This window comes from Dryas octopetala, chromosome 1 (genome assembly GCF_963921425.1).
Source record: "Dryas octopetala chromosome 1, drDryOcto1.1, whole genome shotgun sequence".
Lineage (NCBI taxonomy): Eukaryota > Viridiplantae > Streptophyta > Magnoliopsida > Rosales > Rosaceae > Dryas > Dryas octopetala.
Window position 1 is genome coordinate 8,834,012 of NC_141366.1, and position 66,433 is coordinate 8,900,444.

General features: G+C 35.8%; 11 protein-coding genes and 4 pseudogenes across 17 annotated transcripts in view; 6 read left to right on the forward strand and 9 right to left on the reverse strand.

Moving 5' to 3' along the window:
* Positions 1-1,797, forward strand: part of LOC147297413 (proteasome subunit alpha type-2-A) — a 5,547-nt gene extending 3,750 nt beyond the window's left edge. Inside the window, exons 9-11 of the mRNA XM_086238973.1 lie at positions 204-266; positions 537-602; positions 1,475-1,797. Coding sequence (XP_086095099.1) covers positions 204-266; positions 537-602; positions 1,475-1,523 — 178 coding nt within the window. The 3' untranslated portion in view covers positions 1,524-1,797. The remainder of the gene's footprint in view (positions 1-203; positions 267-536; positions 603-1,474) is intronic.
* A 617-nt stretch (positions 1,798-2,414) lies between these two features.
* On the forward strand, positions 2,415-6,673 carry LOC147297414 (Tetratricopeptide repeat (TPR)-like superfamily protein). The gene is given in 9 exon segments (XM_086245183.1): positions 2,415-2,448; positions 2,451-2,496; positions 3,352-3,536; positions 3,630-3,862; positions 4,063-4,312; positions 4,542-4,687; positions 4,858-5,063; positions 5,612-5,736; positions 6,037-6,673. Coding segments are annotated over 9 exon segments (1,809 nt in total). The 3' UTR covers positions 6,621-6,673.
* A 417-nt stretch (positions 6,674-7,090) lies between these two features.
* LOC147297415 (Single hybrid motif superfamily protein) lies at positions 7,091-9,963 on the forward strand. Its single transcript, XM_086245194.1, has 3 exons — positions 7,091-7,406; positions 8,464-8,723; positions 9,549-9,963. Exons 1-3 carry the CDS (start codon positions 7,328-7,330, stop codon positions 9,672-9,674), a joined length of 465 nt encoding a protein of 154 aa, XP_086101320.1. The 5' UTR covers positions 7,091-7,327; the 3' UTR covers positions 9,675-9,963.
* A 337-nt stretch (positions 9,964-10,300) lies between these two features.
* Positions 10,301-11,470, reverse strand: LOC147297416 (putative F-box protein At4g22165). The gene has a single exon (XM_086230093.1). It carries the CDS (start codon positions 11,468-11,470, stop codon positions 10,301-10,303), a length of 1,170 nt encoding a protein of 389 aa, XP_086086219.1.
* Positions 11,471-12,947: 1,477 nt separating this feature from the next.
* LOC147297417 (putative F-box protein At3g25750) lies at positions 12,948-14,113 on the reverse strand. Its single transcript, XM_086233723.1, has 3 exons — positions 13,867-14,113; positions 13,576-13,825; positions 12,948-13,437 (listed from the first exon to the last, which is right to left on the reverse strand). Exons 1-3 carry the CDS (start codon positions 14,111-14,113, stop codon positions 12,948-12,950), a joined length of 987 nt encoding a protein of 328 aa, XP_086089849.1.
* Positions 14,114-14,445: 332 nt separating this feature from the next.
* LOC147297418 (F-box protein At2g26160-like) lies at positions 14,446-15,653 on the reverse strand (annotated as a pseudogene).
* Positions 15,654-18,410: 2,757 nt separating this feature from the next.
* On the forward strand, positions 18,411-21,932 carry CPN60ALPHA2 (TCP-1/cpn60 chaperonin family protein). The gene is made up of 8 exons (XM_086242535.1): positions 18,411-18,500; positions 18,598-18,778; positions 19,031-19,152; positions 19,253-19,460; positions 19,566-19,711; positions 20,138-20,695; positions 20,939-21,139; positions 21,264-21,932. Exons 1-8 carry the CDS (start codon positions 18,447-18,449, stop codon positions 21,549-21,551), a joined length of 1,758 nt encoding a protein of 585 aa, XP_086098661.1. The 5' UTR covers positions 18,411-18,446; the 3' UTR covers positions 21,552-21,932.
* Positions 21,933-22,105: 173 nt separating this feature from the next.
* Positions 22,106-23,795, reverse strand: LOC147297420 (AAA-ATPase At3g50940 pseudogene; annotated as a pseudogene). The gene is made up of 2 exons (XR_015120648.1): positions 22,773-23,795; positions 22,106-22,654 (listed from the first exon to the last, which is right to left on the reverse strand). The product of XR_015120648.1 is annotated as an AAA-ATPase At3g50940 pseudogene (transcript).
* A 1,832-nt stretch (positions 23,796-25,627) lies between these two features.
* On the reverse strand, positions 25,628-27,777 carry LOC147297421 (AAA-ATPase At3g50940 pseudogene; annotated as a pseudogene). The gene is made up of 3 exons (XR_015120663.1): positions 27,555-27,777; positions 26,155-27,220; positions 25,628-26,024 (listed from the first exon to the last, which is right to left on the reverse strand). The product of XR_015120663.1 is annotated as an AAA-ATPase At3g50940 pseudogene (transcript).
* Positions 27,778-28,570: 793 nt separating this feature from the next.
* On the reverse strand, positions 28,571-30,357 carry LOC147297422 (AAA-ATPase At3g50940 pseudogene; annotated as a pseudogene).
* Positions 30,358-33,706: 3,349 nt separating this feature from the next.
* GRL (transcription activator) lies at positions 33,707-46,953 on the forward strand. 3 transcript variants are annotated; one of them, XM_086234126.1, is made up of 24 exons: positions 33,707-33,847; positions 34,553-34,982; positions 35,084-35,158; positions 35,632-35,712; positions 36,421-36,501; positions 36,656-36,738; positions 37,555-37,639; positions 38,264-38,389; positions 38,535-38,642; positions 38,858-38,902; positions 38,984-39,126; positions 39,719-39,851; positions 39,925-40,035; positions 40,149-40,227; positions 40,857-41,050; positions 42,276-42,421; positions 42,536-42,617; positions 42,734-42,844; positions 43,430-43,555; positions 43,661-43,800; positions 43,904-44,000; positions 44,575-45,566; positions 45,833-46,045; positions 46,230-46,953. In XM_086234126.1, exons 2-24 carry the CDS (start codon positions 34,578-34,580, stop codon positions 46,714-46,716), a joined length of 4,143 nt encoding a protein of 1,380 aa, XP_086090252.1. In that variant the 5' UTR covers positions 33,707-33,847; positions 34,553-34,577; the 3' UTR covers positions 46,717-46,953. The 3 variants fall into 3 exon arrangements, with proteins under 3 accessions (XP_086090252.1, XP_086090242.1, XP_086090255.1); XM_086234116.1 differs by having other exon boundaries at positions 38,858-39,126; XM_086234129.1 differs by lacking the exons at positions 33,707-33,847; positions 34,553-34,982 and having other exon boundaries at positions 35,128-35,158; positions 36,411-36,501.
* Positions 46,954-47,171: 218 nt separating this feature from the next.
* Positions 47,172-48,750, reverse strand: SRX (sulfiredoxin). Of its 2 annotated transcripts, none has more exons than XM_086234152.1 (5): positions 48,542-48,750; positions 48,264-48,433; positions 47,799-47,832; positions 47,526-47,619; positions 47,172-47,434 (listed from the first exon to the last, which is right to left on the reverse strand). In XM_086234152.1, exons 1-5 carry the CDS (start codon positions 48,612-48,614, stop codon positions 47,419-47,421), a joined length of 387 nt encoding a protein of 128 aa, XP_086090278.1. In that variant the 5' UTR covers positions 48,615-48,750; the 3' UTR covers positions 47,172-47,418. The 2 variants fall into 2 exon arrangements, with proteins under 2 accessions (XP_086090278.1, XP_086090271.1); XM_086234145.1 differs by having other exon boundaries at positions 47,513-47,619.
* Positions 48,751-48,893: 143 nt separating this feature from the next.
* LOC147297425 (HISTIDINE TRIAD NUCLEOTIDE-BINDING 2) lies at positions 48,894-52,207 on the forward strand. The gene is made up of 6 exons (XM_086234138.1): positions 48,894-49,054; positions 49,154-49,246; positions 50,596-50,682; positions 51,309-51,456; positions 51,634-51,751; positions 51,849-52,207. The coding sequence occupies exons 1-6, from the start codon at positions 49,017-49,019 to the stop codon at positions 51,914-51,916; spliced, it is 552 nt and encodes a 183-aa protein (XP_086090264.1). The 5' UTR covers positions 48,894-49,016; the 3' UTR covers positions 51,917-52,207.
* A 505-nt stretch (positions 52,208-52,712) lies between these two features.
* Positions 52,713-55,926, reverse strand: ARAD1 (Exostosin family protein). Of its 2 annotated transcripts, none has more exons than XM_086250792.1 (3): positions 54,849-55,926; positions 54,300-54,665; positions 52,713-53,359 (listed from the first exon to the last, which is right to left on the reverse strand). In XM_086250792.1, exons 1-3 carry the CDS (start codon positions 55,791-55,793, stop codon positions 53,171-53,173), a joined length of 1,500 nt encoding a protein of 499 aa, XP_086106918.1. In that variant the 5' UTR covers positions 55,794-55,926; the 3' UTR covers positions 52,713-53,170. The 2 variants fall into 2 exon arrangements, with proteins under 2 accessions (XP_086106918.1, XP_086106927.1); XM_086250801.1 differs by lacking the exon at positions 52,713-53,359 and adding an exon at positions 53,389-54,158.
* A 2,110-nt stretch (positions 55,927-58,036) lies between these two features.
* On the reverse strand, positions 58,037-60,314 carry LOC147297427 (MADS-box protein defh21-like). The gene is made up of 7 exons (XM_086234136.1): positions 60,127-60,314; positions 59,152-59,218; positions 58,892-59,056; positions 58,727-58,768; positions 58,550-58,591; positions 58,187-58,463; positions 58,037-58,041 (listed from the first exon to the last, which is right to left on the reverse strand). Exons 1-7 carry the CDS (start codon positions 60,312-60,314, stop codon positions 58,037-58,039), a joined length of 786 nt encoding a protein of 261 aa, XP_086090262.1.
* Between the last annotated feature and the right edge of the window lie 6,119 nt (positions 60,315-66,433).

Consider the following 66,433-nt stretch of genomic DNA (forward strand, 5'->3'; position numbering starts at 1 on the left):
CTGTGTACATTCATTAAGCACCTTAATGGGAATCCCATTTTTCTTAATATTGCAAGTCCTTTCCTGTCTTATGATTTATATAAATTAGCACTTGTATATTTTGCCAGTTTCTCAATTATTTATGTTGGATGCTTTGACTCAAATTTCTGTCTCGCTTTCTTTGTTATTCTCTAAGGTGAATTGTGTTTTCTTTTTTTATTTAGGTATTCTGATGATATGGAGCTTGAGGATGCTATACACACAGCTATTTTGACTCTGAAGGAGGGGTATATATACGTAACTATTAGACTTCCTTATTTTTAGTTGTTGTTTTGATAACTGCATAATGCTTAGGAGTAAAAAATAATAATAATAATAAGAAGGGAAGAAACTTGAAGTATTTGTTACTAGTTACCACATATAATCTTCAAATTTACAAGGTGTTTCAGTGAGTTCATTGTTCTTGCTCTGTGGAAAGTCTGCCTGCAACGATCCTTTCATTTTTACTTTCAAGTTCTGTTATTTTTATCTAATTAGTTGTTTCATACTTGATGCAGATTTGAAGGACAAATCTCAAGTAAAAACATTGAGATTGGGACAATTGGCACAGACAAAATATTCAAGTAAGCTCCATTTTTACTTCCTAACTAATCTTGCTGATTGTCTTACTTTGTTGGAACTTTGGGTGGTACAATAATAGATGTGACCAGTTTGCATATTTGTGCGGAAATTTATTGTTTGATGTTTGAACAAAGTCTTAATTTTTAGGCATCTTTGCTCTTTCTTGTGGGGAAACATGCTGATCTTATATTTAGGCATCTTTGCTCTTAATTCTATTCACTGTAAGACTAGGACGCATGTACACAGACATGTGACAAACAAAATGAAACGGAAAAATATTATGCCAATGTGTTGGTGAAGAAAATCCTTGGCCTCCTCATTTAGTTCGAAGGAGGCAGCTTACTCAACACATATGTTGCTAAAGCTAAAGGATCAGCTTTGACTTTAAGCGGCTTTATTTTTTAAAAATGAATACCTGCCTCTTTATAATAGTTTATATTTAAAAAATGAACTTTACGAACTCACAAAATTTGCCAGCCTCTATAAAAGAAGGTCTAACTGCATCTGAACTGTGTGTGGACCCAAAACCTTTGTTTTTAACGTACTTAGAAGCAGCAGAGGCATGTCAACTGTCAAGTGTGCATCTACATTGATCTACGCCAAACTTGTGAGACCACCCATGTGTGTCACATCCTTGCATAATAATAAGTTGACACCAAATCATCCAAATTTTAGGATGGCAACATATGCTTTTTTCCTATTTAGTATGAGTTGCTGGCTGCCTCTCAAAAACATTGTTGAATGTTACTTATTTATAATTTCCCATTCTGGTTTCTTTCAAATTAATTATTATCCTTGATTGATGATTTTCTGATTCTGAAACTATTCCAGTGTTTTGTGGTTGAATCATCTTTTTATGCTCACCTTGTTGCAGAGTGATAGCCCCGGAGACGATTGATGATTATTTGAAGGAAGTGGAGTAGTGTGCCTGTTACTGCAGAGTGCAGACAATTCGAAAAATATTTATCAATCCAATTTATGTTGCAAGATTGTTTCATATTTTGCAAAAATGGTTTGATGTACCTTAGAATGCTGTGAATTTTCAGGAACCAAATCACAAGCCTTTTAGTCTAAAGCAGCATGTTGCGATCCTTTATAGCCTTGCTTTTTTGAACTTTAAAATGCTCACTCATTTTGAACAGCTTTAATCTTTACTACTAAAACACTTCCTGTGGCTCAAAATGTGTACTATGTTTATTAGCTCTCTCCACTGCATGAAATTAAAAGTGGAATTTCCTGCATTGGCTTGCCACTGTATGAATTTAGACTTCAATAGTTCATTGAATCACTTCAATTATTGGCTTGCCGATAGTTGAGACTTGAGCATGAATCACTTAATGACCTTAATTCTCAAAGGCCAAATTACTTTTTTTTATCCCGGCCCAAATTCCACTCAAGTCATTAGTTTGACTCAGGAACTCAATGCTGTCTAATTTTTAGACGGGAATGTTGACGTGGCAGCACATGAAAGGACTTAAGTGAGCAAACACAATTAATATAAAAGTACATAAAATATCAACTACTTGTAGTTTAAAGCACCTAATCAAGAATGATTTGGTGGTTCAATGTTTGTAGAACATGATTGAAAAATTGAAATTAAGTGGACCTCTAAAAAAAATACTCAAATTACATGGATTTTTTTCCATCCAATTCTATAATGACCATTTTGCAAAATGGGTAAAGTTTCATTAAAAGTTGTGTGGATAAATGGTAAATACCAAATAAGAATGAAAAAGAGAAGGAAGCTTAATTGTCCATACGTGTGAGATATTTTGAAATTGATATGCTTTGTCCTCACCCATCGGCCATCGTGCATGTTATCAAGACTATCTTCTTTCTTGCATACTGAAAAACTCACAAAATACCAAACTGGGAGCTCCTCCTCCAAGCATTCATGTAAGTCTGATCCATCCTTCTCTCTTCACTCACTGTCTGTATGCACTTCAACTATTGCCGCATCAAACATACATACGTACATATGTAAATTTATATTGTCTTCTCTCGGTTTCAGTCTCTCTGGGTTGTCGTCTTTTGAGTTTGACATGCTTATCTTGCTCTGCAATGTTGGTTTTCATGGCATTTAATGGATTCTTGGAAATGGGTGTACAAGAAAGTAACCAACAGTAGCATATATTGTTCATTACTACTGTCTGGTTTTCTGCTCATTCTTGTCAAGCTTTTGTTTAGAGTAACAGACTCGAAAACCGTCACAGTGTTGGGTTACGTTGTTTTATGTTTCTTAGTAGAATGATTCTCTGTTTTCCTTTCTACTAACATTCATGGGAATTTAATTAAAGTTCTATTTCATTGTCTTTGCCTTTCTATATTTCTGTTCCCATATATGAATGGTCTTATTGTCACTTTTGTGACTTGTCAGTTGTCACTCTCTTGGTCAATCTAGCACAAAAGTCCAGCCAAAATTTTTCATGTTCAAGCAATATTCAGAATTATCAATTAATTCATTTCATATATTAGGGGGTATTATGCTCCACAACAGTTCAAATTGAGGAAACGAAACTCCTGTCAATGCACGTTTTGATTATCATTCTACATTTGTCTTGTAGTTTAAAATACGTTTCAAAAACATCTTTCAGTTTAGTTTGTGCATCAAAGACCATCCTTTTATCTGATTGTATGCTCAATACCATCTGAGGCAGTAGCTTTTATAGAAAGCTGTATCAACTGTATATCATAAATGTATTTGAAGAGTATAGACGGTTAATAGGAATTCCATTTGATAAACCTTTGTAGGTTGCTTGTTGAACGTGCCATTAGTTATATTTTCATTGCGCCAAGAAGCTGTAAGAATGATTTCAGATGGAAAGCCAAGAGTTCCAATGGTGGTGCTGTTGAGAAGAGCAATCGTGACGGCCTTTATATTGACAAACGCGGAAAATTCAGAAGCTTCAACCACAAGAAAATGTCTAGGAAACGATGTAATCCAAACATTGTACTAGTTTTGTTGTCTTAGCAATAGATGTTATTGCATTCGTACATTTGTCAAAAATCAGACCATCTTCTTTGTCTAGGTGGTTCTTTAAGGGGACGAGGATGGAAATATGGATCTGGGTTTGTTGATGGAATTTTCCCAGTGTTGAGCCCCACTGCCCAGCAGATTCTGGACCTTGTACAGAATGAAGTGGACCGACATAGAATTTGGGAAGTTCTTGACACTCTTCCAGCCTCTCATATCATATGGGATGATATCATTAATGTGGCTGTTCAACTTCGTCTCAATAAAAAGTGGGATTCCATAATCTTGGTGAGAAACTAGTATTCCCCTTCATGTTGAATTCCATTACTATCTAACATTGGCTTAATCAATTCAGATTCTTCCAGGGCATAACCATCTGGTTGAGATGGTTTGCTTTTGGGGGTTAAGTATAAAAGCTGATATTGTTGATTGATATTTTCAAATAATTCAGATCGAAGTTTCTCTTTTCACATATGTGTACTGTCCAGATATGTGAGTGGATATTGTACAAGAGCTCCTTCAAGCCAGATGTCATCTGCTACAATTTGCTAGTAGACGCTTATGGGCAGAAATCACTACATAAAGAGGCAGAATTCACATATTTAGAACTTCTTGAAGCTCGATGCATCCCCACTGAAGACACTTATGCCCTTCTTCTAAAGGCCTACTGCAAGTCTGGATTGCTAGATAAGGCTGAAGCCATCTTTGGTGAAATGCGAAAGTATGGTCTTCCTCCAAGTATGTGTCCATTTCAATTTCCAGCTGCTTATATATTAAGGGAAAATGTCGTTAATTCAAGTAATGAATTAAGGAAGCTTGAGAATTCAATTAATGAATTGTACATCAGTATCATTATAGTCGTGTATATAATACTTTCAGCTTGTTAGTTTATCAGATACGACTGGTTACATTTCCTTCAAACTAAGTACAATGTGAATTCATGCAGAAAGGTCCTAATTTTACTCAGGTGCAATTGTGTTCAATGCTTATATTAATGGGTTAATAAAAGGAGGAAACCCTCAAAAAGCAGAAGAGATCTTTCAGAGGATGAAAAGAGATCAATGCCATCCATCTACTGACACATATACGATGTTAATCAATTTATATGGCAAGGTGAGCTGTACTGTATTTTAGTATTTTCTGCAAGCTTCAAGTTCTAAGTTTTTCAAATTACCTTGTATTGATAAAGTTCCAAAGCTTCAGATAACTAACAAGCAAATGTCATTTACTCAAATGTTGTGTTGCTTGCCTTCTTAAACAATTAATATTTAAGATTTGTGCAGGCAAGCAAATCCTATATGGCCCTAAAGCTGTTTCACGAAATGAGAAGTCAGAAATGTAAACCAAACATATGCACATATACTGCTTTGGTAAATGCATTTGCTAGGGAAGGACTTTGTGAGAAAGCAGAAGAGATATTTGAGCAAATGCAAGAAGCAGGGCATGAGCCTGATGTGTATGCTTATAATGCCCTTATGGAAGCTTACAGGTTAATATCTGATGAATTTTTTTCTTTAATGTTCCATGAATATGTAATCATTTCTTAGTATATTACTGTTCCTTAATTACATCAAATTATAGTTTTTTTAGAAAACAGGAAAGCTTCTAATAATATGGTGAAGTTAATGATTAGTTAGTTTTAGATTGTTTAATTGAAACATTGAGCACACAGGGAATGGAAATGGACACATATATTTTGGGTGTTTGATGGTCTAAATTGACCTTTCATTTCTGTAATTAGAGCAGTTTGGTCAGGTATAACCGTGTAACTGTATTAATTTTTCAAAGTATGATAAGCAGCAAATGGGAGTAATTGTCATACTAGTGATCATGCTGTGATAACCTCATATCAATTCTGTTTTGGATTTTGATCTCATATATTATATAGTTATCTAAACCTTGGGAGCTTTGCCACATGTTTTCATACTCTGATAGGCAACTTCAACATGAAAGGAGCATACCATCTTTAGAAAGTAAATATCTGTCCAAGATACTTCAATATACACCCAAATATCTATGACATTTCTCTTCTTACAGTCGTGCAGGATTTCCTTATGGGGCTGCAGAAATTTTCTCTCTCATGCAGCACATGGGATGTGAACCCGATAGAGCATCATATAATATCATGGTAGATGCATATGGGAGAGGTGGTCTTCATGAAGGTATATATTAACATTCAGACTTCATCATTTTTAATCATTTCACTTGAAGTAATTTGAGCTTTACTCATTTCACATGAAGATGAGATGAAATGAAATCAAGGCACCATTGTGATTGCATGTGAAACTATATATTATGGATGAGTCTGTTCCTTTCAGTGCTATTATGTTCTTATGGTATAAATATTTTTATCATTATTGCCTTCTGTTATATCTCGATCCACACATAATTCTATCACCATTGGAGCATCCTAAATTCTAATTATCTTCATTTATGTTAACTGTTCTCTGTATGCATTTCAGATGCACAAGCTGCGTTTGAAGAGATGAAGCGATTAGGAATAACCCCAACAATGAAATCCCATATGCTACTTTTATCCGCCTACTCCAAAGCTGGCAATGTAGCTAAGTGTGAGGACATTGTGAACCAGATACATAAATCCGGGCTGGAGCTAGACACTTTTGTCATTAACAGTATGCTAAACTTGTATGGCCGATTAGGTCAGTTAGAAAAGATGGAGGAAGTTTTGACTGCAATGGAAAAAGGGCGGTATACAGCTGATATCAGTACATACAACATCTTGATAAACATATACGGACGGGCAGGATTTTTCGAGAAGGTGGAAGAGCACTTTCAATCACTTCCCACCAAAAACTTAATACCGGATGTTGTGACTTGGACTTCTCGTCTTGGAGCATATTCTAGAAAGAAACTATACACCAGATGCTTAGAAATTTTCGAAGAAATGATCGATGCTGGTTGCTACCCAGATGGTGGAACTGCCAAAGTACTTCTTGGAGCATGTTCAACCGAAGATCAAACTGAGCAGGTTACTACTGTTATTAGAACTATGCACAAGGATATCAGGACTGTTTTACCTATCTGATGGATGATGCATTTTGTTAATATTGATTATAAAGAAAGATATTCTATTATGCAGCACTTGTGTCATTCAGGACTTATTTTTTGTATTAGGTTGTGGTCATACATGTATATATAGTTCATTTCATTTTTTGGTTTCTGCAAGTATAATTATACTGAAGTATAGAAATTTGAGGGGTTAAGGGTTGAAATTTTTTGAGGGGGCAAAGTGGAAAACCAGTCATAGTTGTGGGGGTGTTTTTATAATTAAAAGAAAGTGATGTCCACTTGTGATAAGCAGACCATAGTCTCACGGAAATTCCATGCAACCCTGAAACAACCACACGACGTCCTTATTATAATCCGACACTGTCACTTGCCAGTTGCCACTCACCAACTTCGGGTTTTCAGCGCAGCAGTGCTTATTGGGTTTGTTGACAAATCGACAAACCACCTCGTATCTTTTTTATTTTTTCTTTTTGGGAAATGTTCAAAAAATATTCGGTTGTATATATCTTATTTATTTATTTCCAATTAAACGATGAGCAAAATATAGGGAAAGAAAATAGAAAAGCACATCCACCAACCCCACCACTATATAAAATAGAACAAGTGTAGTTGTATTGAAGGAGAAGCAGGAAACGAAGAAAAAAAAAAAAAAGGAGAAGCAGCGTGGAAGTTGTTTTTTTTTTTTTTTTTGGTCGAGAGTGGTAGTGTTTGGATTCACAAAAAATGGCTTCAAGGTTGTTGTGGGCTTCAAGGGCTGCTTCGTACCTCAGACTCCAAGTAACCCACAGAGGGTTTGCTTCTGGTAAGCTAACACAAAACCCACCTTTCCTGGACCATTTTTTCGTTGTGCTTTTCTTTTATTGATTTGCTTGATGTATTCTACAATGATCTTTAGGAAGATGAATATATATTATTTTAAAAATTTTATGCTTGGATTAGTAAATGCTTGATTCTTTGTGACATGGCTTTTGGTATAGCTGAAGATGTGGATCTCTTATGTGCGTTTGTTAAAATGCTTGGATCTATAACTATTGCAACAAAGGATCTGTTTTTCCTGATGGGTTGTGGGTGCATTTTCCAATTGGTGTGATGTGGGTTTTGGATTAATCTTTCAAAGGTTAATGGGTTTTTGCGTCTTTTGCACATTCTGATGTTAGTGAGGTATAATGATCTGCGCATTATGATTCCATAGTTATTTTTAATTTGTTAGAATTTAGTTTCTGCTGTGATTAGTTTTTGACAGATACACAATTACATATTCAAGGCTTTCTTTTCATATTTCCTAATTACAAGGTCGTCTCTAGATAAATCCATCCATGCATTTTGAAAGAGCTAACAGTTTACTGAGGTAAAGAATCTTTTTTCTTTCTGGTTGCAACTTTGCATATTTGAACCAATAAACAAAGTGTGTCATGAACACCAAGTCTTGGTATGGCTTGTCAGTTTTTTAACCAGGTCAAATGATATCTGAAATGGTATAATATTGGTATCATTATTTATTTGTTGGATTTTGTAGTGTTTTTAGGCTTTTACTCTCTAGAAAATTTAATAAGAAATAAAAAAAATTTCTTACCTAGTTTTTGAATGCTCTCTCTCTCTCTCTCTCTGTGCCCCCTTCCCCCTCCCTGATATTATCTGATGAAATATTCAATTCATTAATATCAGAGTTAGGACCTAATACTAAAGGTGATGTACTACATTGTTCTGTGTACTCAGAAAGAAATTGTTGTTATTGTGTTTAATAGATAGAATTATATTATCAGATTCTGTTTTGGTTGGATTTGAAAATGGTTCATTTTTATTTTCTTACATTAATGGCTTCCTGATGGTACAGCTTATACTTTTCCATATACATGCAGTTGTGAAGGATTTCAAGTATGCTGATTCTCATGAGTGGGTGAAAGTTGATGGAAACTCTGCAACTGTTGGCATAAGTGATCATGCGCAAGATCATTTAGGTGATGTTGTGTATGTTGAGTTACCGGAAGTGGGGGCTGCTGTGAAGCAGGGTGAAGGTTTTGGAGCAGTTGAAAGTGTCAAGGCAACCAGTGATGTTTACTCTCCCGTGTCAGGAAAAGTGGTTGAAGTCAATGAAGAGCTTAGCAACTCCCCTGGTTTGGTAGGTACCCTCATCCTATGCTATTTCTAGATTTAGTATGATAATTGCATGACTTGGTCACACCATTTTGAGTTTGTAGTGCCTTACATCCAGTTCATTATTATTAATAAAATTCAAAGACTAAGTGCTACAAGTTAGTATTTTATGTAGAATCATTTGCTCAACTGTAGTTAGTGTTTCCTTTAGTTATACAATATTCTTACCAAATTCAAAATTTACTAGAGAATTATGAGAAGGGGTTATATGTGTTAGATTTCCATCTGGCATATTCTCTGAGCCTTGGTTATACCTGCATCCCGGTGAAAACTCTCTCTCTTTCTCTCTCTCTCTCATGGTGTAGAGAGCATATAAGTTTTTTAATTTGAGAGAGTTGTGGAGATGATATCACAGATGAAACATGATTAAGAACAAATATCTTAATTATTATTGATGCCTCTTCTATTGTTTTAAACTATATGGTTAAACCCTCATCTCTTCTCTTAATGATAATTTAGGTTTTAGGCTCTTCTACCCTCCAATATTTGACACAAGCAAGGCTTGGATAAACATTAGAAGAAACTTGCATTGTACTATGTTTATCGTGATTATAATTGAACTTAGTGGTCGTTGAGAAAAATAATATATTTCCCTTCAAGTGTTATCCCAAATTGTTAAAAGTCTTCTAAGCTTCGGAAATTCCCTTCAGCTGAAGAAGTTTTGCATAATTGTTGTTTCATATTATGTATGCACTTTGAAAATTGCTTTGTTATAGACACATCAGAAAAAGATTCCCCATCCCCTTATGTTTTCCTTGTGGTAATGTTGGATCTATTTTTCCTGGACCAGGTTAACTCAAGCCCATATGAGAATGGATGGATAATTAAAGTCGAGATAAGTGATAGCAGTGAACTGAAAAAATTGATGGACTCAGATCAGTACACCAAGTTTTGTGAAGAGGAAGATGCACATTGATTGATCCTGGCCATTGGGCAGCAGGCACTTCTCAAGAATGGGTTGTTTCTTGTTTGTGCATAGAGTGTAACAAGGGAGGAAGCCATAAAGTGCAAGTTTCGCTTTCTTGTTTTTTTCACTGCTCCCCTTTTCTACCTTATGAGCTGTCAATTTAGTGGGATGTTTCCTCGATTAGGAATGATCCTTTTTGTTGACTGTTCTGGGATTTGAGTATTGTTATTTTCTATTGGGATTGAAGTACTGCTACAAACTGAAGTAGGAATAATTTCAAGAATATGTTTTGGAATCACTTGCATTGTGTATTCATTTTTTTAGGTTAAGCTAAATGATGAGATGATAGATTCAACTGGCATGTTTACCATCTTTCTAACATGAATGAAATGTTTTTGATGAATTCGAGTCCCATATTCTGTAGCACAGTGTTACACTTTTTCCAATAGCAGTTGCACAAGGATTACAAAACCATCGTCAAGGATCACACATCAGTGGAAGCCCAACAAGGAATACAATATTACCATCTTCAAGGTCCACAGATCAGTGGAAGCTCAACTTCCTCAAGAGTACAAAATTATTCTATCATATTAAATGCAATATGGGTAATAAAGAACAGAATTGTAACCATCTTTTCACACCATGGTGGGCAAAATCCAAATTGATGGTGGCATGTACTTCTTTGAACGACCTAAGTAGTAATAATGCATTCCCAAGCTTCTCTTTTCCAAGTTGAAGACAGTCATGTCAAGAGGTCCCTGAGCTTGATCATAAGCAACATCTACCCCCCCCCATTCATCAATACAGAAATATATGGAATTTGAATGACATCCCGGAAAGTCTAAAGAGGAGACACACAAGGATTGATTATCACCCAAAAACAAAGCATCATTTCCAATACTCTCAATCTCCCCAACACCACAGAACAGCTTGAAAACTTTGAAACTCAGAGACTCAATAAAACACTCGATAAAATTTATACTTTCGAACTTCCTAACCAGCAATAGATCTCCCCCAGACGATTCCACGAGGTATGATTTATCAGCAGTAGTTGGGACCATTGGTACAACTATGCTTGCATGGGGTTTGTTTGTTGGGTCATTGCCAACATGAATTGAATAAATCCCACCCAACCGACTAGTAGCTAGAAACTGGCCTCTATAATAAATTACATCGTCAAATCCAATTATTTGATAGAGACCATAATAGAACTCGACCTTCTGATCTATGTGAGTCCAAGCATAATCCCCTGACTTAAAATGGGCTAGTTTTGTTCCATTGCAATCATAAACTACCACAGCTTCATAATCATTTGGAAACAAAGAAGGGTCTGCAGACAATACCACCTTATGAATGTAGTGATCACATGTATAAGTCTTTTCACGTATGAATCGGGGGACTTGCGTGAAAGGTGGAAGGCAAATGGTACGTTTGGTAAAAGGGTTTAAGAGGGTTACTACCATTTTCTCATCCACACAAGCCAGCCAACCATGGGAAGAACCACAACACCTGTTATTGTAAGGAACATGCAATTCAAAGCTGTAAGTCTTACCTTTTGTGGCATTATACAAGCCACGCTTTTCGTAGGTGTTGTATTTGCCGGGAATCATCAGCATAGGAAGCTGCAGCTTGTGACATGATTTGAGGCGTTGTTGTTTCTGATGTAAAGCTACTGATTGCCATTGCTTGCAAACTGCACTAAACCGGATATAGTCGGAGATTGGTATCAACTTTTCTAGTATCAAATCCAGAAGGTTGCTTGGAAGCCATGCCCATCCTGAAACCAAGGCTGAGGCCTCTTCCATAGTGCAAGAGATAACTTATTTAGGCCTAGTTTGGGTTGGATTTCATTGACAATTTATGAGGTCTGAGGAGCTATACGGCATGTGCATTGTTGAATTGTCATCCTTGGACCTTAGTTACTATGTGGCATATTCCTCCATTCCAGCAAACCCGATGAAAGAATATGATTTCTTTCCTCGTATGGCTCAATATAATCAAATTTAATTTAAAATTCTAGGAAGCTCCAAATGTCATAAGCTGGCATATAAGTATATAACATAATAAATTAATTAGCTATACTGCATAAGGCTGGAAAATGGCATCATAAGCCGATCAAAGGTTGACAAGGTGAGCTGAGTACCAGTACTAGTCCTCATAGGAAAATAAATGGCACTATCTTGTTTGATTCATCTAAATCCATATGTTGGTTTTTTATTTTATTTTTTGGGTCTGAAGCCCATATATCAATTTTTAGCAATGGTACCTCAACTTTGCTCTTTGTCCCTTTACTTTGCATCATTCTGCTACTTGAGCTTTCAATTTGTGTCAAATAGCTATCTTCTGACAATTTCAGGGCTAATTAATTAAGTCCAACCCAACCACCATCTTCCTCTTACTCGACCTGTTGAAAGTATATATATGCAAGGCTCATCCTACATGCCACATAAAGTATTAATTATGATAAGAAGGTTTAGTGGAGGTATACACTCAATTATGTCATGAATCGCATATCATTATCCTTAAAAAAAATTCCTGGCACGATCCTCCAATGTGAGAGAGATAAAGGCAATTGATTCCTAGTTTGATGGAGGGTGAGGTCACACGGGTTTGATCTAGAGAGAAGAAGCTATGGATTTGTTTGTTAGTGTCTTGAATTTTGTTTGTGTTTGTAATAGGAAATGGTAGTGAGTGAATGACTGAACTGGGTGAACTTAATTATGTTATTATATGTATTAATGCCATTTTGGCAGGTAATCAATGATATGGGTGAACTTATTTGCTGCCATTTTGCAGCCATTTGGATTTTGTTTTTTAAGGTAACTTATGGCAGGTAATTTAATTTGTTATAGGTAACTTGAGCTATCAATTTAGTGAGATGTTTATATCTGGATTAGGAATGGTCTCTTTTTTCCCCTCTCTTACTTGATCTATTATCCTTTGATGCTGTTGCAGAGATCTAGGATTTGAGAACAGTTTTTTCATAGAGAAGAATGAAGCACTGAAACAAGCTGAAAGTAGGGACGGCCATCAGACATATTGTTGAAGTAAACTGCAATGTGAATACATTTTTGAGGTTAAGCTAAAAGATGATATGATAGAAATTCAACTGGCATGTTTACCATCTCTAAAGAAGAGCCACCTTCATGGGTCATACATAGATATAGCTGTTTCCAACATGTGAGGATTACATTTAGAATCACTGATAATTGAAAACAGAGCTTGAAGTTGATATTCTATGATATGGAGCAAGTAAAAAAGAACCAAAGTAGAACCATCTTTTCACACCATAGTGGGCGAAATCCAAATTGCTGGTGGCCTTTGCTTCTGTGAACGATTTAACCAGTAATGTGTTACCATTCTTTTGTTTTCCAAGTTGAAGACACTCATGCCATGAAGCAATATTTTCTGTTTAGGACAATGTTGCCAAGGATCCTCAGCACAATCATGAGCAAAGTATATAAAATTTGGATGACACCCCGAAAAGTCTAGAGCGGAGACACACATGGATTGATTGGCACCCAAGAACAAAGCATCATTTTGAATACTCTCAATCTCAACCCATTGGAGTCTATCCCCACAAGTGCATAGCAGTTTAAAAATCTTATATCTCAGAGTCACGGCAGAATATATATGTCCATGACCAATATGTTCAAGCTTAAGAACCAGCAGTAGATCTCCCCCGGATGATTCCACAAGGTATGCCATACCATCATCATGTGGAACAGGTTGTACAACTACGCTTAAATGGAGTTTAGTAGTTGTCTCACTGCTAACATTAATGGAAAAAAACCTTACCATCATAGGAAACAACTAGAAACTGACCTTTATAAAAGATTACCTCATGTAATTCTCTCACTGCATCTGCATGATCTATGTGATTCCAAATTTTCAAGCATCACCACCTGACTTAATATAGGCTATTAAAGCCTTGGAATAGATGACCACAACTTGATAATCTTTTGGAAACAGAAAAGGGTTAGCAGACAATGCAACTTTCGTAACGTAATAATGTTTTAGATCATCAAGCTTCAGTGGACCTTCCGCAAGTGGTGGAAGGCTAATGGTACGTCCGGTGAAAGGGTTCAAGAGGGTTATTACCAAAGATTTGTCATCCACAAAAGCCAACCAACCATGGGAAGAACCACAACACAACACCTCTGCTTGTAAGGCACATGCAGCTCAAAGCTGTAAGTCTTGCCTGTTACGGCATTATACAAGCCACGCCTTTTGTAGCTGTTGTCTTTGTTGCGAATCATCAGCATAGGAAGCAGCAGCTTGTGATGTGATGATTTGAGGCGCTGCTGCTTCCAATGTAAAGCTACTGATTGCCAATGCCTGGAGACGGCACTAAACCGAATATAGTCAGAGTTTGCTATCAACTTTTCTAGTATCAAATCCAGAAGGTTGCTTGGGAGCCATGCCCAGTCTGTACACTGCCACGGCATTTGCACTAAACTTAAACTTTTAGAACTTCACGTGTTTTTTTCTTACACTAACTACCATATTAATTTTACCAAATGTATTTATAGGAGTTTTTAGAAGATTAAGAAGCTGACAATAAAATAAAAAATTTAATTGATTGTTGGTATATAACTTAAGCGATCATGCATAGCAGTGTTAGTTATATTACCATCTCATACATAAGTTGAAGCTCAACATCCTTAAAGAGTATATAATAGCTGTTACAACCTGTGAGGCTTACAATTAGAATTGCAAGACCTTGAAATTATTCAATCACATGGAAGAGGTAATGAAGAACAAAAGTGGAACCGTGTTTTCACACCATGGTGGGCAAAATCCAAATTGCTGGTGGCATGTGCTTCTGCGAACGATCCAAGAAGAAATGCTTTCCCATGATTCTGTTTTCCAAGTTGAAAACACCCATGTCATGAGGCCCTTTAGGTTTATGACAAGCAGCATCAACACAATCATCAGTGAAGTATATGCAATTTGGATGACACCCCGGAAAGTCTAAAGCAGAGACACACATGGATTGGTTGCCACCCAAAAACAAAGCATCATTTCCGATGCTTTCAATCTCAACCCATTGGGGTCTATCCCCACAAGCACAGAACAGCTTGAAAACCTTGAAGCTCATAGTCACCTTAAAACGCTCATAACCATTTACTCTTTTGAACTTGAAAGCCTTGAAGCTCATAGACTTCAAAAAACGCTCACAATAATTCCATCTTTCGAACTTCCTAACCAGCAATAGGTCTCCCCCGGACGATGGCACAAGGTATGTTTTATTATCAGTACCTGGTACCATTGGTACAACAATGCTTAAATGGGATTTAGTAGTTGAGTCACTGCCAACATTAATTGAAAAAACCACACCATCCAAACTTACAGCTAGAAACTGGTCTTTATAGAAAATTACATCATCAAATCCAATCATTTGATCTATGTGAGTCCAAGCATCATCCCCTGACTTGATATGGGATATTTGTTTTCCAAAACCGTCATAGATGACCACAGCTTCATAATCATTTGGAAACAAAGAAGGGTCTGCAGACAATACAACCTTATTAATGTAGTAATCACATCTATAAGCCTTCAACTTACGTGTGGATTGGGGGGGCCTTCGGTGACAGGTGGAAGGCAAATAGTACCTCCGGTAAAAGGGTTTAAGAGGGTTACTGCCAAATTCTCATCCACATAAGCCAACCAACCATGGGAAGAACCACAGCACCTCTTACTGTAAGGCACATGCAACTCAAAGCTGTAAGTCTTACCTTGTGTGACACTGTACAGCGCACGTCTTTCATTGCTGCTGTCTTTAGTTGGAATCATAAGCATAGGAAGCTTCTTGTGACATGATTTCAGGCGTTGCTGCTTCTGATGTAAAGCAACTGAATTCCAATGCTTGCACACTGCACTAAACCGGATATAGTCTGAGATTGGTATCAACTTTTCTAGTATCAAATCCAGAAGATTGCTTGGAAGCCATGTCCATCCTGAAACTAAGGCTGAGGCCTCTTCCATGGTGCTAGATACAACTTATTTAGGCCTGGCTTGGGTTGATTTCATTGACAATTTTTGAGGAATCAGGAGATAGGCTTCTTTAGTTCTCTTAGGCTATGGATTCCTTAGGCATGTGCATTGTTGAATTGCCATCCTTAGTTACTATGTGGCAGATTCCCCCATTCCAGCAAAGCTGATGGAAGATAATGATTTCTTTCCTCGTACAGCTCAATATAATCAAATTTAATTTAGAATTCTAGGAAGCTCCAAAAGTCATAAGCTGGCTTATAACATAATAAATTAATTAGCTATACTGCATTTGGTTGGAAAATGGCATCTTAAGCCGATCAAAAGCTCCCCACCTGTGCACAGTTCCATGACAATGTGAGCTGAGTACCAGCACTAGTCCTCCTAGGAAAACAAGTGGCACTATCTTCTATAATTCAACTGAACTCTAAGGCCATAATTTGATGAAGAATTTGAAAAGGCAAATTCATGTATTTTGAGGTTCACCTGACATGTTTACCTTCTTCCTAAACAAGTACAAAATGTATTATTATATGAATTTGAGTCACATTTGCTGCATACATTTATATAATGGCCTATTTTCAAATATAAAGAACTTGCTGAAAATTAGATCACTGCTGTATGAATTTTACGTCTCTCTCATATTTCAGTTTCATATTATACTTCCATTATGCATCTTAAATTCTCTAAATTATTATGGTAGCTCCCCTCCAATCAAGAGGGCTGTTCATTATATTTGATATCAGTTAGTTTCCCTTAAAAGTGCTACTGTATAAGAACGTGTTTCTCTCCAGATCAATGCACTGCATTTTGTTTTTGTGTAGTACATTTAGAATCGAAAATAAAGTTTGAAATTAATCATTTGGAACAAGTAAAAAACAAAAAGGTCGAAAATTCGCTTCACAACAAAGTGGGCAAAGTCCAAATTGCTGGTGGCATGTTCTTCTGTGAACCATCTAAGCAGTAATGCCTTCCCATTCTTCTGTTTTCCAAGTTGAAGACACCCATGTCATGAGGCCCTTGAGCTTAATGATACCTAACATCTACACGATGATCAGTGAAGTATATACAATTTGAACGACACCCTGGAAAGTCCAAAGCAGAAACACACATGGATTGATTGACACCCAAAAACAAGGCATCACTTTCAATCCTCTGTATCGCAACCCATTGATTGCCATGAATCATCAACATGAGAATCTGCGGCTTGTGGGGCTGCTGCTTCTGCTTCTGATGCAAAGCCACTGATTGCCAGTGCTTGCAGACAGCACCAAACCGAATACGGCCATCCATTGGTACTAACTTTTCTAGTATCATATCAAGAAGGTTGCTTGGTAGCCATGCCCACTCTGAAACTAATGCCTCTGCCATAGCGCTTGCTAAATGCTAAACTTTGAAACAACCTCACTTTTCTTTCTTGTTAACAACTCTCAAAATGATTCTCGTTATGTATACATAATTACATATATGATGGTGTGACTGTGATTTTCAAAAATGCCCACTCTGATAGAGAATTGAGAAGATGAGTTCTAGCTTGTATTAATTTGGATTACAATCCCAATATTCATTCAAGTTTTGGAAGTCAATTGCAATTAAAGTGAGAACAGTTTTGAGTTTAATCTAAATGATCGTGAGATGATAGAGATTCAGTTGGCATGCATGTTTACCATCTTCCTAATTAAACAAGAACAAAATATGTTACATGAATTTGATTCACATTTGCTGTCTGGATTTTAATGGTTGTACTCTATATTCCATCACAAGGCGAACTTAGTACCTGTTGTCGTACGAAAACAAGTGGCACTATATCTCCCATGAGGCCATGATCCAACATTCAACTAAGCCCATATATTCTATATATTATATTATATTATATATATATATATATATATATATCATGGTATCCAAACTATTTGCACGTCATTTTTTAACCAACAAAGAAAAAAGAAAAGTTTGCATTTCTCTCTTATTGAAGTCAAAGAGTTCATCCCCACTTGTAGAAACCGCAATATATACTTTGAGAACTTCAATTGTTTTTTTGTTTTTGTTTTTTCGTAGTCCAGAACTTCACTTTCTTTCATGCAAGAACAATCGAAAATGGTGTTTATTTTGGATATATTCGTAATTTGATATATATGTTGAGATGATTATCCCCAAATGCTCTATTTATAGGGGTACGTTCCTAGAAGATTTAAAAACTAGAAAACAAAATATTTCAATTAATTTGATTCACTGTATGTAATTTGAATGAAGTGGAAGATAAAATCAAGTCAACCAATTTATTGACGAACTAAAAAAACACACACAAAATCATAATTGGCCATAATCTGAAAAAAAATTTGAAAAATACAGATTCATGTGGAGCTCGTGGAGGATCACAAAGGCTAAAATCTTTACTTGTTTTGATTTTTGAAAAAGTAATGCTTTATATTTATATTTCGACAATAATTCTAAGGTTAATCAAATAATGTGACATTACAAATGACATTATCCTAGTAAAAAGTAAATGAATTTTCAAGTGAGTTTAAACAAATAAAACACTGATAATTACAATTGTACAGTATAAAAAAAAAAATTACAAGCGAGTCTAATAATCATGTTGTTTATCATAGTATTAGGGCCTCTGTGATGCCCCAAAAATAAATCCGACCGATCGACGACTCAGCTTGACTCGTCCGAGTCATCCTTCTCCTAAAAGTAAAAACCCTCAAAATTTTCCAGGAAAATCCTTCAAAATCCCAGAAAGTTGTCCTAAACCCCAAAACCCTTGTTCAGCCAGCAACAGAAATGTCTCTCCCCTCCCCTTCCTGTCAACTCCTCCTTCACAAATCTCTCTTCTCTGTAAGTCTCTCTCTCTCTCTCTCTCTCTCTCTCTCTCTCTCTCTCTCTCTCTCTCTCTCTCTCTATTGTGAATTTGGGCTATTGGGTTTTATTGCAGCTGCAGAGCATTTCTGGGAAGCAACGAGTATCTGGGTTTTGGAGAAAGCCACAGGCTTTGAGGAGTCTTGTGGTCAGAGCAGGCCCAAAGAAGATATCTTTTGGTAAAGAATGCAGGAATGCCTTACAAGCTGGGATAGATAAGCTTGCTGATGCTGTTTCTCTTACCTTAGGACCTAAAGGTATGGCTGACCTTTTTAAATTGCATGGTTGTGCTAAACATTGCTGTATTGTAAATTTGTTATACTGAAAATAGTCATAGTTGACTTAGTTGGTCAGGATTGGTAGTTTTTCTTAGTTGGCCAACCCTTCAGATTATCTGGAATATCAGTGATTATAATGCAGCTAATTTGTGATTTTAGACTTTTACAAATAATTAAATGGTGATGTCATTTGTGTGAGAATTGTTGATTGATTTTAAGTGAAACATGCAGGACGTAATGTTGTTCTTTCTGAGTCTGAAACACTGAAAGTGATTAATGATGGTGTAACAATTGTTCAGTCCATAGAGCTAGAAGATACAATTGAGAATGTGGGAGCAATGCTAATCCAAGAGGTCATTCATGGTTGCTAGATAATTCTCTTACTGAAACTTGTGTCAGTGCATTTTCAAGCATACAATTAGAAATGTTACATCTTTACTGTCCTACTTGCAGGTTGCAAGTAAAATGAATAATTTGGCCGGTGATGGCACCACCACTGCAATCATTTTGACACGAGAAATGATCAAAGGTGGGCTATTGGCAGTAGCTTTTGGGGCTAACCCAATGTCTTTGAAGAAAGGAATGGATAAGACTGTAACTGAATTGGTCAAGGTCTTGAAGAAGAAAAGTCTTCCCATAAAAGGAATGAATGATATTAAAGGTGATCATTTCTCATCATTCAAATTTCATAAAACTCACTTTCTATTTTTTGTCTTGTCTTTTTGTTTTTAGATACAATTTTAAGAATGTTTTCTCCTTTTTGCAGCTGTGGCCTCAATTTCTGCCGGAAATGATGAATTCATAGGGAACTTGATTGCTGAAGCTATAGAAAAGATTGGCCCTGATGGTGTAATCTCAATTGAGTCATCCTCATCCTTTGAAACTTCTGTTTTAGTTGAAGAAGGACTGAAGGTAAATTATAATGATTTTCTCCCAGTAAAATATATGACAGTTTATAAATTTAAGAAAAAATTTAAATTATTAACATTGGAGGATTTTCATAGAAATGAATAGGGAAAAGGTTTTTATGATTGGATTGCAACAGATGTTTATTAATTTTTGAGATCTTATAGATAATTTATTTGGTAATATCACAAAGGAAATCTCAGGGCTAAAATTGGGGTCTAATTGATTTTTTTATTTCTTTAATTTCTGTTTTGTTTACTTGATATTCAAACAAAAAATGCATAATCTTTATTTTGAGTGGGTAAGTTGTTCTAACAACAATATTACAAATATTTCAAGTGAATTGAATTGGTGGTCTGCACATCTTTCGAGTATCTGTTAGTAGCCATTCTCTTGCATGCATTAAACCTGGTATTTTCTCTTCTTGTACAGTTTGACAAGGGTTACATGTCCTCCCACTTCATTACTAACCAGGAAAGATCTGTTGTGGAGTTTGACAAAGCTAAGGTCCTAGTAACTGATCAGAAGATTTCAACTGTTAAAGAAATTGTTCCTTTACTGGAAAAGACAACCCAATTGAGTATCCCACTGCTAATCATTGCAGAGGATATCTCAAAGCAAGTACTGGAAACATTAGTGGTGAACAAAATGCAGGGTTTACTTAATGTTGCTGTTGTAAAATGTCCTGGATTTGGAGAGAGAAAAAAAGCACTTTTGCAAGACATTGCACTAATGACAGGTGCTGATTTTCTTTCTGGAGATTTTGGTTTGACCCTTGAAAGTGCAACATCAGATCAACTTGGAATTGCAAGAAAAGTGACAATAACAGGTAATTCAACAACCATAGTTGCTGACCCTTCTACTAAAGCCGAGATTCAGGCAAGAATATTGCAGATCAAGAAGGATCTAGCAGAAACAGAAAGTGCAAACTTGTCGAGAAAGCTTTCTGAAAGAATTGCCAAACTTTCTGGTGGAGTTGCTGTAATTAAGGTCTGCAATATGAAAGAGCTACTATATTTGATATGATGCATGTAGAAAATGTCATTTTTTTTATTAGTGTATGTTTCTTAATGGTGATTGTGCATTTCTGGTGCAAACTAGAAAAGCTTATTGTTTATTTTCCTTTTGTTTTCAACCATAACAGAAAATTAAATGAATAGTTAATGTTCTTTTTCTCAACTCTTTTTTTCTACTGTTATCATTACTTTATTAAGTGATGTACATGTGACTTAGGTAGGAGCACATACTGAGATGGAACTTGAAGATCGCAAACTCAGAATTGAGGATGCAAAGAATGCTACATTTGCTGCTATGGAGGAAGGGGTAGTGCCTGGTGGTGGTGCCACGTATGTACATCTGTCAGAATTGATTCCTGTTATAAAGGATTCTATGAAAGATTTAGATGAGCAGATTGGTGCTGACCTTGTGGCAAAGGTGGGTTCTTCTTTTCTTTTCTTAACTCACACACAAAAACAGGTATACTATGAACGTGCATGCACACATGGACACACAAACACAAACACCTATACAATTAAGACCTGTCAATGTTGAATTTCAGGCTCTCCTTGCTCCTGCAAAATCAATTGCAACTAATGCAGGGGATGATGGGGAAGTTGTTGTGGAGAAGACTAAAAGTTGTGATTGGAGAATTGGGTACAATGCAATGACAGGCAGGTATGAAGATCTTCCAAATGCAGGAGTTATAGATCCTTGTCGGGTTTCAAGATGTGCCCTTCAAATTGCAGCCTCAATTGCTGGGGTGGTTCTTACAACGCAAGCCGTATTGGTGGAGAAAACAAAGACAGAAAAGCCAGCTATTCCTTTTGTTCCGGGAATAACTCCTTAGTGAATGAAGTCAAGAAAGCCAGATGGAGTCTGAGAAAGAGGCGACCTGGAAATTTTGTATCCCATGCTTTGCAACGAAGCTTGTGAATTTGAGTACAACTTTGATATGAAGATGAAACAGGCTTTTGAAGCTGTGGAGAGCTAAACAGATTCTGTTTTGCATCAGAGTTTCAGTTATAAGAGAATGAGATGTCATATGCAATAAAGAGCTTGCATCTGCGGCAACGGTCACCCACTAACAAACTGTGTTCCTACCAGCCAAGGATTTGTTCATTTTATGAGTTTTGATTAGCATGCGATAAACAGTTGCTTGTACAGTTAACTGTAAAAATATGTTGAATAGTATGGTTCTTGAAATGAAAGCATTCCTAATTTGAGTTGATTACAGTTTTTGGAAGCATTCAAAATTGTTCTAATAATGCTAACTGTTTATCAACTTAATTTCTCCAATAATTCTTCAAGAACTTCACTTCCCTTAACAATTGGTCAAGACCAGAATATGACAATGTTCTATTAGCAATCAAACTCTACTTCCATTGGTCAAGAACTGGAGATGTATATACAACCTAATATCAGGTAACCCAAAACCAACCCATCACCACTAAACTACCCAGTAGCTTAACATGTGCACTAATTACTACTTGCCTACCATTCTTCCTCCATTGACTACACCTATGCTATTTTGTCATCATCATCTTCACCTACAGACTACTATGCCATGGCCTTCACCTTCCCCTTTTCATTCATCAATTTGTTCTGCTTTAGCAGTGTGATCAGACATTGGAGTGCAACTTCAGCATCCTCACTCTTCATTAGCTCCTCTGCCACTTGTGCAGGAGTGACCTTTGCATTTTGCAGTAGACTTTCAATCTCCTCAAACACAGGGTGGTCTTCATAGATGCCCAGGTAATTGCGCGCCAATGTTTTAAACCCGCCATACGTGCAATACGACATGTGGATGTGCATGTCCATTCGTCCAGGACGCAGCAATGCAGGGTCAAGCTTGTTCACATGATTAGTAGTGAATACAATGATCCTCTCTTCTACACAACTAGACCACAGGCCATCTATGAAGTTCAGCAGTCCAGCTAGCGTAATCGGAGTCTAAAGAAAACAAAATGTAATTAGTACACCATATAATTTTAGCCATTTTTATTACCAGTCAAATACCAATCACTAACAAATTTAGCCATTGACATTGGAAATAAAAATTAACACTGACCACAGAAGAGTCTTTTTCACTGCTCTTTGTACTCTTTGTCGGATCCTTTCGATTTTTCAGCTCCAGACCACAATCTATATCCTCAATCACAAGTATAGATTTGTTTCTTGTTTCAAGCAGTACCCTTCTCAATTCCATGTCCGATTTCAAATGGGTCAGTTGCAAATCAAAGATATCAAACTTGAGATGATTAGCCATGGCAGCTATTAGTGACGATTTACCAGTGCCTGGAGGACCATACAGAAGATACCCTCTTTTCCAAGCCTTTCCCACCCTTTGATAGAACTCTTTACCCTTCAAAAACCTGTCCAAGTCCTCCAAAACCGTTCTCTTCAGTTCTGGATCCATGGCTACCGTCTCAAACGTTGCAGGGTGTTCGAATCTGATTGCAATCCATCCGATTCTGAACCCCTCTGCCCTGATTGTATGCAGCTTGACAACCTTGACTTCCTCTTTCATGGCCTTACACCTCTCCAAAACATAAGGCAAGTAAGAACCCTCCACCATTTCCTTGTGCCTCACGTCAAACGAAAGCTCAAAGCATCGGTTCTGCTCTTTTACGGAATTGAACTTCCATTTCAGCTCAATGCCTTGGTACTCGTCCTCAAACTCTTGGTCGTGCGCAAAGTGGTAGGAGGACTGAGTCTCCCTCCGGGTTTGAGCGATTCTGAGAAGCCGAGTTGAAGAGCTGGTCTTGTTCTGCAAGTAAAGCTCCGAAGCGCTGAAGATTTCGTTGCGAACCATGCCATGGGATTCTTCGATTTTCAGGGTCATGGGCTGGTCGTAGAGCAAGCGGTTGAAGAAGCTATGGAAGAGTGAAAGGATAAATCTTTGGATGGAGTTGGGTAAGGTTCGCTTGAAGAAGTCTATGAGGATGGAGAGGACGAACTTCTGGATGGGTTGGGGTACTGATCTCAAGCATTGGTTGCTCATGGACTGAATAAGCATCAAGGAAGCAGCCAAGGATGCACAAGCTGTCAGCCATTTTGGTGTGGAAACTTGAATTTTTTTCACAGGAAGCATTGTGAAAATGGGGAAAGTAATATATTTGGAAGGTCTTTAATTCTTTATAAAGGAGTTGAAAAGATTTTCTTTAATCAATAAATAAAGTGTCTGACAAGTGAAAACAAACTTGGAAGAGTAAGGAAGGGGAAACTACAATACATGTGGCCTACCCTGTAACCATGGGCTGTACCCCTCACAGCCTTTGGGAAAAAAAGAACTGGGAATTTTCATCCACTGACATTGTTTCATACATTAATTACTTTTTTGACGAGAATTCTTAGTCTACAAAAGTGTAATAGCATTTTTACTCCTTGAACTTGATTTCAGATCAAATTTTAAACAGAAATTATAACCTGGAAGGCTGGAAGCACCTGCTGATCTAAGTTTGTCTAGTGCATTCTCTGCTTGGTTAGAATCAATTGATGATGGGGAGAAGAGACTGATATCAATGATGAGAATTGGAGCTAATGATGGAGAAGAATCTATGGATCCAAAACTAGTTTCCTTAACAATACATTCTGGTTGGTCACCGTTGATGGACATTTCTCGGACACTCATATTGTACTCTGTGCTAATGATCTAGTGGGGTGACTAGTGACTAGAGGATTTATAATCTGATGATTGTGATTTGTGAATGGTTAACCTTAACATAAAGAGATAAGCTTTTATTAATATAAAACTCTTCCACATTGATGCATGCCTGCATGCTCTTAATTTATTTAGTCTGCAGGTCTACATGAGAGGCCACATATGACAACCTTAATATTCATTTAATAATTTTGGCCGGCTTGAGAGCATTTGTTTTTGGGCAGGGAGTACTCATAACAAGCCAGAAGAACTTTATGGTCTAGGGGATGTTTTGAGTTTAAAATTGCATCATACTAATTTCATTTGTCATATAGCGCAGCCTACTATTCTTTTAGTTTTCTTTTTTCCATTTGTTATAAAATGCAGCATACCAATTATGAAAAAAAATAAATAAAAGATCTCATATGTTCTAAATAGGGATCCTATATTAATACTGGAACCAAAATTGGTGCAATTACAAACTTGCAGTAGGATAACATGTCGCTCACTCAAATGCTACACATAACTTATTAATAATTAAAGAAAGGTTGATGTTGTTTATCTAAATTTTGTCATATTTAGTATTTTGTTAATTTTTAGTAGGAAGCTAAGATGCATTACAATGGGATTTCACAAAGTAATAAAAGAGGCGAAGAATTGGGACTTTAAGCACATAGTTTTTGTCAATATAGAAATGGTTATTCATGGATTTTGTATGTAAATGCAGCTGGAACATCAAGTATATATTTTGTGAATTTATGAAGCTTACTAAAGATTTAAGAGCGAGATGAGGTTCTCTACATTTTGTGCAGCACGTATAGAAAATACGAGAAATAGAAGTTGCTAAGTTTTTTTGAGCTCTAGAATAATTGAGTTGTATTGGGATTTGGGTACCCATGAGCATATACTCTTTACCCTTTTAAGGTGTATTTATTGATATATTGGCAGCATTTTATATGCTTTTTTTGTTTTGTGTTGGTTTGCATTTCATATCCTTTCTCTGTGAATACATGACTGAAAAATATTGGCTCAATCTTTGAAACAAAAGATGCTGAATGAAAAGGCAAAGCAGCAAGTCAGGATCTTTGAAACTGAAACATTTGAATTGGATCCTGTTAAGGCCGGAATATGCCACTGTTCTATTAACAATCAAACTTAGTTCCATTTGTCAAGAACTGGATTTCAACAATCCAAAACCAGCACATCACCACTAAACTACCCAGTAGCTTAACCTGTCAGCACTAATTACTACTTGCCTACCATTGTTCCTCCACTGACTACGCCTATGCTATTTTGTCATCATCATCTTCCCCTTTTCGTTCATCAATTTGCTTTGCTTTGCTTTAGCAGTGTGATGAGACATTGGAGTGCAACTTCAGCATCCTCACTCTTCATTAGCTCCTCTGCCACTTGTGCAGGAGTGACCTTTGCATTTTGCAGTAGACTTTCAAACTCCTCAAACACAGGGTGGTCTTCATAGATGCTCAGGTAATTGTGCGCCAATGTTTTAAACCCGCCATACGTGCAATACGACATGTGGATGTGCATGTCCATTCGTCCAGGACGCAGCAATGCAGGATCAAGCTTGTCCACATGATTAGTAGTGAATATTATGATTCTCTCTTCTACACAACTAGACCACAGGCCATCTATGAAGTTGAGTAGTCCTGAGAGTGTAATCTGTGACTGAAGAAAACAAATGTAATTAGTATATCAAATAATTTTAGCCACTTGCGTGGACATTAAATACCAACACTAACAAATTTAGGCTATTTAGCCATTGACATTGCAAAGAAAAATTAATACTGACCGCAAGAGAGTCTTTTTCACTGCTCCTTGTACCCGTTGTTGGATCATTTCGATTTTTCAGCTCCAGACCACAGTCTACATTCTCAATCACAAGCATGGACTTATTTCTTGTTTCAAGCAATACCCTTCTCAATTCCATGTCTGATTTCAAATGGGTTAGCTGCAAATCATAGATATCAAACTTGAGATGATTAGCCATGGCAGCTATGAGTGACGATTTGCCAGTGCCTGGAGGACCATATAGAAGATACCCTCTTTTCCAAGCCTTTCCAATCCTTTGATAGAACTCTTTCCCCTTCAAAAACCTGTCCAAGTCCTCCAAAACCGTTCTCTTCAGTTCTGGATCCATGGCTACCGTCTCAAATGTTGCAGAGTGTTCGAACTTGATTGCAATCCATCCAATTCCATCTGCCCAGACTGTATGCAGCTTGACCACCTTCGCTTCCTCTTTCATGGCCTTAAACCTCTCCATAACATAAGGCAAGTAAGAACCCTCCACCATTTCCTTGTGCCTCACGTCAAACGAAAGCTCAAAGAATCGGCTCTGCTCATTTACGGAATTGAACTTCCATTTCAGCTCAATGCCTTGGTACTCGTCCTCAAACTCTTGGTTGTGCGCAAAGTGGTAGGAGGACTGAGTCTCCCTCCGGGTTTGAGCGATTCTGAGAAGCCGATTGAAGAGCTGGTCTTGTCTTGCAAGTAGAGCTCCGAAGCACTGTAGATTTCGTTGCGAACCATGCCATGGGATTCATCGATTTTCAGGGTCATGGACTGGTCGTACAGCAAACGGTTGAAGAAGCCATGAAAGAGCGAAAGGAGGAACCTTTGGATGGAGTTAGGTAAGGTTCGCTTGAAGAAGTCTATGAGGATGGAGAGGACGAACCTCTGTATGGGTTGGGGTACTGTTCTCAAGCATTGGTTGCTCATGGACTGAATAAGCAACAAGGAAGCAACCATGGATGCACAAGCTGTCAGCCATTTTGGTGTGGAAACATGAATTTTTTTCACAGGAAGCATTGTGAAAATGGGGAAAGTAACAAAGGAAACCCAAGCAACTAAGCAAGCTCCTGTGAAAATGGGGAAAATAATTATTGGAAACTCTGTGAAAATGGGGAAAAGATTGAGATGAAAAAAGAAGATAAGATTGCCACCAATTATTTGCAAGGTGTTTATAAAGGAGATGAAAAGATTTTCTTTAATGAATTCAAGTATTTTTCCAAACAATTTATTAATTCATTAAAGAAAATCTTTTCATCTCTTTTATAACACCTTGCAAATAATTGGTGGCAATCTTTTCATCTTTTTTCATCTCAATCTTTTCCCCATTTTCACAGAGTTTCCAATAATTAGTTTCCCCATTTTCACAGGAGCTTGCTTAGTTGCTTGGGTTTCCTTTGTTACTTTCCCCATTTTCACAATGCTTCCTGTGAAAAAAATTCATGTTTCCACACCAAAATGGCTGACAGCTTGTGCATCCATGGTTGCTTCCTTGTTGCTTATTCAGTCCATGAGCAACCAATGCTTGAGAACAGTACCCCAACCCATACAGGTTCGTCCTCTCCATCCTCATAGACTTCTTCAAGCGAACCTTACCCAACTCCATCCAAAGTTCCTCCTTTCGCATTTTCTTTAATGAATTAATAAATTGTTTGGAAAAATACTTGAAGAGCAAGAAAGGGGGAACTACACTACATGTGGCCTACCCTGTAACCATGGGCTGTACGGTTGTACCTGTACCTGTAACCATGGACATTTTTTCATAAATTGTTTACTTTTTTTACCTCCGATCAAAAAGTTTACAACTTTCAACCTTCTAGTTGTGAAATTACCAAACTACCATTTATTTAAATTATGATTTAGATGTGATGTACACCTTCTTGTGTTGACCATCATGCGCAATCGATTATTCTCAAAAGAAGAATAATTGGGTCTAAAAATAATCTAAAGAGTCAAAATTATAAAACTTTCTAACGGTATAATGAATTAAAAAGGATCATTTGATAAAACACTTCAAAAAATTTGTACCCAAAATAGATCATCCATTCATATGATACAGTGTGCATGTACGACTATATATGTGTATATGTTTATTTTATTTTTATTGGATCTTAATCAACCATATACTGTTTTTCATTCTGTTTTATTGGGTAATGTTGTTATCTACAAGACTACAACAATACAATTTCATGGAATAAATCTAACGGATCTATGGCCAGAAAAATACATTAATTTGAAATTGAGCACAGTTTGTTTCCTAGAAAATTGTTCTAGTAATGCCAAATTGCTAACTGTTTCAACTCAATTTCCCCAATATTTCTTGGAGAACTTCACTTTTCCTAACAATTGCTTAATTTGCTTTAAAAGTTTCTTCTTTCATGAACTGAAACATTTGAATTGGATGGTAATTCCTGATTTCTTTACTTCCATATGTCAAGAACAGAAGATATATAAACAACCTAATATTAGCAATCCAAAACCAACACATCACCACTAAACTACGTACCCAGTAGCTTAACATGTCACCACTAATTTCTTCTTGCCTATCATTCTTCCTCTACTGACTACACCTGTGTCATTGTCTTCATCTTCTCCTTTTCATTCATCAATTTCTTTTGCTCTAGGAGCGTGATCAGACCTCACAGCAATGAATTAACTTCTCACACAATGGGGCAGAGCTTATTGATTTTAAGTATTAGCTGTGTGACCAAGGACCTGTGCTTATATAAAGTACTCATAAATTCCTAGTTCCTCCCATCAAGGACTCCAGAATTCAATCCTAATAGGACTCTATATAGACTTTGCTGGATAATTGCCTTGTTTATAACATAAGGTCTTTAAATAACTAAGTCTTCCTAGTCCAACTCAGATAAGTAATCTATTTAAGATGGACTTGCTGATTTATGTCTTATTAATAAACCTATTACTTGTATCTTAAGTATTAATGTAATATTAACTCCAGGTAGAACAATTTATTTGTCCATTTAATTCTTACAGGGTGGTCTTCACAGATGCCCAGGTAATTGCGTGCCAATGTTTTGAACGCGCCATACGTGCAATACAACATGTGGATGTGCATGTCCATTCGTCCAGGACGCAGCAATGCAGGATCAAGCTTCTTCATGTGATTAGTTGTAAATATAATGATCCGCTATTCCACACAACTAGTCCACAGGCCATCTATGAAGTTCAGTAGTCCAGATAGCGTAATCTGTGCCTGATTCAAAGAAAACAAAATGTAATTAAATTTTAGCGGTTTTTATGACCTCAAATACCAATATCACTAACAAATTTAGCCATTGACATTGCAAATAAAAATTAGTACTGACCGCTGGAGAGTCCTTTTCACTGCTCTTTGATCTACTCTTCAAATGCTTTCGATTTTTCAACTCCATACCACAATCTATATCCTCAATCACAAGTATGGATTTGTTTCTTATCTCAACCAATACCCTTCTCAGTTCCATGTCTGATTTCACAAGAGAGTTAGAGCTGCAAATCATAGATGTCAAACTTGAGATGATTAGCGTTGGCAGCTATCATTGACGATTTGATAAAACTCTTTCCCCTTCAAAAACTTGTCCAAATCCTCCAACACCGCTCTCTTCAGCTCTAGTTCCATGGCCACAGTCTCAAATGTTGCAGAGTGTTCGAATTTGATTGCATTCCATTCGATTCTAAACACGTCCAAGTAAATTTTATGCAGCTTCACAATCTTTGTTTCCTCTTTCATGGCCTTAAACCTCTCCAAAACATAAGGCAAGTAAGAACCCTCCACCTTTTCCTTGTGCTTGACGTCAAAGGAAAGCTCAAAGAACTGCTCATGCTTTTCCACGGAGTTGAACTTCCATTTCAGCTTAATGCCTTGGTACTCATCCACGAACTCTTGGTTGTGTGCAAAGTGGTAAGAGGATTGAGTCTCCCTCCGGGTTTGCGCGATTCTGAGAAGCCGAGTTGAAGAGCTGGTCTTGTTCTGCAAGTAAAGCTCCGAAGCACTGAAGATTTGGTTGCGAACCATGCCATGGGATTCTTCGATTTTTAGGGTCCTTGGCGGGTTGTACAGCAAACGGTTGAAGAATCCATGGAAAAGGGAAAGTAGGAATCTTTGGATGGAGCTGGGCAAGGTTCGCTTGTAAAAGTCTATGAGGATGGAGAGGACGAACCTCTGGATGGATTGGGGTACTGATCTTGAGCACTGGCTCCACATCTCCTGAATGATCATCAAGGAAGTAAACATGGATATACAAGCTCTTAGCCATTTTGGTGTGGAAACAGAGATTTTTTTTCATAGGAAGCATTGTCTGGTAAACAATGGAAAACCAAACATGCTCCTGTGAAAAAGTGGGGAAAGTAGGGTTGGAAGGTCTTTATAGAAAAGTTGGAAAAAGATTGTATGAATATTTCTTGATTAAAGCAAACTTGAAGAGCAAGTAAGGGGGGACTACACTGCATGTGGCCTACCCTGTAATCATGGGTTGTAGGCCTTTGGTAACAAAAGAATTGGTAATTTTCATGCAATCACCTTTTTTTTTATACCTTGTATACTATTTTTGCCCTTTTACCAAAAAGTTTACAATATTCATTCTTTTGGTTGTGAAATTACTAAAATCTACACTTATTTAAATTATGATCAAGATGTTATCAAAATCACACTGTCTCGACCACCATGAAGTTAACCATAATCAAAAGAGGGGTAATTCGGTTTTAAAATGACCTAACAGTGAAAATTGTTATTACTTTTTCAATGGTAAATTTTCAAAAATTAGTGCCCAAATTAAATAGATAATCCATGCATATCATATTGTGTGTGCATGTATGACTATGTATGTGTATATTTAATTTATTTTTATTGATTATTCATCAACCATATACCATTTTCCATTATTTTTTGGGTAAAAAGTTCGCTGCAACAATGCATTTCATGGAATAAATTTAACGGACCTGTGGCCAAAACACAGTCTCTAATGGACCTCAATATTTACACACACATTTCGATCATCTATTTACCTATTATGAAACGGTAGCTAGGTATTTAGTCACATAACCATATATAGTGGTATGGATGTTAAATATCTGGAGAAAGCAAAATAAACTATTAAGTGTGAAATTTTAGTCAAAGTTTGAAGGACTAACCAAAGGCAGGTGACTTCAAAATTTGAAGAGTGTAACTGACTTGTACCGTACAAGTCTTTCCTATAAGGCTATATATAGCTTGTGCAGTACCTTGAGCTGCTCATGAACTCTGTATAATAGTACTGCAGGTACTCATGCAAGTTCAGTGTGTGTACTCTTCAGTCAAAGTCTGAATTCAACTTGGCCAACTTTGATTCATGTGGTATCTTTTAAGTTTTTTCAATACCCTTTGATGTTTAGCATGTGGTATGACATGTGCGCTTTTCTGGTATGTAGATTATATGGTTTTAGAGAATGCTTTAGTTATTTAGGTGTTTCTGCAATGCTCATTGCCAAATTATTCCACAAATCAACAAAACCATTTTTGTTCTGAGTAATGTAATTAACATCTAAAATTATTGCAGTGGTACATACTTATATTCATTTTAATTATTACTACCTGCAATTAAGTGGGACACTAAATTCATAATATTTCTGATTATAATATACTTGAAAATGCACCAATTAATACAAGCTTTGGAAAGCTATGGAAGCAGCTGATGCAGCAAGCTAAGAGAATTGCAGAGTTTTGTTTTGTTTTTTGTTTTTAATCTAAATATCACATTCATTAGGAAAAAGCACCGAAGTGCAAGGCCCAAAGGGCTGCATAGCAAGAAAGCCCAACAGCAACAGAACGGGCTATCAAGAAAAGATCCACTTATTTATTTTTTTGGTAAAAAAAGGATCCAATTATTTATTTCAAGAGCCTTTGTGGTTGTGAAGACTGTGAAGTTAAGTTGGTGGAAGTTTTGGGGTCAACATGTATTTTAGGGGAATAAGTACTTATAAATTATAATTACAGTACTTATATGTATCTTCTTCATCTTCAATCAAATTGCAGAAGAAAAGGAGAGGAAGCCAATAACTCGTTAGTCGTTATGGTCTAAAATTTGGACTCATGGATAGAAGTAGAACCCAAACATCTTTATGGGTCAAAATGATCCAAGGTTAAATATAGGGCTTGGACTTCAAGGACTTAGGATCGAGTTGGCCCAATCCGGCCCTTTTGACATGCCTTCTAATCACACCCATAATATGTTATCACTTGTCAGCTTTTCATAATAAGCTCATTTTCAACCCCTAAATAGTGTTATATTAGCTCACCTGTGAAATACCCAAATTGGGTGACTCATCATCATCATATTGAATGCCAGAATTCAGAAAGACAAATCATCATTATTATATAAATCTTTGTAGCCGATTTTTGCATCCTATAAATAAATAAAAAAATTTCTCTCAAACAGTCACACACTCATAGAAACAGTAAAAATATAATCATGGTTTGCTTGCTTAATGTCCAAGCCAAGCCAAATATGTCTTCCACCTCATAATCGAGAAGGAAGGTGCACCCTTCTAATATACGCAGGACTCACAACACAGCTTCAAAGATGAAGCACCCCACTAAGGCACTAACATCGACCAAGTCAAATGGTTTATATGATATATACAAATAAAAAATTATAATATCATGTGTGCCACTAAGATGTACCTTAGCTAGAGCTTCCATCATGTACCCATAGTAGGCTTAGTAGCCACCAAACTCAAATAATTGCAATTGAAAATGCACTTTAAAGCAAAATAATCCACACTAATTTATGATATTTCTTGACAAAGCTTATTATATATATATATATATATGTAGGGCATTTCCTTTTTAGTGATATATGATCATATTCAGTGGTAGAACCAAGAATTTTCTTTGCAGAGATGAAAAAATACAACAATCTACTTATTTTAATCTATTTACGACATTTTATCGAATATCTTATCTTCTATTTAAGAAAAATATAAATAAATAAATTGAATCGTCGAGACAAATTAATGAGAAAATTTTTGTTACATAGAAATGATAGACTCCACCTACCCTACATAGATCCGCTGGTGGTCATATTATTACCCTAAATCAATTTATAATTCCCAACTAAAATCTTAATTGCATAAATTTATAAAGCTTCCCAACTAATTAGAAAAGAGAAAAGAGAGCAGGTAACTAGAAGTCTAGAACCAAAGCCTGGATAATGATGATCAAACTATTAAGTATATATTATTGTATGGTTGTGTTCACCAGAACTATAATCATCTCTGTTTAAAATCACATAAATGTTGTTTAATTTGTGACATAATAGTGGACCTGTGATCAGGTGTTCATCATTTTTCTTCTTTTTTGGAGGCCCAATTCTTTGCAGTTTTTTATTTTTAATTTACTTTTTACTGTTTCACCGTTTTTCGAAGGAGAAAGAGAGAAGAAAAGAAAAGAAACCGCGCCCACGGGACACCTCCACCTGTCTTAAATAACTACTCACTAATAAAAATATTACTAATTTGTTTATAAATTTCTAATTCTATTTATTAAGTTGAGAAAAACCGAATTCCAACTCTCCCATTAAACCAACCACTCTCTTTCTCACATTCTCATAGTAAGTAGCTGCTTCACAACCGAAGGCAGCAGAGAGAACTCAGATCTGAGCTTCATGATCGTCACCTACCTCAACCTGCTCTTGCTTTCAACTTTCCCGCTTTGACTTGTACGCTACTACTCTCTCTCTCTCTCTCTTGTGCACCTTTTTTGTTTTGCTCCGTTTGGTTGCCTAGAAAATGTGAGAAAGAAAAAAAGTGGAACACAGTCTTCGAAACTACGAATGCATAAACAAAGCTTACAATTTTTTTCTTTCTCGAGTTGAGTGTACAATCTCTCATTTTCTCAGCAGCCAAATGGGGAATTTTTATTTTGTTTTGTGATTTGTGTGCCAACTATAATGTCTGTTGTTTAGGATTGGTATTTTTAAGTTTTTTTTTTTTTATAATAATGTTACTAATTTGGTTCAGCTCCAAGCTATATAATTCTCTCCTTATAGTCCGGTTAAACTCAATTGGTTGGAGGTTTTTCTCTACTGGGTGCCTAAACGAAAATAGTTCAGTATCAGATTATATTTTTAAATTGTTTTTCTTATTCTTTAATCCTTCGTTTTTATTTGCTGCAAAGTGGAAGATGAAACCATTGTGTAATAACAAACAATAAAGCTTTCTGGGAAAGATAATTGTTTGAAAAGATAAGCAAGCTTCTGCGTTTGGTTGCTCAGAAAATACAAGAAATTTTGTTACTTTCCTAGATATTTGCTGGTTTTGTTTTCTCAATTTCATGAACTGAAATGTGGAACAAGAGAAAATTTTATGAATTAAGATATGTAATTTTATAGTATTTTGACTCTAAATCAAAAATTGAAATGCAGAAAATTTTGTGTGGATTACTTACCAATGGCAAAATCGAGACAACATTTCTCTAGCCAAGACTCATCATTGTCACCCACTTCTGTGAGATCAAGAGAATGGGAGGGTCCATCAAGATGGACTGAGTACTTGGGTCCAGAAACTATTTCTCCAATGACATCAAGGAATGCAGGTCCTGATGGACATGTCCATAGTTCAGCAGGGTCCCACAAAGGCCTGAACATGCAGTGGGTAGTTCAACTAACTGAAGTAGCGGAAGGTCTTATGGCTAAAATGTATAGGTTGAACCAAATTTTGGATTACCCGGATCCAGTTGGCCATGTATTTTCAGAAGCATTTTGGAAAGCCGGTGTGTTCCCCAACCATCCAAGAATTTGCTTGTTACTCTCAAAGAAGTTCCCGGAGCATTATAGCAAGTTACAGCTTGAACGTGTAAGAATTGATTTTTTTTCCTTTAAATATCAGGTGTTCTTTTGTTAGTCAACATTACTTGACTAGCTGAATATTATTAATCTGGAAGAACATTGATGCAGGTTGATAAGGTCGCTTTGGATGCCTTGCATGATAATGCAGAACTTCATTTACAAAACCTGGAACCTTGGGTTCAGGTATGGAGTTAGTTTTTCCATTTACTTTTATTATTCTGTCATGCAAATCTTCTATATAAAGCTTTTGGAGAACTATTAATTTTCCGAAGTCTAATGTTTTTGGTGTTATATTAAGGTCATGGGAGTTCTCGTCATTGTCTAATTTTACTGGTTTGATCTATCTTTTATAAAGGAGTTAGGTATCACATTAGTTATTATTGATACCTAAAATGCTAAAACTTAATTCTGAATTTGTGGTCCATGAGCAAGTTTGTCATCAACAAGTTGATAAATGGTCAGTCCAGGAGCTATTGCATCAATGGTTATAAACATTTATTCCTGGTGGTGGTGGCTTTGATCTGAGAAATCTCTGTAAATCACTCTTTTTGTCATATAATGAAATGAGAATAGATTGCTTCCTGTTTATCATTTAGATTTCAAGTTGATCATATGTGAGATGCAGGAAATTAATAGCTTTCTCTTACTTGAACCAGCTGCTTCTTGACTTGATGGCATTTCGAGAGCAAGCTCTACGACTTATATTGGATCTAAGCAGTACAGTAATTACCTTGTTGGTGAGTCTCATGATCACTTCTCTTTCACCTGTATGAATTATAGGTTTTGAATGGGACAAGGATATTGACACTGTTTCCGCTTTCAACTCTATATAAGATGCCCAACCATTCACCTCCAGAAGCATAAGATTGATGCATTGTAATTATGTTTTTCTGATATCTGTCTCATACACTCACTGATACATGGTGAAGTGAAATTGAAAATGTTAAATTAACCTTATTTTTGGTTATGTAAACGAATGGAATCTGTTAACAGCAGGTTAGTCTAATTAGTAAAGCTTCACAACTCTTGTGGAAACCAGATGTAAAGTGCTTGTTAGAAGCAGCCTTATGAAGATAGAAGTACATGATCTTGAGTATGCAAATATTGCTTGTAATAAGATGTTCTTGATATAATTTTCAGATGGAGGACGAACCTCAATGTCTATCTTGCTCCTTTTCTTACAAAAGTAGACAAATGTAATGTTTTCAAAGTAATTTATTGATGACATGGTATAGCACCAGGGATGAATGGTTAAAAGCTTCCTAATGTATGCTATGTTGAACTTATTAGGAATTGAACATGTAAATTAAGATAACATTTGACAAAGTAAATTAATTTTTGCATTATTTTCTTACATTTTAAGCTTCTAGATGATGATTATTGACAAAAACACAGATCAAGGTTTCTACATGGCATCTCTAATAACTTGGCGCAGTATTTTGCAGCCCCACCAGAACTCGCTTATACTACATGCATTTATGGATCTCTTTTGTTCCTTTGTCCGCGTTAACCTTTTCTCTGAGAAGGTAAGTTAACTTTCCATTCTTCTTCCCATTTTTCAGTATCTGTTTCTTGTCACTGTCCATTTGTTGAGAATTTTTAAAATGCTTTGTCTTACCTGTCTATCCATATGGTTATGAATATGTGCTTGCAGTTCTGATAACACTATACTTATAACAGATACCGAGGAAAATGATGATACAAATGTATAACCTTTTGCATGCCATGTCAAGAAACGACCGAGATTGTGATTTTTATCATCGGTAGGATCTATTTTTAGTTACAAGTTACTTTATTTTTTCTGCATGTCATTATTATATCCATTTTCATTTTTTATAATTATTTTGCATATTGCTTTGGTTTTTTTTTATAATTGCATATAGTATTGATAAATTTTTAAAGATGCCTTTTACAATGCTTAAACTGAAATGTTTATGCCCTGATTGTCATTATGATGATGAAATATTACTTCCTCACTTCCTCTGTTAGAGTAGCAGAGAAAGTTTAGAAGAAATACTTGAAATGACTCTATAGAGCACATGGGTGGTGGTTATAGTTATTGCAAATAACTGAATGTGTGGAACTTCTTAACAGTATTACATTGTTATATCCATGCATGAATAACTAACTATCTACAAATGCTCATGGCTCTATGGTCCTTGTGCCCTAGTATTACATTGTTATATCCATGGTATTTATCCTTTTTATGGTTGGTAGGTTTGGTATACCATGCATCTTTACATAAGCATCCTTAAAGGGCGAACAAAAAAGCCTTCTTTTGATGCTTAGAAGTTGTGCTTCACTTGTAGCATGATCTTTTATTTTCCATCCATTTAGGGCTGTAAACAAACTGAGTGACTTGCCAGCTGTTTGTAAATCAGCCTAACAAGAAGGCTTGTGGCAAGCTTGAGCTCTACTGAACTCATTGTTGGCTCGGGTTGATTGCAGCCCTCTTCCCAATATGATTATTTCCTTATTGGAAAATCTCTATTCTTATATTTTTTTTATAGGAAAATCTCTTTTCTTATTGTTTCTACTTAAAACGTCAGGCCTTATGTTTTTCTTTCTGTTGATAATAGGTTGGTTCAGTTTATAGACAGTTATGATCCACCATTGAAAGGATTAAAAGAAGACCTAAATTTTGTGAGCCCGCGTATTGGAGAGGTTAGTGTGTGCCTTAATTTATCCATGTGTTTTTTTTATAAAAATTTATCTATGTGCATTTAATAGTTATGTTTTTATGGAGGGGGCATAAAGAGGAGGTCCCGAGTTCAAATCCCCTTCCCCCAAATGTTGTAATTGATAAAAAAAGGTGTATAGATATTATTCGCTTTTCATTTATGAGATTGGTAACATATGAACTTTTGTGCCTCTTACAGTCTTCGTAGAAGGTGTCTCATGTAATATTTGGAAGTTTGTGAGAGAGTGAACTGTGATAATGGTATCACTGACTGCAACATTATGGCAAAAAGTACCTATTAAGAATTTCTGTCTGTGCTCAGTTAATTTTAAAATAAGATGCCATCATATTTAGAAATTTGTAATCACTTTCTGTTAAAGATAGAGATCATTCGGTTTTTGCTTAAAATATTTATCAGTACCTTGTATGTATTATTCATAGAACTCTTCTTATAATGAATTTGCATAATTGTACCTTAAAAGGAAGGGAAAAGGTCTATATGAAGCATTGATTTGAACTACCATTAATGTAGAAGATTCTGTTTATAAGATTTAATGTAGAACAGTAGAAGATTTATTACCATTAAATTTCATTTTTTTTTCTTCCAGGTGCTAGAGGCTGTGGGTCCTATTATTTTTCTATCAACAGATACAAAAAAGCTCAGAAATGAGGGATTTTTAAGTCCATATCATCCTCGATACCCAGACATACTTACCAATTCTGCTCACCCGATGGTAGACATTTTCACTTTGATTCATTCTGGGATTGACCAAAATCTGTTAGATTGTTCTCCTTTCTCTATATTTCAAATTTGAAATGTTTTGTTTAGCTTTATTATTGCAAACTGCACTATATGGTTAATTTCTGTTCCACCTGCAGAGAGCTCAGGATCTAGCAAATGTCACCTCTTATCGGGAATGGGTATTATTTGGGTACCTTGTTTGTCCTGATGAGCTTCTCCGCGTCACTAGCATTGATATCGCTCTGGTAAACCCTACACTCTGCATAATTTCTATTTGTTCTTGCCAGTGTTAAAATATTGAATTTGGATTGAGCATATATGATGTAGAAGAGAAGATATGCACATAGTGGAATTGTTTTTAGGAATTTACTATAGACATGTTGATGCATATTTTGGCATCTATTTATCATATTAATGTGTTTTTTTTATTCTTATTTTTATTCTCTTTCGTGGCTTTCAGGTTGTATTGAAAGAAAATTTGGTACTTACATTGTTCAGGGATGAGGTAATTTTTGCTGTCTGTGTTATTTCGTTGAAACTACTTTCATCATTTTCAGTAGTTAACTGTCGTAACTTTAACATGCAGTACATGCTTTTACATGAGGATTATCAGCTTTATGTCCTGCCACGAATTTTAGAATCAAAGAAGATGGCAAAATCTGGACGTACAAAGCAAAAAGAAGCAGATCTGGAGTATAGTGTAGCAAAGCAAGTTGAGAAAATGATAAGGTATGTATATATAGAAATCTAAATATGAAAAGCTGAACTTGAAACTTGGAGAAAATCGGAATGAGAGAAGATGACCCAATTAATAGTTCTGTGCACAAAATTGAAAAATATAATTTCCACTTAAGGTAGTCTTCCCGATACTTGAATATGATGCAAGATAACCTTAGAATCCTTGATGTTGTTTTGCTTATGCAAGGCGGTACCAAGGTCGAATTTTCTTAGATTTCCCTGAGGTGGAGGATTTAATTAGGATGGTAGGTAATGGGCATATCAATTATATCAAGCTGAACACACACTAGTAGTTCCAAATTTGTCATGTTAATGTATCCGTATGGTGTCCTAAATCACAAAATGCTTCATAATACACCTGTTGCAATAATGACTCTTTTTTTTACTATTAAATACTAAATGAGCAATGGTAAATTCTTCTATACAAATTCTCATTTGCATGTATCCCATGTTTGGATAACCGTACTCATGTTTCAAATATCCATCACTAAGTCTTAGTTCTCATCAAATGAACTTTCCTTCTGCTTGGTGATGTTTGTGGCACCATGTGCATTGAATATAATAAAATGGTTACTGGATGCAGTGAAGTACATGAGCAAGCATTACTATCATGTGATGCCATTCATCGTGAGAGGAGAATATTATTGAAGCAAGAGATTGGAAGAATGGTGCTTTTTTTCACTGATCAGCCTAGTTTGTTGGCTCCGAATATACAGGTACATGCTTCTTAAAAGTAGATACATTCTACTGCTTTTTGATAATAATCTAATGATTTGATGCATCCTATAGATGGTATTCTCTGCCTTGGCTTTTGCTCAATGTGAGGTCATCTGGTATTTCCAACATGTTGGAATTGCATCCTCAAAATCTAAAGCCACTCGAATGGTACCAGTTGACATAGTAAGCTATGTTTCACACTATCTGTTGGGATCGGTTGTGATCAATTTTCTTTTCCTACTTTTCCAACCTGACAATGAAGTGCTTGACTTCAACTCTTGTGATTTTGTTTGCAGGATCCAAGTGATCCAACTATTGGGTTCTTATTAGATGGAATGGACCATCTCTGCTGTTTAGTACGCAAATACATTGCAGGTTAGATTGAACTTGATTTGTGCCATGCCATTTTTCTCAACAGCAAAGAAATATGATACCTAATTTGCATGTGAAGAAATCGCTATATATATGTATATTATTACTTCAATGAGAATGCGGAACTCAAAAATGTATTGAAGTGTGATCTTTGTACATGGCATGCATTATACCATATACTTCTGTTTGTAGAAGTTTGGAAGTCAAGCAATAGTTTGAGTCAATTTTGAGAGGATAATTTGATCAACCTAGAATATAATAAGCAGAATAAGTTAAGCAAGAAACTTAGCAAATATATAAATGAAGGCATTCCCTTGTCCTTTTTGTTTGAAGTCTAATACTCCCACTTCAACACTTATATTCTAGTACTTCTAGTTAAATTGATTGCCATGTAATCTATTACTTAGGTTAGGATGTAATGAATGTGCTTATTGGCAGTTTGTGCAGCCTTATCTGCTGTCACTTTTTGTAAATTAACTTTTCTGAGATTCATATACATATTATCGCAACATTTATGATAAGAACTTTTGCTATGCGGCACATAAATGTGAGCAACATTGTGTTATTACTGCAATAAGAGATTTCTTTTATAAATAAGTTACAAATTTTATACTTTGCAAATTTACATGCAGCGATTCGAGGTTATGCATTATCATTCCTTTCTTCTTGTGCTGGTAGAATTCGGTTTTTGTTGAATACCCCTGGGATGGTGGCTCTTGACTTAGATGCAAGCTTGAAAGGTCTTTTTCAGAAGATTGTTCAGCACCTTGAAAACATACCAAAACCACAGGGTGAAAATGTATCTGCCATTACATGCGATCTATCTGTAAGAAATCTGCAGAATGTCTCTATTTTCTTTAGAATAAATCTCCCTCTCCCAAGGTTTTTGGATGCAAAATAGATGTTTCCTGTAGATTCTGAAATATTTATTTCCTGTGTTTCATTTGTCGCCTCCCTTGCATATAAAGTTTCTCATTTATTATTTTATTATATTAATTTACATGAAGCTGCTTGAATAATTGTAGATTGATATGAATTGTAAAGGATTGTAATTGTGTATGTATGTGCTTTATAAATGCGGAAATTACACGAGAGATAGTCATGGATATATCAGAAGCCTGTGGGAGTCTGTCGTCGTCAGAAATCTTGTAAAATTATCATTAGCTTCTTGTGTGATGCATATGTGCATGTATTTGTGTGCTAGTGCTGAAATTGTGTCTATGTCTCTATCATGGTAACTGATAAATCACTATCAGAAGCCTTCAGTAGGTTATGATATTTTTTATTGCGTGTGTGTGCATGGGTCTATGTCATTTGTGTTTGCATGGGCCCATCTCTCTCTCTCTCTCTCTCTCTCTCTCTCTCTCTCTCTCTCTCTCTCTCTCTCTCTCTGAGGATGTGATTTGTATATATAATTACATTATTGCTATGTTATTGTTGTATATATAAACTACTTAATTAAGGAAAACTGCCAAGCATGGTTTTTTTGTTTTTTTCCAAACAAAAAATTATAAGAATTCTTGTTGTTACTAGGGAATATCTAGGATTGCAAAACCTATTACCTTTGTAGGGCTTGGTAGGAAGTAATTGATATGATATTGGGACCATGAAATGGATCCCACAAATTTTGTTCAAGATGTGGGGTGTGTTGGTCATTTCTTTATACTTTTGAGGCCTTTTAACTATATATAAGAATTTTAGGTAAGTGAAGAAGTGGGGGACTAAATTCACTTAGATTTGAGAAGAGAGGCCATATGATGGAAAAATGAAATACTTATTTCCTACCTGGAGGGAGAAGTTATTAATTTAAAGGGTTTCAAATTTATCTTAACTAATTAATTGTATAATGTAGTTTTTGTAATCAAGTCTAGTTACTTTTAGTTGTTTTTATTCCATGGCATACTTTGTAACTCATCCTCCAATTTATTGCTCTAAATAAATAATCGCTCTCACTGTTGTCCTTGTCGCTTTAGTATCCTAGTTCTCAATTTTGCATAGGTTTCTTTATAAATATGTTATCAATAAGGTGTTAATTTCTGATTTCTATTCAGGAATTCCGAAAGGATTGGTTATCAATATTGATGATAGTAACATCTTCCCGGTCATCTATAAACATAAGACATTTGGAGAAAGCTACAGTCTCTACAGGGAAAGAAGGGTTGTTATCAGAGGGAAATTCTGCTTACAATTGGTCCAGGTGCTCTTTAGACTTTAAGTGCCCTTGCAAAGTTTCAGTATTGTTGAACGTAATATGATTATATATTTTTTCAGTTTATACATGAATAATAGCATATACTCTATTTCAAATTAGATGTGTTGACGAACTGGAATCTCAATTATCAAAGCATGCAAGTCTTAAGAAGTTGTATTTCTACCATCAGCACCTTACAGCAGTAAGTTCTTGTTTTCTTTAGCTATAACTGGTTTGCTAAGCTTCCCTGTAGTGTAGCCAATAACTTGATACAGATTTAATTTTTTTTTTTTTTTCCCTATTCTTCATCTGAAATAGGTCTTCAGGAACACTATGTTTGGCCCAGAAGGGCGCCCACAGCATTGCTGTGCATGGCTTGGTGTTGCAAGTAGTTTTCCAGAGTGTGCTTCCCCCATTGTTCCAGAAGAGGTGATCTATAACCTCAATTCCCTCCACCTCCTCTATTTTCATATGTTTGAATGTGTAGAATTTTCAAATTCTGTAGATATATCTACGTGTCACAACATTCTATTATATCATTATTCACTGAATTCAAAACACACAAAAAAAAGGGGGGGTCTAGAACATATTACGAAAACTTCATTATTTTCAAGTCCTGGTATGTTGAGTCAAAAACTAAGCTAGTTATGATGTTACTATAATATAGCTGAAGTTGCATGCATAATTGTTTTCTTTCCTTAAATTACTTATAGAAAATGATAATGAGCCTTTCTGTGAGTTTTTATTTCTTCAAGATTCTAGGTTGATAAAAATGATTTTATCCTACATTGGAAATTCATTTTTGATGAAACATAATTCAGTGGTTGATAAATTACTAATGGGTCCTTACTAAAAAGTCTAAAATTATGGTCTGTCTCTAATTGATGCCTTGTACAAAAAAATTATACACCTCGGCCTATTACTCCATTAAAACCTCAAGATGGTACAGCATGCACATGGAAGCATAAGATCAAAAATGAAATGACTGTTGCTTAACTTCTTACACACAAGCAGGTAACTAAAATTGGCAGAGATGCAGTCCTTTATGTTGAATCTCTCATTGAATCTATAATGGGAGGACTGGAGGGATTAATCAACATCCTTGATTCTGAAGGAGGATTCGGTGCCCTAGAGAACCAGGTAGTATCTGTTATCTGATCTGATGTCGTAACTTGTAACACAAGGAAATAAGAAATAGTCGAAATTAGTTACACTTTACACAACTGATTTTGTGAGAAATTTCAGCTTCTTCCAGAGCAGGCAGCTTATTACATGAACTATGCATCAAGAGTATCAATTCCTTCAGCTAAATCTCCAAAGGGAGTATCTGGTTTCCCCTTGCCTGGCCAGGAGAGCCATCCTGAAAATAATAATTCCATCAAAATGTAAGTCATTATTCATCTCAACTTCCTCAATTTTTGCACTCTTTTTCAGATAGTCCAGAATTGACACATACAATGCCTTTTTTTTGGTCTTTGGTAATGCCAGGTTAGAAGCTGCGGTCCAGAGACTGACCAATCTATGCTCAGTTTTGAATGATATGGAGCCTATATGTGTTCTAAACCATGTTTTTGTCTTAAGGGAGGTAAGGCATACTCTTCCCCCTCCCCCTTCCCCCTTTTCATTGCAAAACTGAATGTAGGCACTATGCAGAACAGAGAGAGAGGAAGTGAGTCTCAAGAGTCAAGACCTATTGCAATAACAAAAATGCTAAAACTAACAGAATTAGAGTTCATTTCAATACCTGAATTCTTAATCACTATGTCAGTCTCAAAACCTATTACAATAACAAAATCACTAAAACTAACATGTCAATTAAAACCCTAAATTATTGTAGACAAAACTAAATAAATAAGTAACCCCTAAATTCTAATTCTAATAAATAAGAACTAAATAAAATGAATTTAATTCCTATTGTTGTGCCCATGCTTAAAATAAATGCACATTTCCATCTTATATCCATCATCATTCACTCCTAGTTGGAAAAAGTTTGACTTCAAGTCTTGTAATGTCGAAGTATAAGCAGTTGCAACCTTGAATCTTCAACCATATTCTTTTCTAATTTTGGAAGCAGCAATATCAGAGAAAATATTTTCTTTTCAACCACACAATTATGAGATTCTTGCAATTCCACTGATGCATACCAATCTTATTCACAGTACATGAGAGAATGCATCCTTGGGAACCTTAGGAGGAGATTGCTTGCAGCACTGAAAACTGATAATGATCTCCAACGGCCTTCTGTTCTGGAGTCACTTATTCGCAGACACATAAGTATAATCCATCTAGCAGAGCAGCACATTAGCATGGACCTAACTCAGGGTATTCGAGAAGTTTTGCTCTCAGAGGTCTTCTCAGGACCAGTTTCTTCTTTACATTTGTTTGACAAGCCAGAAGAGCAACATACAGGATCAGCCACTGAAGCTGTTTGTAACTGGTACATTGAAAATATAATCAAGGATGTATCAGGTGCTGGAATCCTTTTTGCTCCAATTCACAAATGCTTTAAGAGCACAAGGCCTGTTGGCGGATATTTTGCTGATTCAGTGACTGATGTTAAAGAATTGAAGGCCTTTGTTCGGATTTTTGGTGGCTATGGAGTTGATAGGCTAGATAGAATGCTGAAAGAACACACTGCTGCACTTTTAAATTGTATTGACACATCGTTGAGATCGAACCGTGAACTGCTAGAGGCAGTTGCTGGCAGCCTGCATTCTGGTGACCGGATAGAAAGAGAGGCATCAATAAAGCAGATAGTCGATATAGACACAGTGATTGGGTTTTGTGTTCAAGCTGGGCTGGCCCTGGCTTTTGACAGACTTCTAACTGAAGCTTCTGGAGCTGTGCTCTTAGAAGGTGTGCCCTTGATATATTCATTATTAGCTGGGATAGCTAAGCATATACCTGAAGAAATACCTGAAAAGAAGGAAATCAGGAGACTGAGAGGCGTGGCAAACAATGTTGGTGTAGTCTATGATCATGATTCTCAGTGGGTGAGATTGATCTTAGAAGAGGTTGGGGGTGCAAATGACGGTTCATGGAGCTTGTTGCCTTATTTATTTGCCACCTTCATGACATCTAATATATGGAATACCACTGCCTTCAATGTTGACACTGGAGGATTCAATAACAATATCCATTGCTTGGCAAGGTGGGCTTGCATTTTCTTTTACCATAAAGTATAATTATGTTTTCTGGTAGATGCTTCTGAATACAAGATGGGGTTCATTGATTCCTCAAAGTTTTAAAGGCAAATAAGCCAAACTCATACGTACCCACTAGTTCTTAGTACAATTGGTACATTATTTGATTAGGTAGTTTCTTGGCTCCGTGATCATTAAATTGAGAAATAGAATGTTTTAATGGGTCTTTTGGCCAAATGGATTAATGCCTACATTGAATAAATTTTGTTGGCAGGTGCATTAGTGCTGTAATTGCAGGAAGTGAGTTTGTTAGACTGGAACGTGAGCATCAGCAGAGACATTCTCTCTCAAATGGACATGTTGGTGAGACATTGGACCCCGAAATACAAAGTTGTTTGTCAGCTGAAGCAAGCATAAAATCCACAATGCAGCTCTTTGTCAAATTCTGTGCAAGCATAATACTAGATTCTTGGAGCGAAACTAACAGGTCAGTTGATTTATCTCTACTCGCATGTTGGCATAAACACGTACGGTGAAATGGCCACGTTATAGATATGACTGTAAAGATTCTCATGACAAAATGTCCCTTTCTTATTTGCTCTTGCACATGCTCTATAATTCTCCTATTGAACCATGTGCAAGCTGCTAATGGTTTCAACTGTTCTTCACAGATCTCATCTTGTAGCACAGCTAATTTTCCTAGACCAACTTTGTGAGATTTCACCTTATCTTCCACGAAGCTCTCTGGAACCCCATGTTCCATATGCCATTCTTCGTTCAATATATAGCCAGTATTATGCAAATTCTCCATCTACGCCACTCGCATTACTAAGTGTTTCACCCCGCCATTCACCTTCTGTATCACTCACACATGCATCTCCTGGAGTACGACAACCCCGTGGTGACTCCACTCCTCAGTATGATTCAGGTTATTTCAAAGGATCATCATCCCATAGCCAGGAGCACCTTTATGATGCTGACAGTGGAAGCTTACGAAGCACTGAAAGCAGGCAGCGGAATGTCCGTCGTTCTGGCCCTTTGGATTACAGCTCAAGCCGTAAAGTTAAGTTTGTGGAAGGCTCAACTTCAGGGAGCACTGGTCCCAGCCCGTTACCAAGATTTGCTGTCTCGAGGTCTGGTCCAATATCATACAAGTAAAAGGTTAACCAGTACTCGCCGGATGGTAAATTATCTACTCTTTATAATTTTGTCAACGCTCAGTTATTCATAAACATATAGGACAGATGATGTAAATTTTGACACAGTATATTTATGTTGCTCGACAAAGTATCCTCCTTATCCCCTTGATCATGTAAATTCATGCCTTATACTCAAGCACTCACTTGTGTAAAAGCCAAGAAATTTTATGCAAGAGATAGTATTACTGAAAAAAGAAAAGCAGTTTCTCACCAAACAGAAAAACAATTTGACATGCGGTACTCTTCCATTCCTATTCGCCTCATAAACCGAAAATCGTAAAAATTGCACAAAAATTAGATATCATTTAATCTATTTATTGACTGGCTAAAAAAAATATTTAATCTATTTACTGGTATTATCCTTACATCTAAGTTCCAAGAAATTGCTCACACATCAAAATTCTTTTGGTGATAAAGAAAAACAAAACAGAACAAAGTTTTGCATTACTATATTCAATTTTTCCTCAATAACACCGGATCTTTATGAACAACAGCTTCCACAGAATCGACACAGATAAACCTTCTAAACGTTAATGCCATTGACAAGGTTCTATACAAAGTTACAAACATAGGCACATGATAATAAGTGCCCAATAATTACTTGCAATTGCTATTATTAACTTGGTAAAAACTGTGAATTCACTCTAGAAGATAACCCACTTTAGCGGAGGTGATGCCTGCAAGCCAAAGAAAAAAAAAGAGTTAACAATTATTGATAGAGAGAACAAGTAAAACTAAACAAGCATTAATATAACCCGGAAAAAATACCGGAGGGTTTCTTTTGTTCCACGGCGAATTTTGCACCGTATTGTTGGGAGCCCGAGACGCTGGTGAGCTTCATATCGATGACAACCAGAGAAACCTAAAAAACATGAGAAAATCATGAGCTATGATCCTGAGAACCTCATGAGCGGCTACGACATCCCCAAAGGAGGTTTCCATTTTGCCTTCTCTTTTTCTCACTTTTAACTAGAACTCTCCAATTGTCTCACAAAGATAAAGAATAACAAGTCTTTGTGGAGAATAATGATAAGCACATACCATAATAAACTCCTTCGACCTCAAGCACATCAATCTGCATTAACAAGAGAATGAGCCAAACAAAAAGTGATTTTGGATCCCAGAAGGTACTAAAAGGGGGGATTTTTGCAATTCATGTATGAATTATGACAACCCTTTAAATCAGAAATCCAACTCCTGCATGTCAGCATTACAGTACATGGAGCCATTAATATGTAAAAAAATCCATTTCCTAAGCACAAGCTAATCCATTTTAGTATTTTACATAACAAGTTCATACACAGACTTAATTTTTACTTATATTTTAAGATGGTAAATCATTCATTATCCAAATCACCTAGACCACGAGAAACATGGTACCCAAAAGTTCAAAACTAATCCTCATAAGAGAATAGTTTGTCTTCACTTTCTAGGAAACCAAACAGAAGATACAAAACCCAATAAAGTAAAGCAAATAACGAGTTGGGGTTGTTAAGCAGTGCTTACAGGTACTTGGAGGCCAATTTCACGAATGCTATCCATGAGTTCTTGAACCTTGTTTGGGTCGTTAGCTCTGGTTCTCATCAAAGGCCTCCTTATCTTATCAAGAGGAAGCTCCAATATCACTGGCCCACCACCCCCTCCACTACTACCACTAGAACTCAAAGGAGGAGACCCTGAAAATATAATTCTTATCAAATTTTACATTTTAAAACAAGAAAAACTAACAAATAAATGACCCATTAACCCATTAAAGGAGGAGAGCCAAGGAAAGTTTTTTGTACCATTAGATGAAAGAGAAGCAGAAACAGTGAAGCTCCTCAAGCTGTTTGGTACTTGCAGAACAAAATTCGCCATTTTTTTTCTTCCTCTATTTTGCCAAGGCTTTCTCTTCTGTCTATTTGTATCTTCGAGATAATTATGATATTATAGTCCCTCGACCATGTTTGATCGAGTGGTATTGGATTTTTGGCTTCATCAGAACCGTCAATGAGAATTTAGAAGGTCTCCGGACTACGGGTAAATGGGTAATGTCCTTTTGAAGACTTTTGCTAATGACCCATTTATTTGGACGGTCCAGATGTTGTCCATCACCACCACCACCTAGATAATAGCTAGTGAGACACTGCACATTAGCCAAATCTTTGAACCCATTTTCCAATTTATTTTATTTATTTCCTTGAAATGGCTTGTGGGTATTGCAGAGCTGAGTGAGCTTAAATACCTGGTTCTGATAGACATTTATTTTGTTGCAAATGAATGCCAATGGCTGCACTCACCTCTTTTTCTCTCTTTAGGTACTCTCGTTGTTTATGTCGCTGACCTTTGTTCACTCTGTTAGTCTGGGTACAGGAACTCTGTTTATGTCTCTAGTTTTGTTTTGAAATTTGGAACAGGAACTGTGCAGCAACAACAGTGAGAGCTTTTGTGGCAGTGAAAGCCTCCAACCCCAATTTCAAAACCTTCTTTCTTCCTCTTCACTCTCGCAGGTACACTCTCTCTGCTCTTTTCTATGTTCAGTTTTTTGTACATGTTTTTTTCTTTGGACAATTGTGTTAAGAAAAAAAGGATGGTCTAACAGTCACCAAATTGAAATTTCTCAAATTTACTTTGTTGCCTTTGAACAGACACCATAATCTTCATCTGGGTACCTGTTAAATTATATTTAAAAATTAAGGACGAGAAAAAAGGCTGCCTTTTGGGAATTTCCTCTTGTGTTTGGGGGGTGGGGGGCTACGCCTATTGTAAAGTGTTAATTAGTAGTATTCTTTGACATTGGTAAAGTTTTGGCAATTCAAGATTTTTGGTTTTTTCTTTCTTTTTGGTGAGTTTAGCATGTTTGACCTTCTTCTTGTAGCAAATATACCAATCTTTCTATAAGAATCGTTTATTTGACATCTATTGTCAATTTTTCACTTTATAGACACCAAATCAAAATGTCAAGCTTATATGCGGTGTCTGCTGATTTATGTAGGTCTAGCTGTTAATGTTTTGGCATACTGCATACCCTGCCGATTAGTTGTTCTATTGTAAAAATACACGGTTCAATAATGAGTAATAATCAGTGACATTTTTTGAGCTTAGTTACTTTGTAAAACACTCAAAGTTTGTGCTCATTACATGAAAGGCGAAAATCTCCTTAATTTTTTTCATCATACCTTTGATTCGAGGTACTTAGAATTATTATACAGAGGACCTGAATACGGGGGGCAAGAAGGGGAAAGATGTGGTGGCCTTTTGAGATTTTAGCACTGTAGTGTGTTTGTTGACAAAGAAACCCTTATTTGAGGATGTTGTTGGTAGAAGAAAGGAACAGTTTGTCTGTATAATACTTAAGCCCTGCCAAAGGTAATTGTCATTGGTGTTCTTTGCCATTTCCAAATAAGATAATATTGTAACTACAACATCAAACTTTGATTGGAGTACATCCTGGTTCATCATGGTGGCTCATTTGTACTTATTAATTGTATTTCTGCTAAAAGATGTGACATTGTTAGACTATGGTAACTACAGCATCAAATATTTAAAACACATGCTTATATTTGTTGGCTGCTAAACATCAAGTCAGATTAGGTTTGTAAGGATGAAAGGTTGTTTATCTCTAGTCTGGTGTAGTAGAGATGATATGCAAATGGTCTAAGTTGGTGATCTGTTGAAAAATACTGATAATTTGTTACTAAATAATTATATTGTTTACTTAAGGCATTATATGGCTTTACTTGTTGTAAATTCAAATTTTGAAAATTTTAATTTTCCTGCTATTTAAAACTGCTTTAATTACTGGTATGGTTGTCCCTTGGTGCCTTGCATATAATTAACAGTTACATATGGTTTTTAGATCCCTGTGTCATGTTATGGCAACAAACAACGAAGAGACTGCTGCCAAGGTAGCTGCAGCTAATGCTGACAGTGGAGCTCCAACAATGTATGATCCTTCACATAGTTTGATCCCACATTCAAATTCATAGCAGACTTTTCAGTCTGGAACCTTCTATTTAAATTTTTGAGTTTTTACCCATCAAAGCATGGGAAATAAGTGCTAGTTCTGATATACTGTAGGAAAATTTCTCTTACTAACTCTAAATAGACCATGAATCATTATGATGCATAACCAGTGGCAGAATATGAGAATATCAACAGATTGAATTAGTATTGGCAATGATTTAAAATTTACAATAAACAACTTTTTGCAAAAAATGTTGTAGACAAGCAAATGATACATTGTTAAATAAAATAGAAAACCTTGTTCTGGTAATTTTTGGATATAGGACAGAAGGAATATTAACAATGCAGTTGCAAATGATGAAAGACAATGAAGGTGATATACATAAGAAGTTCCATTAATCTTTCTAATATATAAGCACTTGCAAATTAAAAGAAAACAGTTATCAAAATAATTGCATTTTTGTAAGTCCGCATGTCATTTACATTTCAGTCAAACAGATAAAGAGTTAATGGAAACCAATTCGTATCAAAACAATGATTTTTTTTATCCAAATTGCTCATCAGTTTGCATATGAATTTAAGACTTCTTTCTTCCCCTGGTTTCAGATTCGACAAGATCATAGCAAAAGAAATCCCATCAAGCATTGTATATGAGGATGATAAGGTCCTGGCATTTCGGGATATCAACCCACAGGCTCCTGTTCATGTTTTAGTCATTCCGAAGGATAGGGATGGACTAACAATGCTTGAAAAGGTGATTTTTGGCCTTTTTTCCAACATGCTTTTTCTTCCATTATTAAAGTTCAATTTGACAACCCCAATTACATTCTTCTATGAAGATTTTTAAGAAAATTCTGAGTATATATGTTATGTATGGCACATTTGAATAGTTCAGTCTTTCTTTCCATATGTGCATTCTCTGTCCTTGCAGGCTGAAACTAGGCATGTGGAAATACTGGGTCAACTTCTCCATGCTGCAAAAATAGTGGCCGAGAGAGAAGGTATTCTTGATGGGTTTCGCGTGGTTATCAACAATGGTCCAGATGCATGTAAGTTATCATCCCTGTATAATTTCTATTTGTACCTTCCTTGTATAGTTGTGCAATGGTTAGTGAGTTCAATCATCAATGCTCTCACTCCCTCCAGGTCAATCTGTTTATCATCTCCACTTGCATGTCCTCGGTGGAAGACAGATGAAATGGCCACCTGGTTGAAGATGATCTGAAGCTGATGGACAATACATAAAATTTTAACCTTCTGTATATGAACGATGTGGTGTGGATAATTTTCTTAACCAGAATGTTTAAACATCTGGACCAAAAGACCAGAAGAGAAAATAAGTGGAGGCTTTAGTGTTTTGTGTTTATGTCTTGAGAAGTAACTGTATTGTGTGTTTATCCCCACATGCCAAGTTCAAATCTCTATTCCCCTTTGACCTCCATTGTATTAAAAAATTAAAATAAATTGTTCAAATCTCTCCTCCCCTCACGGTGCATTTCAACTCATTCGTTAAATTTTCCTTCATTTTTATCCATGTGGCACAACAAAAAATTAGACTTTATGCACATTCATTGACTGTTTTCTCTTAGAAAAAAAAAAAAAAAGAGATCTTTTGGGCATTCACAGGTGCACTGAAACTGGAAAACACCAACAATCTTTGAACAACCTATACTGATCTATGCTCTAAAGGAGTATTTACAACTGGGGTCCTTTGTTTTATGTTATTCTGAGAAGTTGAGATCAATTTACAATTCCAAAACAACATCAATCCCACTATGGGATCCAAGTCCTCTTGGCTGGAGACTTGCATCTTCTTGGGTAGTTGGCTGTCACAGAAGATTGGAATTATGATCCCCTAAGTGGGATGGTGATATTGCAAGAATAAATCACCAACGATTGCACTTTTTTGCGAGTGTAAATGGGGGAAAAAAATAAATTACATAAAGGAAAAATAATTGAGTCCGAATAAAGACACTCTTGACCAAAAAAAAAAGGCCAATATTAATCAAGTAAATAAAAAATAAACTTGTATTACCCATAACCTTAAAATCAAATATCCACATGATGTTGTGAGCTTTGAATTAGATGGCATTTGATTTAACTGTAAAGTTATGGAAAGAATAGAATAGAAAAGAAGAAAAAATGTATTTACAAATGACGTGATCCACATGCTCAATACATTGGTATTCTAGTAATTCTACAACCTATATTGATTTTTCTTTTTTCAAAAGTTTGCATCCCTTTCTAAGTTTGGGTGGAACAACTATGGGTCTTTCAGCTTTGTTATAAGCAGAATAACTCTTCTGCTAAAACCAAAGCAGCAGCCATATGCAGCAACTATTCGTCACTCTTCCCAGATGTAGAAAAAGAGTCCTTCATCGGCCAATAGTTGATACAAGGCCTTCAGATCCAACTATGAAGCTCCAAATGATTGACAGAGGTGAAGTAGCCTCAGGAAGAAAGTGGCATCATATGCTGGCTATTCTCCCAGTCTGGTTTGAACAGAGACAAGAGCAGTCTGGCCCACTCAAATCCCTCTTGACAAGTCGTTTGTCACGGTTGATTGTCAATTTAATAAAGGGGAGCTTCTTTGTGATCTGGCGCCAGATTTCTATCACTGCTCCATTTGGTACTCCATATTGAAAATAATGCTTCACCTGAATCAACCAATTTAGATCAATACAGATTAATCTTTGGAACTGGCATTACCTGTGCACTGTTAATTACTTAGTGGATGATTCAATATTTCATAACATTTCATATAAATGTGCATAACAAATTGCTGTCACATTAATGGCATGCACAAAAACTACAATTGCAAAATTCTTACGCATAAGCACCACTTTTCAACATACCCTTGCCCTTATAGCCACACCTGTTCAGTGTATTATATGAGTTTATCCCATAGGAGACCTTCCTAACCATGAAAACAGAATTATTCTATTTGCACCCTTCTGCTTTCCAAGGTGATTTTAGGACAGTGAAATTGGGGAGATTGAAAATAAGATTAATTTTAAGTTGTCTACTGGGAAAATATTTTAGCATCATTCAATATCTTATTTGGAATTAATTTGCAATTTAGAGGTTTATGGCATAAGATGCCTCGTTCAAAGAAGAGATTGATCTCTATAATCAATCTTTTATGGACTTAAAACTGAAGACTTGCATTTCAACCGTCTGTATCTAATCTTTATGTATATGGTCATAAAAGACACAAAATGTTATGAATTTCTTCCAGATTCTTACACACACAAGCGCGTACCTAAGTTGAGGGCCTACATCTCAGTCACTCATATTTGATCTAACAGATGAGTTACAATTGATACTCATTAGAACGTGGATGTGTGTGCATGCATATCTATACACTAGCTTCCTTCCCACACTGAAACAAAACTTAAAACTGTACAATGTTTTCCGCTTCTTACTCTTCATTTCACCATTACCCTTTTTTCCACACTGAAATAAAATGTTAAAACTTTAAATACTGGAAATGAGTAAAAGAAACAACAATAGCAAGAACTAAAGCAGAAATAAATTTGAAAAACAAGAACAAGAAAAGGAAAATTAAAAGCCAAAATACAGAGCAAATGTACTAACCTCATTCAGTTCCTTTTGATATTCAAGAATCCTCTCAGTGGTGATTTCCCTCAGCATTGACACTAAAAATCCTGGCTTCAAAGCCGTACTGGACTCTACAAATATTGCTATCTTTCTGTAGTCAATAACATCTTCAAATGGCAGCTCAATGTTGTCGCTGACTATCACAGGGACACACAAGCTAACTATAGAATCAAAAAGTCGGCAGGCTGATGGCGTATCACCAGCAGGATTTAAACAGAACTTAGACGTATGCATCCCATGTGAAGCAGCCCGCCGACTCTCTCTGGATTGTGTTCCATGTTTTACTATGACGTCCTCTTCATTTTCAAGCTCTTGGAAAAGCAAATTACGTATTTTCCCACCCTACAAACACAATAACCGACCCCAAAAGCCAAAAACATTAGATCAGGCAGATAAGTGATCCTAAGAACCAAACTTGTACCCAAATCCTTATGCAACATTTCAAGCATACCCACAAGAAAACAACTATAATAAACAACAAGAATGATTAACACACAGAATTTTAGTAAGCAATTGAAGATGTACCTCTTTGCGAAAGCGGTTGCCCATGAAGAACAACAAGGTCTTGCGCTTCTCGACGTCGATGGGGCCTTCGTAAGTGTTGATGCGGTGCGTGTAGGGCACGATCACGTCCTTCACAAGCGACCCTTGGTCCGCCTTCAACCGCCCGAAATCGCAAACAAGCAAGACAGCGTTTTTAATCTTATCGATCACTTTGTACAGAGCATTGGGGTCCGAAGCCATGAACACGTGGTCTCGCCCATCGTTCCTCTTCCAATACTCCTGCTCCTCCAGCCACTCCACCAACGCGTCCTGGTTCTCCTCGTCGCTGTACACCGGCCTCGCCGGATCAGAACCCGACCCCGAAGCCGGCCGACCCGTATTGACTATCAGGCTCAGCGACGAGAAGAACGGCACGTAAAAGAGGTCCGCGTCTTCCGGATCAAAGACCCTCACCACAGGCGATCCGACCCGTTCCGATTCGGGCCGGAGCAGGTCCTGGAATAAGTACCACTCTCCCATGTGCTGGTGACCCGGGTACTTGAGCTTTGAAAGGTCGTCGTCGGGTCGGCCACCGCGGGCCAGAGAGTGGTGCTCGATTACTCCGTAAGTGAACCGCTTCGGGAGCTCATAGAGATAGACATTGACGGATTTTCCGGGAAAATTGGGCTGGTTTTCTCGGGAAAGAAGAATGTTGGAGGAGATCGAAGCGGAGGCGAAGGAGGAGGGGAGGGCAGACTCGAGCTTGGAATTAATGGAATTGGGGCTGAGAAAGCTGCTGAGCAAGGCGTAGACCACCAGGACGACGACGATCGTGGCTAGGGTTTGCTTGATGAGCGACGATTTTCGCGCCATTGAGATAAATTGGGTTAGGGTTCGAGTTTTGTTTCGGGCATGGGGAGAGGTTGAAGAAGGTGACGTCGGTTTGGGCTTCTTGCTTTTGATGGATCGGAGCTCACTCGTATTCATTGCTTTGGGGGTTGGGCGTACGGTGCTAACGTGCGCTACGGGAGTAGTGGAAGACACCTTTGTTTCCTTGCTTTTACTTTGTAAGGACAGAGAGTTAGGAGGTAGAGAGAGGGAAAAATAAAGGAACACTTGAAATGTGTTTTAGTTAATAGAGGAATTATTTAGGGATTTTTCATATATATATATATGTGATATGATGTACCATTACATTTATTCATATAGTGACATAATTCTAAATATGAGGTATATTTCTTTCAGCATTTAATTATGGGGAAATTCATGTGTTTAATTTGTTAGGGAAATAGAGGATTTTAAACATTACTTTGATTTGGACATATATTCACATTTACTTTTTGGGGTGGGTGATTAACTTCACATTAACAATATAATAAAATTTTGTCCTTTTTACATGTATGTGAATGCCATAAAGAAAAAACATCCTTTTATCCTACATGTTTGCGTTGACAATTGATACCGTTATTTTTTTGTTAAGGCAACTGATCATATTGAGCCAAAGTTTAAAGCAACCTTCGGCCTAAAACTATGAAAGTTGATGGTAAAGATATCTCTCACAATAAGAAGTATACCAATGGGAAAATGTATGTGAATGGGGATTTCTACCACATGAGTTGATTGAATGATGCGATAGTTCATGTGTAATTATTAACATCAATTAAAACAATCAACTATTTATTAACTAATTCATTAACTATTACATCATATGTTCAGTTGATATATTATAAAACAATATAGTCTCTTTAATATCGCTCAATAATACTAATATTAGCAATCATAAAGGTAAGTGACATGGTAATATTGTTAGAATTAAAAATGAGATTCATAATGGGGTCTAGGTAAAAACAATTAAAACATTACCATACCAATTGAGATTCAGAATAAAGTTGAATCTAATGCCCTTATTTAGTTTTTAGTCAAAAAATCGAGCTAAGGAGCTTAAATAGAGAAAAACTATCAAAGTAACATCGGGGTGTCAGCTGAAGCATCTTCGATGTCTAAATCGGTTAATTAAGTTGATAGTGTAAAGTTTTAGCATAGCAAGAGTGTCTTACCCTTGACTAGCTAGCATGGTTATGCTCTAGGCACCCTAGTTCTCTTGTTTTTCTACTTTTCAGAAGACATGTGATCCAAACGAGTCATGAATTTATCATTCCACCTAGACTTTCCTTTAGTTTACCAAATTATTAATTCTTCTTCTAAAAATGAAAATTGAGTGTTCATTAATTTGCTTACTTTGTTGGCTTATTTGCATATTTACTTCTTTAAATTTTGTCTCATTTCACTCCTTAAAAATTATATATAATTTATTCTCTAAAAGTTTATTTCATGTTCTACATAATTCGAAACTGTTAATTAAGTATGTAAATTTCAGCCTTTGTTTAAATCAATGACGTGGCGTTTAAATGATGGGGCAATTTTGTTATAAATTCAAATAGTAGCATTGATGAATTTAACAATTTCAAATAATATAAATTACGAGATAAACTTTTTGGAAGTAAATTAAGACATTAAACTTTGAGGGTTTAAAATAAGACAAATTTATAATTTTTTAGAGTATATGTACGAATAAACCTACTTTTTTTTGTTCGAATTATATTTCCTCTTTGTGGCCATATTTTCCCATCAAGCCAGCCCCATTAAGAAAAACAAAAATTCATGTCTGTTTGTTGCTTTCACGTCGCTATATAATTATATATGCAAGAACGCGAGTAATTATTTGAGCCACATGCAAAACATGTGGAACACGAGGACCAAGCAGTCAACCTCTCCTGCAGTAGCACACATAATACGTAGCGTACGACATGAGGCATCACTGTTCTGTTCCAAGTTTCCAACACGACACAAACATGTGGCACCACCATAAAATGTCGTTTAATAATCCATAAAGTGTTATATATATATATATATAGTCATTCTAGAGTGATAGTGTGATACTCATATCATCAATCCATATATTTAATTAATTAACAATTAACAATCAACACCACACTAAAGAGAACAATTAAAACCAGCATCCTCAATCTTTCCCTAGAAAAAGTAAATAAAATTGTACTAGAAATGAAAAATGGCCAAATCAAGAACATATATAAAGGAGATATTAATATTCTTGTAATCTTATATATAAGTCCAAAAGCCTGAAAGTAATTGATCATACGAAGAGAATCCAAACACCCCTTTTCTTCTTGATGCAATATTCCATAAGCCATTCTCATAAATTCGATCTTTCACTCTGCAAAAGATAATATATAACTATTAGTGAATATTCAAATATTAAAAAATATATATAAATAACTAAATTAAAAGTGGGTGTGCATATATGCATTAATAATTTAATATTAATTGGGATATATAAGCTAGCTATATATATAGGGTACCATAGATGGAGCGGTTGAGAGTGAAATCGTGAAGGTTGGGCTGGTGAGTAGGGTGGAGAGGGTAGCCAGGGTTGAATTGAGGTGGTGGAGGCTGCAGAGTTGCAAGGCTGAGCACACTGCTTGGTTGTTCTTCACCACCAAATGGGAATTGCTCCAGTACATGCACATGTCTATTATGCTCAATATGCTCACCCTTTGGCACCAATTCCAATTCCAACTCCTGCTGTTGATGTTGCTGCTGCTCATCAAATATTGCTGCCTGCTGATGCCCCTTAATCTAATTCATTTATTTCATTTCCAAAATTAATTAAGTAGTTAAAACAAATTAAGAATGGAAAATTAAACCCTGCTGATCATATTCACCAGATGGCATAGTTGCTCATTCTCATCCTCCAGTATTTTGGCCTGTAGTTATATAAATATGGACAGATCAGAACCAAAGTTGAGATCATTAATTAATAATTCAATGTGGTAACATAAGATATATATATATATATATATATATAGCTAGCAAGAGATGGATTTGTCAATTTCAATTACCTTTCTGCGAAGATTGTCCCCCTGCTGTTGTAACACTTCAAACTGTACATATATGCAGTACGTACCCAATTAATTAATCATCAAACAAATTAAAAAAAAAACAAGACAACCAAAATTATATGTAATTAATTAAAGCACAGGTAATATATATATATATATATGTACCTTCCTAGCTCGAACCCTGTTAACAGAGAGCTCTAGCTGGTGTTCAAGCTCCTCCAAATCCTCAAATCGCACACAACTCAAATCCTCACCGGTGTAGCGTTGCAAACTCAGTTGCAGATCCTGAGTTTCTTTCCTCATTCTTCTTAGCTCAGTATTCATATATTCCTATATATACAAATTAATTAATTTCAAGGTTAATTCACAATTTAATAACTAATTCAGTACAGAATTAATGAGGTGAGCTATATATACACGTATACCGTGTCATTGTGTTGTGGTATCCGAGTCCCTTTAACAACCTGATACCTTTGTATGATTTCCTCCATGCTATCAAAACATAAACCATGAGTACTTATTAACATTATAATTGGTTGAGTCCACTGAATAAAATTAATGCAATTACACATACAAACACATTACATGTACAAATATTGTACGTGAGCTATATATCATCTCTATATTTGAACTATGATTAATTAGTCAGTATGTATACATATATGTATACCATTTTCAATATAATGGTGCAATATTGCTCACTCATTATATATGTATAATTTAATTATACCCCATTAGAAATACGTACATATTGATAAAAGATCTAGAATAATGGCATATGACATATATCTTTCAAATTAATTATGGAAAAATTGAAATTTTGTAACATTAATTAATACATATGATTATAGACAAAAATAATAGAGAGGCGAACAGGTCACAATTAAATTAAATAAAACTGTATCTGTATCTGATACATATCAACATCTAACATTTGAGATATCCAAGAAGTAATAGTGGATCATGATGAAGTTTTGATATTCTTGCATGTGCTGACATAATAATCATGCACTGGTTGCTCAGGCAAAAATTGACATACGAGAGAAACCCTAGTTATGCAGATCTGACCAAATTGACAAGTAAATGTCATTAATTGGTCAAATTATTCAAATTTCTTGTGGCTAAAGGGGCTAAAACTGATGATTCATCGTCAAATTAACCACAGTATACTTACTGTGTAAAAATCAACCTATATATGGTGCTCAGAAAAAGAACAAATAATAATAAAAAAATAACCTATTGAGAGAGAGGGAGAGAGAGATCGAGAGAGATTAGGAGCAGATCACAAAACCCAAGTGGCATGCAACAAAAACAAAAATTAAACACAACCAAATGAGAGTAACTGATCGATCAAAATTGCAAAAAATTAGCATGAAAATTAAATGAAATATGCAAAGAACCTTGAAGAGTCACTGGAGTACTGAAACAACTTCCCAGTGCTTGAGAAGATGACAAGGCCGATCTGGGCATCACAAAGCACAGAGAGCTCATGAGTCTTCTTGAACAGCCCTGCTCGGCGTTTCGCAAAGGTCACTTGCCTTGTGGTTCGGTTTTCTATCCTCGAAATTGTTATCTTTCCTCGACCCATACTAATTTATGCTTAGTTACCAATTGTTGTGCTTGCTTGAGAAGAAATGGTATTCTGCCTTTTTCAGTGCTCCAATTCCTGATTTAGATCAACACCCAAAAACCCAATTACAATTTACTTCTTAAAAATATAGACTGCAACAAAAAGCTAGCATATATATGGATTTATAGTTTATGGGAAAAAAATTTGTTTAATTCTTAATTATTAGTATGCTATAAGAGTAAGGGGTTCGATCTTCTTTTGTTGGATGAAAATTAAATGATGGAGTCACATATACCAAATAAAAATTATAAATGAAGGAGTAATGCTAGAAACCAAAGAACTATACTGTAATCAGAAGTGGGAACCTAGTTTTCTAAAAACCCTAATATGACATATACATCAACATTTTTGTGTGGAGAGAAAGAGAGAGAGAGAGAGAGAGAGAAGGAAGGAAGAGATTGGAAGAAAGACTTTAGACATTGCTTTACCTCTTCTTTCTGCCTTTGCAAGTTGGATTCAAGTTTGGCATGAAGAGAGAGCTGATCAACTCTCCATATTTAGATAACTTGGCCTTGGCAAACGACCCATCCTTTCCGATCATATTACCAACATGCCACTCTTCCTTGCATGTGAGTACATTCAAATTTTACATATGAGTGACAGTGCCACAGAGATAGAGATAAAATAATTATTACTGTTAATCATCAGTTTGTCTGCATGTTCACCTGTATATGCATCATGTAAAAAGGAGTTAGCATATGTTAATTATGATACTACCACTTTAATACTGGAACAAAATATCAGAATATACATGGTACATCAACCAAACGAAATATTTAATTTCAACATATATTTATTAATAAAAAGATGTACTCACCGGCCAAGAATGGAAAAAACTATTTAATTTTGCTTATATTATAAATTGAGCTTGATTAGGAATTTATATATGAATCTTATTAATTATTCATCTTTTAATTTCATAGAAAATTAAGATTAAATACCAAATCTCAATAGTTTTTTGGTATAGCATGAAGACCATATAATATTTCAATTAAACTACCAAATTTAAATGTACTTTTTTAGATTAGGTCATAAATATGTTGACCCCATTGATTTGAGCCTTTTCCATTTGACATTTTTATCCTTTAGCCCACATATGATGAGTGTTAGTTAAAATTTTTAAAATTTTGACAAAATTGCCCTTGAGACTTTTTTATTATCTTGAAAATTTGCTAATGTAGTCTCAACTTCACATACAGTTACAACTTCAAATTTAGTTGTGACTTAATTGAATTTTTTTAGAGAAATTATACTACAATATAGTATAAATAGAGGTCAAAACAATATTTTTACTCAAAATAATATATAGTATAGTGGTGTGAGTTGTTTCTTTCAATTTATCAAGACAGTCACAGTTAAGTTGTAACTGGATTGATTTTTATTTTTTATAATACAATATAATATAAATTAATGTAATATTTGTGATGTAATATTTTTTTTATTTTTTTATTGTAGTGGCATGTGATGTAATATTTGTAAATTCTAATACTTTTTACTTTATTAATTTGTTTGACTTTTCAACTAGTACATAATCTAAAATGCTATTTAATTTTGGTACCTAAACTAAAAGATTATTAAAATTTAGTAGTTAAAATCAATGAACCTTTAATTTCAATGTTATAAATGCATGTCACATTTTTTTTTCAAAGCATTATTCTAGTGTAGAAGGTAAAGAAGTACTCGATCAATATTGCACCAAGTAATATATTCTTATATGTTATTTTCTTAATTTCCTAAGGATATGCTTAATGTTAGAACTTCAAATTAAATATAAAGTAGCTAGGGTCCTAGGGAGCCAGTGCAGTTTTGCAAAGTGGTCCATGAGTACTAATACTCTCAATGGCTTAGCACGCATATGATCATGGATTCATATATGCATGCATATGCTACATATATATATATATATATATCGAATATGTATGTGCGTGTCTTGCTTATAAATGAGAGTGGCAAATCTGTAATTTCGTGGAAAGGAGCAAAGTGTTGATATCAAACTGCGACTGTTAACCACCCCGCCTATTGTCTGCCAAGCCAGCTTTATGGATTTTGCCAAATAGGGAAACCTTTTAAAATCACGAGCCAACCATGCTTTCCTAAAATGCAAAGAAATCATTATTCAAAGAAGGGGGGTTGGTCCACAACTTTGACTACATGGGAGTGGACAAAGTGCATATATGCATACATGTGAATCCCTTAAGGGACCCGATTAAGTTTGGAGACAGGTATTAATGCTCATTTACACGATGGCTTAGTCATTAAGTATGGAAGTTAAAGTGCCATAAATTAGTTAAATTTGCAATTATTTTTTGAGTCAACTTTCTGAAGAATAAAACTATTTGTATTATCTCTAAGAGAGGAGGGATTATCCATTAATTTGGATCAACTTATATACTATAGTATAAAAAGTAATAGTTGAAATGATACAAATAAATTTATAAAAAAAAAAATTGTGCAAATATATAATTTATTACTCTATGAATTTCTCATGCGTAGGAGAAATTAGCTAATTTTTAATTATTACGTACGTGTATTATATATACATTGAGCATTTCATGCGGTAAACATATATAATCCTTATTATGAGTCTAAATACTCATTATTTCAAGCATTTTTTTCTTTTTAGGGGGTGGGATGTTTAATTAATTATATATTCCCATATATTAATCTTTTATGGTTAATTAACTTAAATTTACGGGTTTAAATTAAATTAAATATATGTAAAGCAGCTAGATAGGGAGCAAGTGGATGTGCAAAGTGGTAGGTTCATGATCGAGTAATCTCTCAATGGCTTAGCACGCAAATGATTGATCATATATTCATACGCATAATGTTTAATTTTATGGAAAGGAACAAAGTGTTGATATCATACATACTGTGCGACTGTTAACCATCCCTCTCTTGTCTGCCAAGCCAGCTTTATGAATTTTGCAGAATAGGGAAGCCTTTTTAAGTGGGGATCGGAGCCAACCAAGGCTTTCCTAATTCAAAGAAATCATTAATCAAAGAGTTGGGGTGGGCCCAAACACTTTGACTGTATGGGAGTAGTGGACACCAGGTGCATTATATGTGTTACATGGAATGAGCAAGTAATTGTAATATGATTGATTGATGAACCAATAATTTGCCACCTAGAAGTCTAGAACCATAATTGGTCACTTTAAGGTTCAATTAATTACTTGGAAAAAAAATGTGTTTCATTAAATATTACCTAGCTAATATATGATGTAAGGTACAGGGAAATGGATCTATTAGCTAGGGAGGGATATATATCCATCCAGGTACGTAAAAGATTGAAGTAGTCTGAACTTTGACTCAATGTCTCTGCGACTGACTCGCAAGTTCTGAAGGAAGGGCGTCTCTCTGGCCGAGCTTGTATAACCTACTACACTCTTGTAGCACCCCCGCTTACACAAAGACCAATGCGCTACTTCGATGGCTTACGAGAATCTATTAAAGAAAACGCAACTTCAACTCTCAAGTTCTTGTGACTCCTCCTTAAACAATGCACTAGTTTATCATAGGTGTCAACGCTTCCATTCAGCATGTCCCTTCATTAAGACTTCACTCTAGCCCATTTTCTTGCATACTCGGTGCTTCTTGCACATTGATCCCTTCCTTGTTCGGTGCCTCTGTACAAGTATTCTAAAAAATATCCGTAGAGTTGTGTCTTTGTTGCCCATCCATTGGTTTCAACTTGCCCCTCATGGACTTCTCAATGTCTCACTCTTTGGCCTTGGGGTTCTCTTTCAACTTAAGATGTTGCCCAGCTCGACATCTTCATTTGTCAGCACCATCACCAACCCAGCTCTGATATTATTTTCCCTTTTTCACTTAAATTAAATGTGAAAATTTTTTTTTCTTATGTTTGTTTTTTTTATTAATTATTAAGTTAATTTCATTCTTAACTACTCACCCATCTTTGTCAAAAGTTACTTTTAAGTAAGAAAATGACATACATTTAAATAATAGAAAAAAAAAAGTTTTTTAGTCTATTAAAAAATGAACCATTATGTTGTCACATAAAAATAAAATAATAACCATTCTTCTAAAACTACTTGGTCACCCCCACACCCCAAAACTAAGAGGTGGTAAGGAAAAGTGGAGTGGAGCATGGGGTACGTTTCACCTGGGCTCCAAGAGAAGTGGAGGATGGTTAGGTAGTTCACCAGCCAATATTGAAGGTACTTGTGAAGTTAGTGTCCATGGTGAGCCTCACAGGTCTCTACCCTAGATTGTCAGCTCGCGGTGGTGGTGGTAGAGAGAAACTAATTGAGAGGAGGGTTAAAACATAGAGGGTTTATTAGGAGCTGAGTATAGAGAAGTGGTAGTGTTGAGGTGTAGGAAGCATAGGACCAGTGCAGGACTTCAATTATCCTACTTTATTAGGCCCTATACTCTTGACAAAATAAAACCACCAGTGTTAAGTAACATTTGGATTTGTCTTATTACAACTCTTTCTTGGACTATAAGTCATGATGAGTTGTTGTATCATAATGCAAAAATGATTAGTCCAAAAAGAACTCTTAAGGTTGTACTCTTTCACTACATCAATTGCTCTCTTCACATAATCTTCAATGTCTAAAAATGTATGCACTTTGACTCCATTTATAATAATATGCGCATTGACTCGATGAGTGAGCCACTCATGTCTCCAAAATTTGGCAGACTTTGTTAGATTTTGTTTAAACTTCAACAATGGCCAGATTACTATTAAGTGATCCACCACATCCTTGATCAAGTGCTCAAACCACATCAAGAACACTATTTTGAGCACCTGAACAAGGATGTAGTGGATTACTTAATGGTAATCTGGCCATCGTTGAAGTCGAAACAAAATCTAACACAGTCTGTCGAATTTTGGTGACATGAGTGGCTCACTCATGGAGTCAATGCACATATTATTATAAATGACGTCAAAGTGCATACTTTTTAGACATTGAAGTTATGTGAAGAGAGCAATTGATGTAGTGAAAGAGCACAACATGTAAGAGTTCTTTATGGACTAATCATTTTTGCACTAGGATACAACAACTCATCATGACTTATAGTCCAAGAAGAAGTTGTAATAACACTAATTCGAATGTTACTTGACATTTAGTGATTCTGTTTTGTCAAGAATATAAGGCCTAATAAGTAGGATAATTGAAGTCTCACACTGATCCTATGCTTCCCTCATCTCAACACTACCAATTCTCTATACTCAGCTCCCAATAAACCTTCTAAGTTCTATGTTTCAACCTTCCTCTCAATTAGTTTCTCTCTACCACCACCACCGATAGTCGACAATAGGGCAGAAGCCCGTGAGGCTCACCATGGACGCTAACCTCACAAGTACCTTCCAAAATTGGCTAGTGAACCAGTGAACCAGCCAACCATCCTCCACTTCTCTTAAAGCCCAGGTGAAACGTACCCCATGCTCCACTCCACTTTTCCTCACCTCCTCATAGTTTTGGGGGGTAGGAGTGACCAAGTAGTTTTAGAAGAATGGTTATTATTTTATTTTTATGTGACAGTAGAATGGTTAATTTTTTAATAGACTAGAAAGTTTTTTTTTTTTTTCTGTTATTTAAATGTATGTTGTTGTCTTACATAAAAGTAACTTATGACTAAAAGATTGACTAAAGATGGGTGAGTAATTAAGAATGAAATTAACTTACTAATTAATCAAATCTATTAATAAAAAAAAAAATCAATCTTAAAAAAAATATTTAAAAAAATTCAAATTTAATTTAATTGAAAAAGGGAAAACAAATCAGACAATTATTCTATCAAGAAATAATATGAATAATAATATACTGTTCAAATCTATTAATAAAAAGAAAGTCTAAAATCAATATTAAAACAAAAAAATAACATCTAATTTAATTGAAAGAGGGAAACAGAACATCATTGATTTTTAAAATGAAGAATTTAAAGTGAAAGTCCAGAGGGATTTGGCGGCAGGAGGTTGTTAGCAGAGCATATAACAAAGCAGTGAACTCTAAATAAATCAACATCATTTCGTTAAAAATATTGTTAATCAAGAATTTAAATTGTACCTGTGAATGTTTAAGCCAAAAGTTCCACAACGGACGAAG

What these genes read in the sequence shown, in the direction of transcription:
- LOC147297415 (XM_086245194.1), top strand. Translation starts at nt 7,328, where the DNA reads ATGGCTTCAAGGTTGTTGTGGGCTTCAAGGGCTGCTTCGTACCTCAGA. An exon ending in CCACAGAGGGTTTGCTTCTG is followed by an intron (nt 7,407 to 8,463) that starts GTAAGCTAACAC and finishes ATATACATGCAG; the next exon opens with TTGTGAAGGATTTCAAGTAT. An exon ending in TTAGCAACTCCCCTGGTTTG is followed by an intron (nt 8,724 to 9,548) that starts GTAGGTACCCTC and finishes TTCCTGGACCAG; the next exon opens with GTTAACTCAAGCCCATATGA.
- LOC147297416 (XM_086230093.1), bottom strand. Translation starts at nt 11,470, where the DNA reads ATGGAAGAGGCCTCAGCCTTGGTTTCAGGATGGGCATGGCTTCCAAGC.
- LOC147297417 (XM_086233723.1), bottom strand. Translation starts at nt 14,113, where the DNA reads ATGCCGTGGCAGTGTACAGACTGGGCATGGCTCCCAAGCAACCTTCTG. An exon ending in CTTGTATAATGCCGTAACAG is followed by an intron (nt 13,826 to 13,866) that starts GCAAGACTTACA and finishes CCTTACAAGCAG; the next exon opens with AGGTGTTGTGTTGTGGTTCT. An exon ending in GCTTTAATAGCCTATATTAA is followed by an intron (nt 13,438 to 13,575) that starts GTCAGGTGGTGA and finishes CATTAATGTTAG; the next exon opens with CAGTGAGACAACTACTAAAC.
- CPN60ALPHA2 (XM_086242535.1), top strand. Translation starts at nt 18,447, where the DNA reads ATGTCTCTCCCCTCCCCTTCCTGTCAACTCCTCCTTCACAAATCTCTC. An exon ending in TAGTTGAAGAAGGACTGAAG is followed by an intron (nt 19,712 to 20,137) that starts GTAAATTATAAT and finishes CTTCTTGTACAG; the next exon opens with TTTGACAAGGGTTACATGTC. An exon ending in GTGCTGACCTTGTGGCAAAG is followed by an intron (nt 21,140 to 21,263) that starts GTGGGTTCTTCT and finishes GTTGAATTTCAG; the next exon opens with GCTCTCCTTGCTCCTGCAAA.
- GRL (XM_086234116.1), top strand. Translation starts at nt 34,578, where the DNA reads ATGGCAAAATCGAGACAACATTTCTCTAGCCAAGACTCATCATTGTCA. An exon ending in TTAACCTTTTCTCTGAGAAG is followed by an intron (nt 36,502 to 36,655) that starts GTAAGTTAACTT and finishes TACTTATAACAG; the next exon opens with ATACCGAGGAAAATGATGAT. An exon ending in ATGTTTTTGTCTTAAGGGAG is followed by an intron (nt 44,001 to 44,574) that starts GTAAGGCATACT and finishes TCTTATTCACAG; the next exon opens with TACATGAGAGAATGCATCCT.
- SRX (XM_086234145.1), bottom strand. Translation starts at nt 48,614, where the DNA reads ATGGCGAATTTTGTTCTGCAAGTACCAAACAGCTTGAGGAGCTTCACT. An exon ending in AAATTGGCCTCCAAGTACCT is followed by an intron (nt 47,833 to 48,263) that starts GTAAGCACTGCT and finishes TTGTTAATGCAG; the next exon opens with ATTGATGTGCTTGAGGTCGA. An exon ending in GGTCGAAGGAGTTTATTATG is followed by an intron (nt 47,620 to 47,798) that starts GTATGTGCTTAT and finishes CATGTTTTTTAG; the next exon opens with GTTTCTCTGGTTGTCATCGA.
- LOC147297425 (XM_086234138.1), top strand. Translation starts at nt 49,017, where the DNA reads ATGCCAATGGCTGCACTCACCTCTTTTTCTCTCTTTAG. An exon ending in ACCTCTTTTTCTCTCTTTAG is followed by an intron (nt 49,055 to 49,153) that starts GTACTCTCGTTG and finishes AATTTGGAACAG; the next exon opens with GAACTGTGCAGCAACAACAG. An exon ending in CAACAATGGTCCAGATGCAT is followed by an intron (nt 51,752 to 51,848) that starts GTAAGTTATCAT and finishes CACTCCCTCCAG; the next exon opens with GTCAATCTGTTTATCATCTC.
- ARAD1 (XM_086250792.1), bottom strand. Translation starts at nt 55,793, where the DNA reads ATGAATACGAGTGAGCTCCGATCCATCAAAAGCAAGAAGCCCAAACCG. An exon ending in GCAACCGCTTTCGCAAAGAG is followed by an intron (nt 54,666 to 54,848) that starts GTACATCTTCAA and finishes TTGTGTTTGTAG; the next exon opens with GGTGGGAAAATACGTAATTT. An exon ending in ATCAAAAGGAACTGAATGAG is followed by an intron (nt 53,360 to 54,299) that starts GTTAGTACATTT and finishes TGGTTGATTCAG; the next exon opens with GTGAAGCATTATTTTCAATA.
- LOC147297427 (XM_086234136.1), bottom strand. Translation starts at nt 60,314, where the DNA reads ATGGGTCGAGGAAAGATAACAATTTCGAGGATAGAAAACCGAACCACA. An exon ending in TACTCCAGTGACTCTTCAAG is followed by an intron (nt 59,219 to 60,126) that starts GTTCTTTGCATA and finishes ATGTTTTGATAG; the next exon opens with CATGGAGGAAATCATACAAA. An exon ending in ATGAGCAACTATGCCATCTG is followed by an intron (nt 58,464 to 58,549) that starts GTGAATATGATC and finishes TAAATGAATTAG; the next exon opens with ATTAAGGGGCATCAGCAGGC.